Source organism: Galleria mellonella, unplaced genomic scaffold (genome assembly GCF_026898425.1).
Source record: "Galleria mellonella isolate WM207_F2 unplaced genomic scaffold, CSIRO_AGI_GalMel_v1 utg2550, whole genome shotgun sequence".
Lineage (NCBI taxonomy): Eukaryota > Metazoa > Arthropoda > Insecta > Lepidoptera > Pyralidae > Galleria > Galleria mellonella.
Genome location: NW_026442053.1, coordinates 75130 through 147218, shown reverse-complemented (window position 1 = coordinate 147218; position 72089 = coordinate 75130). Strand labels below are relative to the sequence as shown.

At 46.4% G+C, this 72089-nt stretch overlaps 1 protein-coding gene across 1 annotated transcript; it reads right to left on the bottom strand.

The window, feature by feature from the left end:
* Positions 1–19916: 19916 nt before the first annotated feature.
* On the bottom strand, positions 19917–67691 carry LOC113510197 (fat-like cadherin-related tumor suppressor homolog). Its single transcript, XM_052894930.1, is given in 36 exon segments — positions 19917–22762; positions 22859–22969; positions 23056–23427; positions 23852–24349; positions 24515–25139; positions 25485–27974; positions 28194–28415; positions 28831–29000; positions 29086–29344; positions 29998–30266; positions 30342–30500; positions 31683–32006; positions 32860–33316; positions 33403–33812; positions 33907–34110; positions 34191–34427; positions 35405–35428; positions 35728–35958; positions 36041–36173; positions 36275–36547; positions 36707–37249; positions 37322–37654; positions 38191–38413; positions 38494–38625; positions 38627–39159; positions 39362–39501; positions 39763–39970; positions 40049–40210; positions 40429–40569; positions 40808–41037; positions 41397–41607; positions 41718–41824; positions 42274–42553; positions 42971–46030; positions 47780–47884; positions 67287–67691. Coding segments are annotated over 34 exon segments (13920 nt in total). The 5' UTR covers positions 46010–46030; positions 47780–47884; positions 67287–67691; the 3' UTR covers positions 19917–22592.
* Between the last annotated feature and the right edge of the window lie 4398 nt (positions 67692–72089).

The window sequence follows — 72089 nt, the reverse complement described above, 5'->3', positions numbered from 1 at the left end:
CTCCGACTCGCACTTGGTCCACCTGACAGCCACCCTCCCGGGCAACCGCAGCGGCCACTTCCTCCGACGTAACACTGTCGTCCAGGCCCGATATCCGCATCTCCGCGGACTTTACGGGCCTGGAGATTTTGGCCATATTCTCCGGGATGAACTCCCGGAGCTTCGACGCCAGAACGTCGGCCTTCTCCGCGCCATCAGCACCTGGGACCTCTAGGACCTTACCGCCGGTGATCGCGGTGCGAAACCGCATATCTTCGATCCCCAATGCGCGGAGATCGATCCTTCTCTTGGCCTCCGCAAAGACATTCGCATACGCGACACCCTCCCTTTCCGCCTCCGGGTCCAACGTAATAATCACCGCCGCGGAGCGAGGCGGTTTCAGTTTAGAAGGCGAGGGTGCGCTCGTCTTCTTTGCCTTCTTCGAGGGGGCCGAACCGGCTTTCGTCACCGGAGGGTTCGCAGCCACAGGCTGCCCTTCGGGAACACTGACGGTCTTGCCCCGTTTTCCTTTTACGACCGTCGCCCAGGAGGACGCGGTCGACTGCACAGACGTTTGAGCGGAGGTCGAAGCCACCGGCTCGGGCTGTCCAGAGGGCGCCGGTGTGACGGGCGTCTTCTTCGCCTTCTTCTTCTTGGCCCGACCCGTTTCTGACTGGGGAAGAGAACCCCGGTCGCCGACTCTAGGGGTGTCGGGCACATCTGACGCCATTGTCCCGGCCTCGGGCAAAGTTTGCGTGGAGACCGCAGACGAGGACGACACCTTCTCTGGAGGGGGGCGAATTGAGATCATTTCTCTCACCTCTTTCATAAATGTCCCTACCATTTGGCGGACGATGCCGCCGACATCTCTCATTATTTGAGCACGGAATGCGCTCGCATCACTTCCTACAACAGGAACACCGTCTGCCGAGATACCGGCCTGGGCCGCTGGCTTGGCAGCTGGCTTGGCAGCACGAGCCTCGGCCAACTGCCGACGCAGGTACTCGACTTCCTGCTCAAGTCTCAGGTTCTTTGAGACCAGTGGAGAGACCGACGTCGGAAATAGGTCCCCTCCAAGGTGTCCACAACCTGTGTGATCCCGGCCAAACCCTCTTTCAGGGTCCTTATGGTGGTCCCTTTGAGATTTCCCGCCTTCTTAACGACGTCGCTAAGAGCATCCGCTTGCCGATGGACGAGAAGTTTCGCCCTATGGAGTACCTCCTCGGCCACTTTGTTCTTGTCACCGGCGGCAGCGGTGGCAGTGGCGCCAGATGCCGTCGGCCTGTCCAGCTCCGTCGGTTTGTCTGACTCCTCATCTCCGGAAGAAAAGAAATCACTCTCGTGATAATCTAAGACCGTCACTGGGGGCAGACCAGATTTGCCAGCGGCTGTCCCTTCATCTTCGAAAAATCGGTATGTGAATTGCCGACACTTCCTTCTTTCTAGCGATCGAACTGGCTCTCGATCCCACCACTAGGGCTGCCGGACCTTTTGCGGACGGATTGGACAACGCCCTCATCCTCGACCGTGGAGTCCGTATCGGACTCGTTGAGACGCCTTTTGCGCCAGGAGCGTTGAGCCCTCGATTACGCCGCTTTTTTTCTTTACGGCCGGTCCCTGATGCCATCACCCGATCATCAAAAATAGTCCAGATGTGGACGGCAACTGCTCCGTCTCCATGCCTTCATCAATTGGGGATGCGCACAAGCTCGACCGCGAAGACCCGCAGTCGGTCTCGCCCGCAACCGCCCTCAACAAGCTGTGACGAGTGCGACGGCGACCTAACTCCACAACATCCTCGCCCAGTACAACGGAGCACTCTTTCAGAACCTCCACTTCCGACTTCTTTTTACTAACACCGCCCTTCACGGGCACCGACTTCTCTCCGCCCTTCGCGGGCACCGACTTCTCACCGTCCTTCTCGGACACGACATCAATTTTGGGTTTTGTTTTTGACATATCCATACTTGTTCCCACGAGTATGGGGGAAAGGTTTCACACGCAGGGGAGCCCCCTGCTTCTGCGTGCGGCCTACATACAACGGGGTGCGGCAGATACCCCGAGGTTGGTGCCCTTTCGGCCGAATACTTTCTTCTTAAATCCCGTTGCGGCCATGCTCATACTCCACCGACCCGCCCCTAAGCACAGAACACGCTAACCGAACTTTTAATGTCCGGTAGCGTGCACCGCACAACGAACTATGCATCGCCAGGCACCGAAGCTTACACAAGAGGATTTTTATAGAGGTTTACTCCTCGCGGCCCAGGCGGTTAAGCCAAGGCCCCCGTCCCCTCACTCGGGTGCGAAACATGACCACACCTCCGCGAGGGATTACGGTTTTTCGGCGGTGGCACTGAAACCAGCCCGGCTGCGCAACGAAGCACTCACCGGGCCCGCCGACCACTCCCACTACGAGAAGTCGCGGAACAAAACCCGCCCCCAACAAAAACACGACAAACCCCATAACTTGGGCTCGCCGCTCACCACCTCGTGTCGGAATATTAGCCGTCGGTAAGTGAGATCTCTAAATAGCGAGAAGTCACTTACCGCCGTTGCCCAGGATGCACCAGGCCCCAGCCATTGTCAGCCACCGTTCCCGCCGGACGTATCCGCACCAGGACAAGTGACCGTACAATGAGCCAGGGCACTCTTGGAGGTTTTCCGACCCAGCACCCCAACCTAACCTAACCTAACCTAACCTAACCTAACCTAACCTTTTTTTTTTTTTTTTTTTTTTTACATGTGGAAAATGCGTCATGCAGAGACACACCCCCGGGGGAGGGTGTGAATACTGCCGGACTCCTACCGGCTAAAAACCACATGGCATTCCCTCGCCGCGCCTTTGTGTTGGGGACCCGGGTTCCCTTGCGTAGTCCACCGGGATCCCAACGGCGTTGGCCCGCACCGGCTCGCGGGCCCCGACTCAGTTTGGGGCGGGTACGAGATGTTGAATACCCACCCCCGTCTAGGGGAAGCGCGCGGGGATGCGCGCGCGACTTCCCAGGGCCATGTTGGTATGGGGTGGGACTGCCCCCGCAGTCGTCACCCCGGCCCTGTGGCGATGTAATTATCGCCAGAGAGGAGGGCGGGACTACCTGCCCGTTTCCATCTCCTCTCCCTCCACACTCACCCGGCCTGCTGGGTTCGGCAATTTCACCGGTTGCTTCTTACGCTTCTTAGGAGGAGTGCAGGCCTTGGACCCCACCCAATGGTCCGACGGCCGGCCCTGCGCTGAACACACAGCGCACTTTGGGTCGGCCGCGCACATCGCCGCCTTATGGCCTTCGTTTCCGCAGCGGTAACATAGACCGCTGCGGTCCTGCTCATGACTGCAGGATGCCCGCACATGTCCTTCCTCCAAGCAGCGGAAGCACCGAAGCGGCCTCTGCCGCAGGAGCTCTGCTTTCGCCGAAACCCAGCCTATACGAACTCGGCCGGCGACCGTCATCTTCTTAACTGCTTGCAATGGAGCTTTAACCCAGCAAGTGCCCACCCCAGATCTAGTACGTCGAACCTCTCCGACTCGCACTTGGTCCACCTGACAGCCGCCCTCCCGGGCAACCGCAGCGACCACTTCCTCCGACGTAACACTGTCGTCCAGGCCCGATATCCGCATCTCCGCGGACTTTACGGGCCTGGAGATTTTGGCCATATTCTCCGGGATGAACTCCCGGAGCTTCGACGCCAGAACGTCGGCCTTCTCCGCGCCATCAGCACCTGGAACCTCTAGAACCTTACCGCCGGTGATCGCGGTGCGAAACCGCATATCTTCGATCCCCAATGCGCGGAGATCGATCCTTCTCTTGGCCTCCGCAAGGACATTCGCATACGCGACACCCTCCCTTTCCGCCTCCGGGTCCAACGTAATAATAACCGCCGCGGAGCGAGGCGGTTTCAGTTTAGAAGGCGAGGGTGCGCTCGTCTTCTTTGCCTTCTTCGAGGGGGCCGAACCGGCTTTCGTCACCGGAGGGTTGACAGCCACAGGCTGCCCTTCGGGAACACTGACGGTCTTGCCCCGTTTTCCTTTTACGACCGTCGCCCAGGAGGACGCGGTCGCCTGCACAGGTTGAGCGGATGTTGTTGCTACCGACTCGGGCTGTCCAGAGGGCGCCGGTGTGACGGGCGTCTTCTTCGCCTTCTTTTTCTTGGCCCGACCCGTTTCTGACTGGGGAAGAGAACCCCGGTCGCCGACTCTAGGGGGGTCGGGCACATCTGACGCCATTGTTCCAGCCTCTGGCACGGTTTGCGTGGAGACCGCAGACGCAGACGACACCTTCTCAGTGGAGGGGAGAGCAGAGATCATCTCTTTCACCTCCTTCATAAGCGTCCCTACCATTTGGCGGACGATTCCGCCGACGTCCCTCATTATTTGAGCGCGGAACGCGCTCGCCTCACTCCTACGACAGGGACAACATCCGCCGAGATACCGGCATTGGCCGCTGGCTTGGCAGCTGGCTTGGCAGCACGAGCCTCGGCCAACTGCCGACGCAGGTACTCGACTTCCTGCTCAAGTCTCAGGTTCTTTGAGACCAGTGGAGAGACCGACGTCGGAAATAGATCCCCCTCCAAGGTGTCCTCAACCTGTGTGATCCCGGCCAAACCCTCTTTCAGGGTCCTTATGGTGGTCCCTTTGAGGTTCCCTGCCTTCTTCACAACATCGGTGAGAGCATCCGCTTGCCGGTGGACGAGACACTTCGCCCTGCGGATTACCTCCTCGGCCACTTTATTCTTATTCTCGGCGGCGGCAGTGGCAGTGGCGCCAGACGCCGTCGGCCTATCCGACTCCGACAGTATATCCGACGCTTCATCCCCAGAGGAGAAGAAGTCACTCTCATGATAATCCAGGGCCGTCGCTGGAGGCAATCCAGACTTGGTAGCACCCGCCCCAGGGACCGCTCCGGTTATATCGTCCTCAAAGAATCGGTAGCCGAACTGCCGCCGACATTCCTCCTTCTTCCTTGTGCGAGAACTTGCTCTCGACCCCACTCTAGGGCTGCCGGACCTTTTGCGGGCGGACTGGACATCGCCCTCATCCTCAACTATAGAGTCTGTGTCAGACTCAGCAATGTGTCTTTTACCTGCCAGGAGCGGAGACCAGACGTAGACGGCAACGGTTCCATTTCCATCTCCTCAGTTGGGGTTGCACACGAGCTCGACCGCGTAGACCCGCAGTCGATCTCGCCCGCAACCGCTCTCAACAGACTATGGCGAGTACGACGACGACCTAAGAGACCAACATCTTCGCCCAGTACTACCGAACACTCTTTCAGGAGTTCTAGCCCCGACTTCTTACTTTCTACGCCCTTCTCAGGCACCAACTTCTCTCCGCCCTTCGCGGGCACTACTTTCTCACCGTCCTTCTCGGACACGACATCAATTTTGGGTTTTGTTTTTGATATATCCATACTTGTTCCCACGAGTATGGGGGAAAGGTTTCACACGCAGGGGAGCCCCCTGCTTCTGCGTGCGGCCTACATACAACGGGGTGCGGCAGATACCCCGAGGTTGGTGCCCTTGCGGCCGATGATACTCCACCGACCCGCCCGCAGCACAGAACACGCTAACCGAACTTATGATGTCCGGTAGCGTGCACCGCACAACGAACTATGCATCGCCAGGCACCGAAGCTTACACAAGAGGATTTTTATAGAGGTTTACTCCTCGCGGCCCAGGCGATTAAGCCAAGGCCCCCGTCCCCTCACTCGGGTGCGAAACATGACCACACCTCCGCGAGGGATTACGGTTTTTCGGCGGTGGCACTGAAACCAGCCCGGCTGCGCAACGAAGCACTCACCGGGCCCGCCGACCACTCCCACTACGAGAAGTCGCGGAACAAAACCCGCCCCCAACGAAAACACGACAAACCCCATAACTTGGGCTCGCCGCTCACCACCTCTGTCGGAATATTAGCCGTCGGTAAGTGAGATCTCTAAATAGCGAGAAGTCACTTACCGCCGTTGCCCAGGATGCACCAGGCCCCAGCCATTGTCAGCCACCGTTCCCGCCGGACGTATCCGCACCAGGACAAGTGACCGTACAATGAGCCAGGGCACTCTTGGAGGTTTTCCGACCCAGCACCCCACCCCTAACCTAACCTAACCTAACCTAACCTAACCTAACCTAACCTAACCTAACCTAACCTAACCTTTTTTTTTTTTTTTTTTTTTTTTTTTTTTTTTTTTTTTTACATGTGGAAAATGCGTCATGCAGAGACACACCCCCGGGGGAGGGTGTGAATACTGCCGGACTCCTACCGGCTAAAAACCACATGGCATTCCCTCGCCGCGCCTTTGTGTTGGGGACCCGGGTTCCCTTGCGTAGTCCACCGGGATCCCAACGGCGTTGGCCCGCACCGGCTCGCGGGCCCCGACTCAGTTTGGGGCGGGTACGAGATGTTGAATACCCACCCCCGTCTAGGGGAAGCGCGCGGGGATGCGCGCGCAACTTCCCAGGGCCATGTTGGTATGGGGTGGGACTGCCCCCGCAGTCGTCACCCCGGCCCTGTGGCGATGTAATTATCGCCGGAGAGGAGGGCGGGACTACCTGCCCGTTTCCATCTCCTCTCCCTCCACACTCACCCGGCCTGCTGGGTTCGGCAATTTCACCGGTTGCTTCTTACGCTTCTTAGGAGGAGTGCAGGCCTTGGACCCCACCCAATGGTCCGACGGCCGGCCCTGCGCTGAACACACAGCGCACTTTGGGTCGGCCGCGCACATCGCCGCCTTATGGCCTTCGTTTCCGCAACGGTAACATAGACCGCTGCGGTCCTGCTCATGACTGCAGGATGCCCGCACATGTCCTTCCTCCAAGCAGCGGAAGCACCGAAGCGGCCTCTGCCGCAGGAGCTCTGCTTTCGCCGAAACCCAGCCTATACGAACTCGGCCGGCGACCGTCATCTTCTTAACTGCTTGCAATGGAGCTTTAACCCAGCAAGTGCCCACCCCAGATCTAGTACGTCGAACCTCTCCGACTCGCACTTGGTCCACCTGACAGCCGCCCTCCCGGGCAACCGCAGCGACCACTTCCTCCGACGTAACACTGTCGTCCAGGCCCGATATCCGCATCTCCGCGGACTTTACGGGCCTGGAGATTTTGGCCATATTCTCCGGGATGAACTCCCGGAGCTTCGACGCCAGAACGTCGGCCTTCTCCGCGCCATCAGCACCTGGAACCTCAAGAACCTTACCGCCGGTGATCGCGGTGCGAAACCGCATATCTTCGATCCCCAATGCGCGGAGATCGATCCTTCTCTTGGCCTCCGCAAAGACATTCGCATACGCGACACCCTTTTTCCGCCTCCGGGTCCAACGTAATAATCACCGCCGCGGAGCGAGGCGGTTTCAGTTTAGAAGGCGAGGGTGCGCTCGTCTTCTTTGCCTTCTTCGAGGGGGCCGAACCGGCTTTCGTCCCCGGAGGGGTGACAGCCACAGGCTGCCCTTCGGGAACACTGACGGTCTTGCCCCGTTTTCCTTTTACGACCGTCGCCCAGGAGGACGCGGTCGAACAGACTTTGAGCGGAGGTCGAAGCCACCGGCTCTACCCTGTCCAGAGGGCGCCGGTGTGACGGGCGTCTTCGCCTTCTTCTTCTTGGCCCGACCCGTTTCTGACTGGGGAAGAGAACCCCGGTCGCCGACTCTAGGGGTGTCGGGCACATCTGACGCCATTGTTCCACACTTGCAAAGGTTTGCGTGGAGACCGCAGACGAGACGACACCTTCTCAAGGGCGAATGCAGAGATCATTTCTCTCACCTCTTTCATAAATTCCCTACCATTTGGCGGACGATACATCTCTTTTTTCTAGCGCGGAACGTTTTCACTTTCTACGTTCAGGGTCGCCGAGATACCGGCATACTGGCCGCTGGTTTTTAATCGGCTTTCGGCAGCACGAGCCTCGGCCAACTGCCGACGCAATAGTTTAACTTCCTGCTCAAGTCTCAGGTTCTTTGAACCAGTGGAGAGACCGACGTCGGAAATAGATCCCCCTCCAAGGTGTCCACAACCTGTGTGATCCCGGCCAAACCCCTTTCAGGGTCCTTAATGGTCCCTTTGACTATTTCTCCCCAATTTTCTACCCCCTTCTTAACGACGTCGCTAACAGTTCCGCTTGCCGAATTTTTCGAGTATTTTTCCCGTGCTGTGCGCTCCGTCCTCGGCCACTAGACTTGTCACACGTCCCTATCGGAGCACTTTTGCGAAAAATTGTCAAACCGAGACTACCTAAGCTCCCTTCAAATTCAATAATAGCAGGTCATAGTTAAAAAATTTTTTCTAGAATTTTGCAGTTTTCACGCTTTCTTTCGTTCTTAGGGTCGTTGTTTTTCTACTCCCGATAGTTTTTAATCGTTTTTTCACCCCCCACACCCACCTACCCCAATTGCAAAAAGTTTAAATTTTTATTAAGAAATCTCAAAAATTTTTCGCAAATTGTGGACATCGTCGAATTTTCTTCCTCGATTAGTTTTTCGTTCCCCATACTTCATCTTCTATCATCCCCCTAGGAGCCCGTAAACCCCAATTTTGACGTTTTACCTAACCCAACTCTGACGGCAACTGCTTCTCCATGCCTTCATCAGTTGGGGAATTTTGCTACAAGCTCGACCGCGTAACTGCAGTCGATCCGCCCGCAACCGCCCTCAACAACCCTGTGACGAGTGCACGACGACCTAACGAAAAATTGTCCCAGTACTACCTAACTCTTTCAGATTCCTAATAGCAGGTCATAGTTAAAAAATTTTTTCTAGAATTTTGCAGTTTTCACGCCCTTCGTTCTTAGGGTCACCCCTATAGTTTTTAATCGTTCTCTCCGCCCTTCGCGGGCACCTCCTTCTCACCGTCCTTCTCGCACGACATCAATTTTGGGTTTTGTTTTTGACATATCCAACTTGTTCCCACGAGTAAAATTTTCACAAAGGGGAGCCCCCTGCTTCTGCGTGTCGACATACAACGGGGTGCGGCAATACCCCGAGGTTTGCCCTTGCGGCCGATGATACTCCATCCGACCCGCCCGCATTTTGCACAGAACACGCTAACCGAACTTTTCTATGTCCGGTAGCGTGCACCGCACAACGAACTTGCATCGCCAGGCACCGAAGCTTACACAAAATTTTTATAGAGGTTTACTCCTCGCGGCCCAGGCGGTTAAAAAATTTTTTCTAGAATTTTGCAGTTTTCCCCTCACTTCTTAGGGTGCGTTGACCACACCTCCGCGAGTTTTTAATCGTTTTTCGGCGGTGGCACTGAAACCAGCCCGGCTGCGCAACGAAGCTCCTACCCCTATTGCAAATAGTTTAAATTTTTCTTAAGAAATCTCAAAAATTTTTAGCAAATTGTGCTTTTTCGTCGAATTTTTCTTCTTAAATCGATTAGTTTTTCGTTCCCCATACTCCTCATCTATCTATCATCCCCCTACCCCCGTAAACCCCCTGAATTTTGACGTTTTACCTAACCTAACTCTGACTAGTTCTCCCCAATTTTCTACCCCCCCTATCAGTTTTGGAATTTTTCTAGTATTTTTCCCGTGCTGTGCGCTCCGTCCCGAGTGCATAGACACCACACTTGTCCCTATCGGAGCACTTTTGCGAAAAATTGTCAAACCGAGACTACCTAAGCTCCCTTCAAATTCAATAATAGCAGGTCATAGTTAAAAAATTTTTTCTAGAATTTTGCAGTTTTCACGCTTTCTTTCGTTCTTAGGGTCGTTGTTTTGCTACTCCCTATAGTTTTTAATCGTTTTCGCACCCCCCACACCCTCCTACCCCTATTGCAAATAGTTTAAATTTTTCTTAAGAAATCTCAAAAATTTTTCGCAAATTGTGCTTTTTCGTCGAATTTTCTTCTTAAATCGATTAGTTTTTCGTTCCCCATACTCGCTCATCTATCTATCATCCCCCTACCCCCGTAAACCCCCTGAATTTTGACGTTTTACCTAACCTAACTCTGACTATTTCTCCCCAATTTTCTACCCCCCTATCAGTTTTGGAATTTTTCTAGTATTTTTCCCGTGCTGTGCGCTCCGTCCCGAGTGCATAGACACCACACTTGTCCCTATCGGAGCACTTTTGCGAAAAATTGTCAAACCGAGACTACCTAAGCTCCCTTCAAATTCAATAATAGCAGGTCATAGTTAAAAAATTTTTTCTAGAATTTTGCAGTTTTCACGCTTTCTTTCGTTCTTAGGGTCGTTGTTTTGCTACTCCCTATAGTTTTTAATCGTTTTCGCACCCCCTACACCCTCCTACCCCTATTGCAAATAGTTTAAATTTTTCTTAAGAAATCTCAAAAATTTTTCGCAAATTGTGCTTTTTCGTCGAATTTTCTTCTTAAATCGATTAGTTTTTCGTTCCCCATACTCGCTCATCTATCTATCATCCCCCTACCCCCGTAAACCCCCTGAATTTTGACGTTTTACCTAACCTAACTCTGACTAGTTCTCCCCAATTTTCTACCCCCCCTATCAGTTTTGGAATTTTTCTAGTATTTTTCCCGTGCTGTGCGCTCCGTCCCGAGTGCATAGACACCACACTTGTCCCTATCGGAGCACTTTTGCGAAAAATTTGCCCGCCCACCCGCCCTTTTTTCTGACTCGATAAGGTGGAAATTTCGAGACGAAAATTTTTCATTTTCTTTTTCCGCCCGAAATCGATAGTGTTGCTTCCCAGCAACCCTCCCGTCAACTTTTACACACCCGTCTCTCTTTGTTGCATTCCTGCAGCCTCCTACCCCCCAAAAAACTCGACCTCTCCTTATAACCTAACCTATTGAGCAAAACATGCCTATAGTTCATTCACCGGTCAGGAGTCGCATTAAATCTTCTACACCGACACCAGAAGCTACAATGCCTTCTACAGAATCATCCAAACCCACTTCGGCCAAATCTGCTCCTGAGGTCAAACACGCCCCTCGTGACGCAATAGTCGTTCTCGAACGCTGTCCAAATCTTCCAGCAAAAGCCTCAGTAACCCAATCACCGGATGGGCAACTAACTCAGCCCACCAATTTGACGCCTGCCATAGCAGCATCCGATCCCTCTCCTGTCCTCGATAAACCGATATCACCTATCCCAACCCCTCCTCTTCTGCTAGATATGTCCCCAGATAGAACTTCATTAATTGCAGACACAGCGGCCCCTACAACCGCACCGATCGTCCCGAGTACCCCATGTGGTGTCCCAGATTCGGTCTCCAAAAGGAAGAAAGGCGGTAAAAACGTACGGGAAAAACCTCTACCTATCACCGCAGAACAGGTCTCTGACTTGGCCTCTCTAACACATGTTGTCACCTCGTTGTCAGAGGCTATTACCTCGGCGACCTTTGAAACCAAAAGTGTCACTACACAAAACAAGAACTTTATATCTCGCGCCTCCGAAGAGATTCGGAAAGCCATGGGCATCTTCCAACGATTGTCACCCGGCGCCTTGCCTGCTGCTGCTGGCCGAGAAGCCTGCGGAAACAATGCCATCACTTCTGTTCCGGAGACATCGACTATCCCGGACTCGGCGAGTTTGCGCAGCGAACTTCTCACCTGCATGCGAGAGGAGATGGGTAAAATAAAGAGAGAGCTGACCCGATCCGTACGTGGCGCTTCTACTCCTAATACCGATCTCGCCTCCGACACTGCCGTCGCAGCACAGGCGCCCCGCCCTCGAGGTCCTCAGCCCACTTATGCGCAAGTAGCGGAACTCGGGAGAAAACCCCCAAGTGCACCGAAGAAGACTTCGACCTCACCACCAGTCACGCGACCCGCCCTTATAGTTACGCCCAAAGTTCAGGCGGAAACTAGGCAAGACGCTATAAATGCGTTCAGACGCAGCATCTCCTTTAAAGAGTGCAACTATGCGCCAGTTAAGGTAATCCCGATATCGCGAGGCAAACTCAGAGTCGAGTTCGACACGGATCGCGAATGCGATGATGTTTTACATCGACTGTCGATCTCCAATGCATCCTGGGTCACTGCTGAAAAATCTCACAAAATCAAGCCAATGCTCATCCTTAAGGGCGTAGCACTCACGACCCCAAGCGACGAGCTGGCTAAGATAATGCTTCAGCAGAACCCCGAACTCAGCAACTTCTCTGAGGATGCCGTTCAATTCAAATTCAAGCGCAACAATCGCAATCCCAATTTGTATAACGCTGTTCTAGTCGTCAGCCCCGGACTATGGAGAGCGGCCACCGCCATGGAGAGAGTTCGAGTGGACCATCAAAGGGTGCATTGCGAAGATTTCTCTCCGTTTATACAATGCCACTCTTGTCTGCAATTCGGACACATGAAATCGCGCTGCCCTAACGAGATCAGACGTTGCGCACATTGTGCGGAGAGTTCTCACACCGACAGTGACTGCCCCGCAAAGAATAGCACGCCCAAATGTTATAACTGCTCACAGAATAACTCCAGATATCAGACTGAAAATAACGTCAAACACAAGGCCACATCACCTTCATGCCCCGTAGTCATCACTGTAAAAAGGCGAATAACTTCCCGAATCAATTATGGACCAGAGTAAATTAATCAAGGTTATCCAATGCAATTTAGATCGTTCCAAAGGCGCTTTACTGGAGTTTACTCGCTTTTTCGTGGCCGGCGAGTACTCCATTGCTCTGGTTTCTGAGCCGTATGTCGACTCGACCAATCTTGTTAAATCCATCCCAGGTGTGCAAATATTTCAATTCCCCAATGCCTCATCTGATAGAATTAAGGCCTGCATCTTTGTTAAAGAGGGCATCCCCTGTTTTAGTGCTTTAGGCTTCACCCAGTACTCCTCGCCCAACCTATCTGTTGTGCAATTAAAAATTAGAGCGACGCCACTGTTTATAGTATCGGCCTATGTAGAGCCAGACGCTGACAACCTGAGCACAATCGAGCGTCTAGACGTTTTTCTCACCGGCATTGGCGATTCTCGCTGCGTCGTGGGTGGTGACTTCAATGGTTGGCATCCCATTTGGGGCAGCGAGAGAGCTAACGCCAGAGGTAGTGCACTCACCGATCTGGCACATGGACACGACTTCTTTTTCTGCAACACCGGAGTGACACCCACATTTGAGACCATTACCCATGGCAGACACAGGACATCCATCATCGATATAACAATGGCCTCGGCATCCACCGTTGATTGGATCGAAAATTGGGCGGTCAATCTCGAAGCATGTCCAATCTCTCAGCATAACGCAGTCGTTTTCGATATCCATGCTCGTTGTGACCGACACTACGGAGGCAACAACGCGCATTCCACCTTCAGGTATAAGAGTCATAAAGCAAATTGGGTCAAATTCAAAACTGAACTTCACACTCTTATGACTAACACAGATCTTCTCGATATCCCCATATCCAGTCTGGATGCATACGGATTGGAAAGCTTTGTGGACAGGATCACTGATATTATACATGCGGCTTGCAAGGAATCCATGCCTCCCAAGGGTTCCGGCGGTCGTTACAGACCTCCTGGTGGACCGACGCACTGGAAAGTCGAAAGGCTGAAGTCATCGGTCTCCATCGTCGGCTTCATGCTGCCAGACACCGCTCTCCCCAGTCGCAGGATGAAATTGACCGTCTATCTCAGGAAACCCAAGCCAAACGCACCCTGTATGCGCAAGAGCTCAGAGATGCATCGACGGCTAACTTCCGCGAATTCTGCAATCGCCAGAGCAAAGAGAATGTCTGGTCTCTGACAAATCGTCTCCTCAAGGAAACTGCACCTCGGCGTCCCCCTATCACTCTCAAACTCGGTATAGAGCACACTACTGATGCGCAACAAACCGCCAAGGTCCTACTTGACCATTTCTATCCTGATGACTCACTTGACTCCTCTCCCAGACACCGTGACCTCAGACAACGTACCAACGACCTGCCTGACACACCTGACGAACCCCCTTTCGTTGTCGGGGAAGTACTGGAAACTCTTAAAACGATGAATCCCAAAAAAGCGCCTGGTTTGGACGGCTTGACCTCCGATATATGCATGCAATTTGCCCTGGCATACCCAAATCTCATCACGGACATTCTTAATCGTTGTCTCGAGTTGCAGTACTTTCCTAGACAATGGAAGAAAGCTTTTGTTAAAATCATCCCTAAACCAAATAAGTCCGACTATATGCGATCTTTCTTCTCACCGTCCCATTGGTCTGTTGTCTGTGCTTGGCAAGTTATTGGAGAAGCTACTCATAAAGCGGGTTACATTTGCTGCTGGAATTGCGGGGAAATTAAGTGACAGGCAGTTCGGCTTCAAAGAGCAAACCAACACCACAGCAGCACTGTCCACAGCTCTTGATGTTATTCACTCCGCTAAACAAAATAAGGAATTGGTGATCGCCGTTTCCTTGGATATCAAGGCGGCTTTCGACAATGCTTGGTGGCCAGCGCTTTTTGACGGCCTTCGTCGCATCGGCTGTCCCAAGAACATCTTCGGTCTCATCGGCAGCTACTTCCAGGATAGGGAGGTAGTCCTGAACTACGGGGATGAGCGCGCCACCAAGTCTTTGACGAAGGGCTGCATCCAGGGATCGGCGTGTGGCCCTATAATGTGGAATATAATCCTAGACGAGCTACTCGATATCCAACTACCACGAGGTTGTCACATCCAGGCTTTCGCCGACGATGTACTCCTCGTGGTACACAGCGCTAGAATCGAGGATTTACAGAGGCTCACCAACACCGCGTTACTCCAAATTACTGAGTGGGGACATAGCGTAAAGCTGACTTTTAGCCCCTCAAAAACGCACGCTATTGCTTTCACACCTAAAGCCAAAGGAGCCACCATCAGAATGGCAGACACCGCTCTCCCTTTTGTGAGAGAACTTAAGCTTCTCGGGGTCACACTGGATGAAAAACTGTCATTTAATAGGCATGTACGGCTCATCATCGACAAAGCCACGCGCATATTCAACAGACTCTGTCTCTTCTGTCGTCCCACCTGGGGAGCCCACCCCGAAAACGTCAGAACTATATACCAGCATGTCGTCGAGCCGATCATCACCTATGCTGCTGGTGTATGGGGGCAAGCGGCTCTTAAGAAAGGTATCAAGAGGAGACTGTTGAGTATGCAGCGAGGATTTGCGATTCGAATTATTAGGGCGTTTAGGACTGTGTCCACTACTGCAGCGATCGCGTTAGCAGAACTCACTCCCTTGGACCTTAAAGTTCTCGAAGTTTATCACCTTGAGCAAACGCGACTCACAGGATCTACGCATCTTCTGCGCAGTGATTTGTCTCTTGAGCGTCCCACCCCGCCTCATAAGTTACTCCACCCTGCTGTCAGAGTCTCCATCACTTCGCTTCCTTATTCATCTCTCACCACTTCACAGTCATCCCTCACCATTTATACAGATGGAAGTAAGCTGGAGAATTCTGACACCGGGGCCGCTTTCGTCGCATATTCTGAAAATAAGCAAATCGCTGTTAAGAAGTTCAAACTCCATCGGTCCTGCTCGGTCTTTCAGGCCGAGCTTCTCGCCATCCTCAAAGCCTGCACGTGGGCTAACTCGTTTCATCCACATTCACACATCACCATAATAACCGACTCCCAAGCGGCCCTTGCCGCATTGCGAGATCGGAGCAACACGCACCCTCTGGTCTCACAAACTCACGCACAAATCCATTCGCGTACATCCGGTTCGTTGAGCTTCGTATGGGTCAAGGGACATATAGGCGTAGACGGGAACGAGGCGGCCGACTCCGCGGCGAAATACGCTGCCGCCTCGCACTCCTCTTTATCCTACGCTTCATATCCCATGTCTTTTGTCAAGCATAACATCCGCGCTGAACATAACCGCATATGGCAAGCAAGATATGAGAGCTCATCTCAAGGTCGTCATACGATTTCTCTTCTCCCTAAATTAACTGATATCACCAGATTTAGACAGCTAGTCAAAACTTCCTTTCATATTACCCAAATATTAACAGGACATGGCTATACAAAGCAATACTTGCATCGCTTCAATATAGCCGCTGACGACGCTTGTCCCTGTGATGATTCTACTACGCAGACTTTTGAACATCTTCTAGAACACTGCCCCAGATTTAGCCCGAAGAGACTAAATCATGTCTTGCTTTGCAACAATCTAAGATTGCCCCCATTTAACATATTAGAATTGTTAAAACACGAATCGGCCATCAGTTCATTCGACACTTTTGCAAAACACATTATCACCAACCTTAAAGCTTTCAACGGCCAACTAAGATCATGACAGACTACTTGCGTCCACTAATTAATTAATATTACCTCACCTTCACAAGTCTTCAACTCCCACTAGTACATTTATCACACTCGCCTCACCTCCATTCCATTGTCCGTGTATATAGTTGTCAATTCATCATTACCACATTCATCATCATCAATTCACCTTGTTCCCCCATTGACATTCGAGTAATCCTGCGGATGTGGTGTATGGATAGCCGTATCAAATCGCGTCTGCCATTCCCGCTGCCGCAGGGGCCTATGTGGGAACCTTGTCATATTCATTAGCAAACGTCCACGGTGGGAGAAGCTCACGTATCTAATAGCGGAAGCTCTCCCTTCCGTCGACATCAGCGCAAACACATAGATAAGAAATTAGCGATCATTACCGCATATGTTAGTATATCATACCACTGCGAACCAACGAAAATAAAAAAAAAAAAAAAAAAAAAAAAAAAACCTAACCTAACCTAACCTAACCTAACCTAACCTAACCTAACCTAACCTTTTGACAACATCTTTGAGAGCACAGCCTGGAGCCGACGCCAGACTTCTTTGAGACCAGTGGAGACTGACGTCGGAAATAGATCCCCCCTCCAAGGTGTCCACAACCTGTGTTCCCGGCCAAACCCTTTTTCCTTATGGTGGTCCCTTTCCCTTTCTTCACCCACAACACCAGCGGCAAAGCAGGTGTGCTGCACAAAGATGCAACATCTCTGCGCAGTTTCAGTGGGTCAAGTCGGACAGTAAGGCGTTGACTATCGATAATTCGAGCCGCCCGACTTTGAATGCGGTCTAACGGAAGGAGTTGGTACTGTGGCGCTCCTGCCCACAGGTGAGAACAGTATTCCATATGCGGCCTGACTTGGGCTTTATATAATTTCAGGCGGTGTTCTGGCATGAAATATCGTCTCACCCTATTGAGCACTCCTAACTTTTTGGAAGCTATCTTAGCCTTCTCCTCCAGATGACCGCAAAACTGGACGTCGCAAGATATATCAACGCCCAGAATTCCTAAACTCGACTTTTTATCAAGGAAAGTGCCCTGAAATTGAGGAGATACGACAAACGGCGTCTTTTTTGTGGTAAACGCGCAGACTTGTGTCTTTTTGGGGTTAAATTGGACAAGATTTTGTTCACCCCAGATCGAAACTTGATGGAGTGAAGTTTCGATTTCAGACACAAGTGTATTCCGGCACTCATCGGTATGTGCCCGCGAGATCTTTGCATGACCGGTATATAATGTATCTCCTGTACTGTCATCTGCATAGCAGTGAATATTACTTATCTGTAACATATCATTGATATGCAGAAGAAACAGAGTCGGAGATAGTACACAGCCTTGCGGGACACCAGCATTCAAAGGTTTTAAATCAGAGCATGCTCCGTCGACTACGACCTTAATGCTAAGTTCCTTGAGAAAATAGATAATTTGAGCTGCTCCATAGCGGGTGGTGCTTTCTGCAATTAAGTTCTGTTGACCGCTATCATATGCTGTCTCATTTCCTCTCTTATTTATCTTTCTATAAGTGTATATATATATATATATATATATATATATATATATATATATATATATATATATATATATATATATATATATATATATATATATATATATATATATATATATATATGTATGAGATGTACATTCAGGTGTACAGCTAGGTATGCACACGTGAATATATATCTCTCTCGCAATGGACTGCTCCCTCACACGCACACGCACGCACATACGCATGCATGCACGCACCCACCCACGCACGCACGCACGCACACACACACACTGTAAAGAATGTTGGGTTAGGTTAGGTTCAGGGTTCGGGAGGTTGACGGCGGTAGAAGTGTGAGAAGTAGGTGAACAACTAGGGGGGTAACAAAACTATAAGACGAGAAAACTAATGAAAATCTACAAAATTACGGAAACTATTTAACTTTGTTCTGTTAGGTATGAATCAAGCAAAACATGCTCAAATTCAAGGCTCAGCTTTTCGGCTATAGAATTTGATTACTTAGGCGAAATGTTACCTAATTGCACTTTGCTTAAAAGCCAAGTTACGACTTTGTATTTGGGCAGGGACAGCGTGGCACGGATCGTATGTATCTACACCGAGGCAGGTGTGCTTTGTAGACTTCTTAAAAGGGTCGTCCCCATCTGTTTAAGAGGGGAGCATGTGCAAAACGCACATTTTTACAGTTATATTTTTAATTGGACTCTCATACTCAGGTTTAGCTCGCCCACTGTTTTCCCCATTCCTTCGCCAAGTCAAACGTTCTATGTACTTCGGTTTTGGCAATCTAATAGGGCCGATGATGATTTTAGCCGCTGTGGTGGTGAATTTGTAAATTTCTTGTGAGTGGGTGAGTCACTATTTGCAAGTTTTTTTTTTACCTTTTGAGCCTCGAGAGTTAGTGCCAACTTCCATCGGAGTTGAAGTGGATGTATATAATTTAACGTCGTATTGTTTAGTTGTGTATCTACTCGTTGCCCGTACAACGTAGCCGAAGTGAACCAGTGTAGCTTAACAGTATACACAGTATTTTGAAGTAGAGTAGATCAAACTGAGATCAATGCCACAAAGTACATCGGCATTCGCTACTCGTGTACTGTACGTGTCAGCTAATTTGTGTAATGTATCGTTACACGTTTGAAACTTGCTTCCAAATTTTTGCAACTGCAGTACATAGGCGAGGCTTTGGTCCGAGGTAATATCTAGGCATTTTAGTTTTGGATTACACAATACTTTACCATTTCTTATAAAAGTGAACTTCAAACCGCTCTCCTTGAATGTGATTTTTTTTTTTTTTTTTTTTTTTTCACTTTTAAGATTGTATGTAGTCAGTGGATTTGTCTAAGATAACAGGCTGCCGCAAGGTGCGGCGGTCCAGCAGGGCTTGTTAACGTTATCAACTAACATAATGTTATTAAACGTTATTTTCATAAAAATACTTTTGTAACGTTATAAATGTGTAACGTTATTTATAACGTTACCTTACTAACGATACTTTTACCGTTAATCCCTTCCATTTAAAATAAATCCTTTTTTCCACTTTCCATCTTTGTGAATCAAAGTATTTTTTTCTGATTTTTGATTAATATTAGAAATTTTATAGTTTTGATCTGTACTTGTAGTCGATTCGGTTGACTAACATTCCGCGCCCCCGCGGGTTAACACCGTCGCTCGCTGCGGTTGCGCTATTGCCATTTCACTATACATATGACTGTAGTTCAAAAAGGTCTAGATCTTTGTCGTAACTTTTACACAGAACTGGTCGAGCATTCACAAGCATAGTATCTACACAGAACTAAATAAAGTTGTCGCTTAATTTAGCTTTATCATCTTCACAAGGAAAACTTGTACAATAGAAAACATGTACTCACTTTTAATAATTTTTTTTTACGTTAGTAATTATCTGGCAGTCTAGTACGAACGAACACTTTCATGCAAATGTCCAATGTCTTTACTCCACTCCCTTCACCCATACGCAATGCAAGCTCAGCGGCCCAGGGAGGGTTGTACGTATTGTACAATACTGTTAACGTTAACAAAATAACATTAATATTAACAATACGTTGCTTTTAACGTTACCTTGATTTAACGGTAAATATTACGTTAACATCAGTTGACGTTAAATTAATGGCATTTTTTGCTAACGTTATTCTGTCGAGCAGGAGGTAACGTTACCAAATATTTAACGTTAATCAAGCCCTGCGGTCCAGTGGTCCAGTGGTGCAGTAGTTCAGTGGTGGTGTATAATAAAACAATGAAAATGATTTTATTAAAAATTTATTAGGTTCGTGTCAAAACTTAGACAACCTTTATGTAATTACAAATAATTTATATTTTATAAATAAAAAAAAAAAAAAATGCATTGTTGTCATTGTAATAACGTTTGTTTGGTCGTCATGTAGATATCGAGAGGAGTACAGACGTACAGACAGGATACATCACGACGCGGTCGCCGAGTACGATACGATGCAACCGGGTGCGACGCCACGCCGCCGACACACTGGTGTCGTCCCTCACTTGCAGGACTCACACAGCAGGGGAGTGTGTACATTGTACACTATACACTGGACACGAGCTGTACCCAGTTACATCATATCGCCGAAATTTTTTTATACATATAAAAATAGATTACTTAATTAATTTCTATTCTAAAAAGAAGTTATTTACTATTAATATTATTTATTTATTACATAATTTATATAAATGCATAGTTTAAAGTTATGATATGAACCTACAGTCAGAGCACCATTATAATTTATAATAACAACACCCGGCGGCACATTATACACGTCACGTGCACGCGTGTGCGTGCGTGTGCGTGTGCGTGTTCGCGTGCACGTGCACGTGCACGTGCGACGCGTGGCTACACTACCAGCGTACGTGTAGTAATGCGTGGCTGCTAGCGGTTGCGTGCCGCGTGTGCCGCGTCAGACGCCAGCTGGCCGCTCGGCAGCCAGGCGGCAATCTTTGAATGTACATTCAACAATAATTATTTACATGTACATACACTTGAAATGATTGCCACTAGATCGCTAACGGCAGATTGGCACTCGGCCCACCTGAACCTACGTGCTTCACACTGAGTAACACACACTCACAAATGAGATCCGTTACTACTTTACATTCAAATATTTTGTGTAGCAATAAAAAAAAAAGTAGAAATAAGTTTTTAATTAGTTACAATAATTGTTGTTAATTACGGACAATAAAATAAAATTAAAAAAAAATTAAAGTAAACAGTATGTACGCATTATTTTAACAATTTAAATAAAAAAAAAACAAATCTTTTAATCCTTACGTATGTATCAGAACGTAATACTGATGACCGTCAACAGATTTTTTTATCTGAATCCAATAATGTGAGGTAACACCTCAATAATTTCTGCAAAGTAATTCCGTAAGCAGTGATAATGACCAGTCAGTGTGATTACACTTGAAATGTTTATACTTTAATAACACTTCCTCACAAACCATTTGATGTGCTCATGTGAATCATAGTAACATAACAAGAATGTGACGATCAGATTGGAAAGTGAACAGGCAGAGTGCAGAGCGCACGCCACTGTCGGGAGTAATACTTTACAATATTGCTATACACTTATATACAAAAGACAGTGAGCTTTAAAGTCCTTAAATTTAACGAAAACCTCCGCGTATCAGGTAATTTGATAAGATTACAAATTATATGGTGTTTAAAAAAAAAAAAAAAAAAAAAAAAAAAAAAAAAAAAAACAATTGCTACCGCCTAGCAAAAAAGCACTGTGCATTTTATAATTGACCATTAGTCCAAGTGGAATGTCATATGGAAGGGCTTCGTTTGGACATTTTGTAAATGATGTTTATAATTATGATCCAAAATAAGAAATAACGAATCATAATATCAATAATAATAACTATCAGGTATCTGTTTCGTACGGGAAACGCAATATAGGGCATTGTATGTCAGTCCTCAGGAATGGCAACGCATGGGGGGTATCATGGGCGAAACAGTATACTCTGTTATGTCCATGCTACTGCTCATGTCTATAGGCGACGGTTACCACATTCCATCAGGTGGGCCGTCAGCTTGTTTGCCATTTTAAGTATTGTATTTATGTGGTTCGGCTCACACATGACGTGTTTTTATTTTAAACACCATATAAGAAGGTAATGCCAACATTTTCTGTACAATTAAAATACATATATTTTTAATACAAAAATTGTGTGACAAGGATTTACGGTACGCACGTACATACTAATTATTTACATTTCAGTTAGACTTACAGCGGTATTTATTCCTTTATATTTAAATATCTAACACATTGTACACGGATCGAAATTGTATCTATTTGATATACAAGTGGGTGCCTACATGTCGACAAGTGCATGTCGACAGCGCCACGTCGCTTTATTGTATTAACGTTTATACATTGTAGCCATTTCATTACTTTAAGAAATATTTGTTTTTATAAAATGAAATAGTTGTAAGAAAGTGACCGAGTCGATTCGAACAGGGAAGTAACAACAGTCCACTCGCAGGATGCCGCATCCCGTGCGCGGCGCCAGCCCACGCGGTGTCATAACTGTTAACTATCTGTTTACTGAGATCGGCGCGTGTACGGCGGCTTCGGTACATAAAAATAATAATATTAATATATACTCGTAATAGGTACTTCGTGTTACATACTGTCGTGGTGTTCCTCACGCACACCTGCCACACAGTCGACGGGCACACGGGGAACATTCACACCGGCAGCGGCGCCCGCTCTAATCTAAAGAAACTAACAACAATCGCACTCGCACGCCGTATTTACATGGTCCAGGTACTCGTTCAAAGACATCGGGAGCCGTCGCGGGCGGTCGGCGGCGTACTCATATACACGCTAATGACTAATCAGTCGGTGCGGCTAGAGGCCGCGGGGCGCGGGGCGGGGCGGCTCGCGGGCCGCGCGCCGCCGTCACACGTCGGTCTGCCGCGGCGGCGCCGGCGGCGGCGGCGGCGGCAGCGGCGGCAGCGGCGGCGGCGGCGCCTCCTCCTCCGCCTCCGACTCCTCGATCTCGCACAGGTTCGTGGACAGGTCGCTGCACGAGCCCGCGTCCGCGCCGCCTAGGAGCGAGTTCCGCTCTTCTGCAAAAGTTTCATTACATTCACGTTACACGTAACGTCAAGTGTGCTGAAGTGTAGACCCGCAAGAAGGGGCGCGGCGGCCGGCCGAGCGCGTACCGAGCATGGTGATGAGGCTGGCGGCGTCCGGCTCGCGCAGGCCGCGCGCGCGCAGCGGCTCGGCGGCCGCGCGCGGCAGGTACTCGTCGGGGTGCAGCAGGTACGCCGACGCTGCAAGCAGGCGCGGCCGTCACTACCCCGCCGCCACACCCGCACCCAGTGCGGACGCGGCCGCGGAGCGAACGAGTACCACTCACCATCGGGAAAATGTATGGAGTCGCAGTTTTGGTCGAGGTCGAGGTCGAGGTCGTCGGGCGCGGAGTCGGTGTCGAGCGGCGGCGGGCGCGGGCGCGGCGCGGGCGGCGGCCGCGCGGGGCGCTGCGAGCGGCGCGGCGACGACGACGGCGGCGACGGCGGCGACGGCGGCGACGACGAGTCCGGCCGCTCGGAGCCCGGCACCTCGCTGATGCCGGGCAGCGCGCCGCCGCCGCCGCACCAGTCCGAGCAGTCCCAGTGGTAGCCGCCCACTAGGTCACCCCCGCCACCGCCACCGCCCACGCCCACGGCCACAGGCCGACGGAGGGGGCCCGGGGATCGCGCTCGAGGACGACTCTTACATCCTTTTAAATCTGTAGGAAAGCAATGTCTTACAGTAGAACAAGTGAGAAAGGAAAGGAATCGTTTCTAGTCGGCTGCAGCACGGCACTCCATTATCCACAATCTCTTAAAGGTGCATTTGCAGGCTTCAGGTTAGTCGTTGTTTGCTTCACATACTGCGAGGACATGTGTACCTGTGCGTTCAGCCCAGCCCAGATAACTAAACTTGTACCATAACATGGTAACGGTTGCGTTTCAAAGCGCTAGCAGTTGTCTTATCTAGTTCCGCATGGTTCTCGCTGAAAACTATCATGGGCAAGACTGCGCATAGTATCCTACGATTGGATTAGCAATACTCGCGATATCGTATCCAGCGACCAGTCGGACGTCCTTTCGAACATAGGAGCCGCTACATCGACACGGGAGCGCGACGGGCAACCTGCACGAAATGCTCACCATTATATATCTTATTGTCGACGAAGGTGTGCAGGTGCATCTGCTCGGACCAGGGCTTGCGGTCGTGCGCGGGGTCGATGTTGAGGTTGCGGCGGTAGTCGGGCGGGATGCCCTCGAGCTCGTCGCCGGCCGAGCCGTAGCTGCGCAGCGTGTCGACGTTGTTGAGCGGCGGCGGGTCGGCGCACGAGGCGGGCCGCTCGCGCCCCGCCACCGCCTCCAGGTTGGAGAGCTTGGAGCGCGGCGGCGGCGGCGCGCCGAGCTTGTGCGGCGGCGCGGCGGCGGCGCGCCGGCCGGCGCGGGCGCGCGCGCGGCGGCGCAGCGCCAGCGGCAGCGCCACGGCCAGCAGCAGCAGCGCCAGCAGCACGCCGCCCAGCGCCGCCAGCGGCCAGCGCGCCGCGCACGCCCACAGCCACGCGTCTCGCAGCGCCCGCGCGCCGCCGCCGCCCGCGCCGCCCGCCACCACCGCGTCCGAGTACAGCGGGTTGCCGCAGTTCATGCCTGCACACGGTAGTAGTGGTATAACGCACTCGCGTACCGACAGACTGTAGAGTCGACGTAATCTTAAAAAAACGCTCACTCGCTCGACTATCACGAATCGACTACTGCGACTAGCGCAACTTAGTAATCGCATAACGCGCGCAGCGGACAGCGCACTGCGCTTACCGGTCTTATCCGGAGGACAGAGACACCGGAAGGAGCCCGGCTCGTTGAGGCAGGTGGCGCCGTTGAGGCAGGGCTCGCCGGCGCACTCGTCGACGTCGTACTGGCAGCGCGGGCCGTAGTAGCCGCGGCAGCGGCACGACGGCGCCCACTCGCCCTCCTCGCAGGCGCCGCCGTGCAGGCAGGCGCCGGCCGCGCACCAGCGGCCGCGCTCGCAGCGCTCGCCGCTCAGGCCGGCGGCGCAGCTGCAGCGGAAGCCGCCGCCCAGCGCGACGCAGGCGCCGCCGTGCAGGCAGGGCTGCGCCGCGCACGGGTCCGAGTCCAGCTCGCAGCGCGCGCCCGCGAAGCGCGCGTGGCACTCGCACGAGTAGCCCTCGGCCGCGTCGTCGGCCTCGCTCTCGAGCAGCGGCGGCGTGTCGCGGCACGTGCCGCCGTTGAGGCACGGGTACGAGGCGCACGGCGTGGGCGGCGGCAGCGGCGGGCACGCGGCCGCCAGGCGCGCGCGCACGCGCCGCACGAGCTGCGCGCGCCCGTCGCCCGACGTGCCGCCCTCCTCCAGCGGCAGCGCCGCGCCGCTCGCGCCGCCCAGCCGCACGTCCCACATGCAGCCGTGGAAGCCGTACGTCACCTGTCGCGAGATGCGGGTGCATCGTTACCGACCAAACATTGTAAAAATTTCGAATCGGAGTGACTAGAGAAGCGAAGATAATGAACTTTCATCACCATCATCTTTTTAGATCATCATCTTTTAAGCCATTATCAGTCCCCTGCTGGGCGATACCTTCCTTACAGACTGCCATAAGGAACGGTCCGGAGCCACCTGCTTAAAACTTTATCTAAAAGTACTCACCGATCTAGCTATCCGCCTTAACTTTAAGCGTTTGCCGTTATCGCAGGCCAATTTCTTACATTCAGATAAAACAAAAAAATGATATTATCTAAAAGCTAGATAGAAATAATGAGGTCGTTTCACCTGTTCGGGAGCCAGGGCGTGCGAGTGGCGCTGCAGCGCGGCGCCGAGCAGCAGGCGCGGCTGCGCGTCCAGCACGGCGGCGGGCGGCGGCGTCTGCGCGTGCGCGCTGCGCCGGTCGACGGTGAGCCGCATGGCGGCGCCGCGCCGCTCCAGCCGCGCCTCGTGCCACGCGCCGTCCGCCACCGGCACGCTCGCGCGCACCAGCGCCGGGCCCGAGCCGAGCTCCATGCGGAACTGCAGGTAGCCCTCGGCCACCTCGAGCACCGCGTAGTCGACGCGCCCGGCCGCGTACAGCAGCGTCCCGCGCTCGCGCCGCGTGCGGAACCGGAGCGATATCGCGAGAACGTCGTCAGGCGTCCGCTCGCCGTCGACGACGCCGCGCTCGAGGCGGTACTGTAGGTAGCCGTCGCCGGCGAAGTACGCGACCAGCGGCTGTGCGCGGCAGTCCCCGGAGTCGCAGCAGCCGTCGCCGCAGTCGGCGGCGACGAGCGCGCGGTCGCAGCGCTCGCCGCCGAAGCCCTCGCTGCAGGCGCACTCGCCGACGAGGCGGTGCGGCGGCGCGACGAGCGCGAACACGTCGGTGGCGACGGCGCGCACGGCGGCGGCGCGCAGCCGCACGCGCTCGCCGCACGCGCCGTGCACGCAGCCGCCGCACGTCACCCTCACCAGCTCCTCCACCACTAAGCGAGCGCGCTCCTCTAATCGTTCGATGTGGGCGTGGAGCCGTCGCCGCAGCGCATCCGCTGGAAGGAATCCACCGCTGCCAGACGACGCGCGAACTGCGAACGCTACGTCAAGATCTTGCGCGATTTGTCGCTTTTCACGACTCGACTCCTGGTCGCCGACTTCGTCTCCGGAAGGTTGTACGCTCACGATAACGACGTCGGTGCTTTCGCAGTCGGTAGCCTCGGCCACGGCGCGCACGAAACCTTTTCGATGACTGAGTACAAAATCACGATCGGTGACCTCACGAAACCGCACGACTATTGCTTGTGCGAGCATTTCATCCGACACGAGGATAACATTAACTCGAACGATTGCAAAACCATAGAATCTGCCATCGTTTACGCTGATGTTTAGACGATATTCTCCTACGTCCAGTCGTGGCGCAGCTCGCAGAGTGCCGTCAGAAGCGTCGATTGTGAAAAGATCTGTAGGAGGGTATGGAGCTCCGTCGACAGGTTTTATCTCATAGACAAGAGTATCATAGGCATCTCGGTCCGAGGCGATCACGCGGCCAATATTGCCACCGGGGAACTCGTCCAGGTACGAATTAACGACAATTTCCAGGGGTGTCACTACCGGTGGATACTGAGATTCTTCTATCACTCGTATATAAACCCAAGCATCAGAAAACAGAGGTGGCGTGCCGTTGTCGAACACTCGCACCTGCAACGTATAACGATCTCTGATGCGATGATTGAAGCGTGTCGCTGAGCGCAATATACCATCTTGTTCGAGTCGGAAAGCACCAATTTCGTTTCCAGATTGAAAGTCAAAGGTAAAAGGAGCGGCATTCGGAGGTGCATCAGCATCTGTGACGGCGAATTTGAGGATCGTATGCCCGAGAGGTCGATCTTCTTGAACTACTGCCGTATAGTTACTCTGTGAAAACAAAGGTGGGTTGTCGTTCGCATCTACCACCTCTACGTTGACGAGGGCCGTCGCTTCTAGGGAAGGTAAACCACGGTCTCGAGCACGCACTTCTAGCACGTAAGCGGGAGTCGATTCGCGGTCCAGAGGAGCCGCAACGGACAGGTATCCCGTGTCGCCGTCGATCGAGAAGCGACCGTCCCGATCGCCGCGTAAAATCGAATAGGCGACGCGGCCGTTGACACCGGAGTCGGCGTCGTCGGCGATCACTTGCAGCACGTGTGCTCCCACCGTGGCGTCCTCGCGCACCCGAGCTCCGTACGACGGTTGAGAGAAAACTGGCGCGTTGTCGTTGCTGTCGGAGACGGTGATGTTGATAGCGGCGAGGTCGCTCAGCGGCGGCGAACCACCGTCTATCGCCTGCACGGTGAGCATGTACTCGCGCCGCCGCTCGTAGTCCAGCGGGCGAGCTACGGTGACGGCGCCGGTGGAGCGGTCCACGGCGAAGTCGTCGCGGTCGTCGCCGCCGACGAGCGAGTAGTAGACGTCGGCGTTGACGCCCGCGTCCTGAGAGGTGGCGCGCACGCGCACGACCTCGGTGCCGGGCGCGTCCACCTCGGGCACGACGGCGCGGTACTGGTGGAACTCGAACTCGGGCGGGTTGTCGTTGACGTCGGCGACGGTGAGGCGCACGCTGGCGGTGGCGGAGCGCGGCGGCCGGCCGGCGTCCCGCGCCGCCACCAGCAGCCGGTGCTCGGCCTGCGTCTCGCGGTCCAGCGGCGCGCGCAGCGTGATGATGCCGCTCTCGGCCGCGATCTCGAACGCGCCGCTCGTCTCTCCCTCGAACGAGTATCGAATCAGTCGATTCTCACCGATATCAGCGTCGGTCGCGTGAACCTGTAATTTGGCATTATCGTGTCAATGTTGCGTACCATCGCTGCGGGAAAGTCCTCGGTGAACGATATGTCTTTAGACATTTGCAGCATATATTATAGTAGATTTTTTATACTACAAAGGTGGCAAATGAGCATGTGGCCCGTCTGATAGTAAACGATCACTGTAGCCTGTACATCGTTTTTGAAGATGTAGTAGAAAGATTTACGTTACGTCACGTACCTTAGCGACCAGCGTGCCGATATCTGCATCCTCGGGTAGTGTAACACTGTAAGTGTCGGCGGAGAATCGCGGAGCGTTGTCGTTGACATCGTCCAGCGTGAGCTGCAGCTCGGAGCTGCACTCCCACTCGGGTCGCTCGCGGTCCTGCGCGTGCGCCAACAACTTGTACGCGCTCACCGACTCGCGGTCCAGCTCGCTGGCCACCGTCACCACTCCGTTTTCCTTCGTTAAATGTAAAAGCAGATTTATTTACTTTATTTGTTTATTAAGGTTCATCTACAATTTTTTATATTTTACGCACTACTTGATTTGTAACATAAAAATTAAATAACGTAAAAGTTTAGGAACAAAAACTTTTTAGTTAGTTTAAAAGATTATGTCTAAGATTTTCTTTAATACTTTGTATTTGAAATTAATGCCAAACAAATACTTGTGGGTGTTTATAATCTGGGTACAGGCAAGTTCGAGTTATAATACTATTTTTCCCATCATATAAGTTATCAGCTTTTGTGGAATTTTAAAGTTAAATAACTGAAGCGTTTAAATTGTACATTATATATCGTTAGAAATGTACTCGGAACATACTCTGAATGACTGGAAACATATTTCAGTTCCGGAGAGTATGTAGGTGGCTCACCTTGTTTATGGCGAAGTGATGCGCATTGTCGCCGGTGAGGTAGTATCGCAGGCCGCCGTCCTGCGGCTCGTCCGCGTCGGCGGTGGCGAGCTGCATGACGCGCGTGCCGTTGGCCGCGTCCTCGGGCAGGCGCGCGTAGTAGCGGTGCCGCGGGCAGTACGGCGGGTTGTCTGCGAACGAGACGCGCTGTAGCGTGTGTGTGCAGGGGAGAGGCGGGGTGGACGCGGGAGGCGGGAGGCGGGAGGCGTCACTCACCGTTGACGTCGCGCACGGCGACGGCGACGTGCGTGGTGGCGGTGAACTTGCCGTCGGTGGCGGCGACGGTGAGCGCGTAGTGCGGCTCGCGCTCGCGGTCGAGTGCTCGCGCCACGAACAGCTCGCCGGACGGCCGCAGCTGGAAGCGCGCGCGCGGGTCGCCGTCCGCCACGAAGAAGGTCAGCGCCGCGCCCGCCGCGTCCGCGTCCGTCACGCGCAGCCGCGCCACCACCGTGCCCGCCGCCGCCGCCTCCGACACCTGCACACGCGCATACACACTCACACACGCAGCTCAGCGTACTGCTCACGTTGCGACCCTTTTATTAGTTCAGATTCCCTCTATTACCACACTCCGGCGAAGTATTCATATAGGGAAATGTCGGAAACTAGAGTATATGTAGAACTAGATTAAAAAGAGCGAGTCCTGCCATACAGGTCATATTATTTAGATGTTGCTTGCAGCATTTCGCACTGACGCGAGAATTGGGAATAACTTCTACTAAAGTCATGCCTCAGTACGGAGCACAAACATTAATTAGAGTATATAATCTGAGTAGAAGTGACATTTACGGACTCATGTTCGTTTCTCTCACTCAGATAGGGTAGTTAAGAATTCTCATCTTATAAATAAATTTAAAAATAATCTTTTATGTATATTGAAAAAGTGGAAAAAGAATCATAAGTGGCGTCCTTGTACAGACAAACGCAGAGTAGAGCGATCCACTACGATGATACCCTCCTCTTCTTGATGCGACTATCGAAGCGGGAAGTTTGATGTTTTAGTGATCGAGAAGACATCCTACAATTGGCTATTTGTGGTATGATGGAGGTGGCAGGAGGGCGCGCTGCTCGCAACAGCGTCTGTTTGAATATTTAGCAAGTGTAGTGTAGTGTGGTGTGGTGGGCGGAGACCTCGGCGTCGTAGCGGCGGCGCTGGAAGGCGGGCGGGCAGTCGTTGTAGTCGACGAGGCGCACGAGCAGCGTGCCGCGCGCGTCGCGGCGCGGCGAGCCCGCGTCGGCGGCGCGCAGCGGCACGCGGTGCTCGGCGCGCGCCTCGCGGTCCAGCGCCGCCAGCGTGCTCACCCAGCCCGAGAACGGGTCCACGGCGAACGGCGCGCCCTCCGCCGCCAGCGAGAACCGCACCTCGCCGTTCGACCCCGCGTCCGGGTCCTCCGCCATCACTGCAACACGCGACCTCACGTCAGCTGCCGTCGCGCGCGCCACCGCCCCCACCCACGACGCCGTGCTATACGTACGCTGCACCAGGCTGGTGTGCGGCGGCGTGTTCTCCGCCACGTGCACCACGTACGGCTGCGAGTGGAACGCGGGCGCGTGCTCGTTCACGTCCAGCACGTGCAGCCGCGTCTGCACCATGCTCGCCGGCGCCGGGCTGCCCGCGCCCTCCGCTATTATGCCTGCAACGCACGCATGTATCTATCTAAATTCATTTATTTTTTTTAAGTTCACTTCGAACACTAAAGAAAGAGACTTCGGTTAGGACGTCGACCGTTCTCGTAAACATGATAATATATAAACGAATAAATAAATTCATTTCAATGAATTATGAAATCAAGAAAAAATTCAAATTGGAATATTTCTCGAGTGAAAGCCTAAGTTACTTTATTCTGGGTATGTCGATTCTGATATTTCTTAATGAAAAGTCGAACCATGACAAATATCAAAATTACTGTTTGTTTTTTGATGCAAACTCAGGTTCGTGGCCATTGATTGGCATTTATAAATACTTATACTCATTTACAATAATGTATGAACTTTAAAGTGGGCGACGAATTCTTTAACGAATTTATCTAAATAGTTAAAATATTATTATTAAAAACAAAGTTTTACTTTTGCTTGTAATGGATAAACCCAAGGAATATTTTATCGACTGTAAAATAAATTCTTTCACATATGTACATATATAAACTACATACTTATTATTAACATGGGCTGTATTTTTTAAAAGATAATAAAAGAATTACTTATTACCTTTGTATCCGTGGGAGGCTGGGATGGATTGTTAATTTAAAATATGATGGAAAAACTAGTTATACTTGCAGTTGTCTTTGTTAGGACGGTAGCAGCGGATTGTAATTAAAAATTAATGTTATCTCTGTGAATGTTGAGTACAACTGTAATTCGATTGCAAGTTTATAATGCTATTGTTGTATTCTATTGGTAAAAGTTTTGTAATCTGTTGCGATGCAATATGAGTAATTAATTTGAAAAATTATGTGTTTATAAAAGGGGAGCGCATATATATGTGATAACGCTGCAGGGAAGGCCAGCGTTGCTGGGAGGTGTTTAACACTCTTTTTTTTTCGTACTGCGCGTAGAATACATGTTGTATTGTAAATACGTAGTATGCACGCTTTTTTTTATATGTATTTACATAATTTTGTATGGTCAGATTTATAACTGTTTACAGATTGATGGTATTTCCGAGGAGAGAAAAAATCAATGTGATAAATTTTAAATTAGCGATCCATTCCACTTTTCCACGGAAACAAGAGCGTACCTAATATTTTTTTAATGACAACGTAGATTTCTGTATGTGTAGGAACGTTTAGAGTAGAGTAAAGCGCGAGCAGCGGTACCTATGACGTGTTCGTGAGCGGTCTCGCGGTCGAGCTGGCCGGCGAGCACGAGGCGGCCGGCCGCGTCGATGGAGAACAGGTCGCGCGGCCACAGCCCCGGCGCGAGGCGGTAGCCCGCGACGTGGTCGCCGTCGGCGGCGGGCGCGTGCAGGTCGGCCAGCAGCGTGCCGGGCGGCGCGTCCTCGGGCAGGAAGACGTCGGGCGGCGGCGCGCGCAGCCGCGGCGCGCGCTCGCCGGCGCCGAGCACGAACACCGACACCGGCGCCTCGGCCGCCAGCCCGCCGCCGTCGCGCGCGCGCACCCACGCCTGCACCGCGCGCGACGCTGCGCACGCCACCGCACGCTCACTCACACGCCCACACGCTCACACGCCTACCCACTCCCGGCTGACCTACTCTTGTTTCAAAAACAGGCCAGTCCACTCTCCGTTTCTAGCCCGTTTGTCCTAGTTCAAATCCTTTCAGTCACGCAGAAACGTTTAAAAATTTATACTGCACCCGTGTCAGGACCTTACTACGATATACCTCCCAAATTTGAAAGTGGAGATGTGTCATTTAAATAAAAAAAAAATCACGTGATATCTGTGCTGTCGATCGGGAATTAGATATAGTTGATCAACGTAATTTACAGTTACGTAAACAACTCGATTTGTTGTCGTCGAGTACTGGGCGAGAAATTTCAAATATTGCTTGTTTGATAAAAATCCCGACGAATACTGTCGACCGTACAGATCTCCCAAGAAAAGTAATATTAAATATTCATAACAAATCGTCTAGACATTACGACACGTTTCACATTCATGTCGTTTCTACAAGTTATTAACAAAACACGTCTCTGTAGCGAGCATGTAATACTTATATAAATTCCTAGTGCTACCACGTGTATTTTAACCATGATATAATTTTCTTTTTTTATTATTTTATATATGTACGGGCATTCGCCTCTGCTGTTGCCCATCTCACGCGTTTGTTATATATATTTTAACTATGCGCGGAGAGACATATTATTGGTTACCCGTTTTCCATTATAATTTATATCTACTGGTACTGTTGGAACAGTAGTAGATTTTCTAAATAAAGAGATATAAATCGAGTTCCGTGTGAGCGGTTCAAGCGTAAAAAAATATCAACAATAAAAACGAATGTTGTTCACGGCTGTGACAGATTCGGAGACTCACCGAAGGCGGAGGCGTCGCGCTTGAACGAGAGCGCGCCGGTGTGCGGGTCGACGGCGAAGAGGCCGGCGGCGTCGGAGTGCAGGTCGCCCTCGTACACCGAGTAGACGAGGCGCGCGTGGTCGCCGGCGTCCGCGTCGTGCGCCGTCAGCGTGAGGAACGGCGCGCCGGGCGGCCGGTCGTGCGGCACGGCGGCGCGGTACTCGCGGTGCGGGAACACGGGCGCGTTGTCGTTCACGTCGACCACGCGCACGCGCACCGTGGTGTGGCGCAGCAGGCCGCCGCCGTCGCTGGCCGTCACCGGCACCTGCCACTCGGCGCGCCGCTCGCGGTCCAGCGCCACGCGCGCCGTCAGCGCGCCGCTCGTCGCGTCCACCGCGAACGTCTCGCGCAGCCGCGCCGACGGGATCGAGTACGTCACCGCGCCGTACTCGCCGCCGTCCTCGTCGTACGCCTTCACCTGCCGGACCGATCGCACGGTTACATCGCCGCGCGCCCCCGAACATCAACGCCCGGCGAGCTCGCGCCGCCACACCGCCGACCTACCGTGGTCAGAAGAAGCGGCGGCGGCTGGTTCTCGAGCGCTCGCGCCTCGTGCACGAGGTGGGGGAACCGGGGCGGCGAGCGGTTGGCCGGGGCGAGGGTGAGCTTGACCCGCGCGAACGCGGCGTGGGCGCCGTCCGACACGGACACGTTGAGCGAGCGCGGCGCGGCGCCGGCGGCGGCCCAGGCGCGCGTGTTGGCGAGCGACAGCACGCCGGTGCGCGGGTGCACGGCGAGCGCGGGCGGCGCGGCGCCGCCGCCGGCCAGCGCGTAGCGCAGCCGCGGCGCGTCGCGCGCGTCCGGGTCCCACGCCGCCACGCGCGCCAGCGCCGTGCCGCGCGCCGCCTCCGCCGACACCAGCACCGACACCACGCCGCGCTCCATACGCGGCGGGCTGTCGTTCACGTCCTCCACTGTCGCGGGAAGTATTTGTTTATTGAACATCGATGCGGCTAGATGGTGTAAACGTACCGAGGTATCTAGGTCGAACGTAGTCGGCATACGAACCCGTGATGAAGAGGTGCGCCGTGGTGAGCAGCGCCGGGCGGCCGCCGTCGGTCGCGGTGACCAGAAGGTGGTACTCGGAGCGCGTCTCGCTGTCGAGCGGCGCGGCGACGCGCACGTCACCCGTCTTCGGGTCTACGACGAACGACGCGTCGACGTCTCCTGCGCCGGTGCCGCTCAGCGAGTAAGTCACTTCGCCGTTCGCTTCTGAATCGAAAATCGAGAGGTGAGTCTCGTTCGGGTCGTTGGAGGCGATCCGCGGGCTCGGGCGGCACGGCTGCGGATACCTGTGTCGTTGTCGGTAGCGGTGACGGCGGCGACGAGGTCGCCGACGGCGGCGGCCTCCGAGACGGCGGCCCGGTACACGTCCTGCTGGAACTCGGGCGCGCAGTCGTTGACGTCGAGCACGCGCAGCGTGACGGCGGCGTCGGCGTACGCGCCGGTGACGCCGTCGGTGGCGCGCACCGTCAGCGCGTGCTCGCGCGCCGTCTCGTAGTCCAGGGGCGAACGAGCTATGAGTACGCCTGCGGCAGACGGGAGTTATCGCGGTTTGTGTTTCAGTCCGACTTGGTAGATAATTACGTGATCGTGTCAAAAGCAGTGAAACGTCAAGCTAATTCAGGACGTTTTTATATTCGACGACGACGACGACGACGACGAAAATTGATTAGCACAGAGCTGATTATTCTTCTTCCGTTATATATGTTTCATAAATAAGTGTAAACCTCATACCATACCATGCAAAAGCGTGAATATACGAGAATAACTTTCAACTTTATCTATTATGTTTTTCGGTTTTGTTTTTAATACTCAAAATAAAAATGTATCTACTCGTATATAATGGTATAATAATTTGTGATGCTCATAAAATTATTGTTTTGTAGAGTATAATAATGTGGAGCCGAAAACAATATTAGTTTCATAACAGCGCCAACAGTGAAATTGAAACTGCTAGTCGTAGTGTTATCATCACCGATAATTTTACTTTGATTTGATAACAATCATATTTTTCCTTACATGAACATGCTAGGAAAATACATCTCACTAAAATTATTACGCTGCTGTTAATATTGAATTAATTTATATTAGTTAATTAGTCAAGCAGGCGAAAATTTGTTCTTATCATTGATTTCTGCACAACAAAGCTTTTATAATATGATTGTATGTATATACGATGATATATTTATATGCATGAACTTTGACAAGACATTTAGTAATAAAGCATAGTACTATGCTTTATTACTAAATGTCTTGTTCCGCCGATATTAATGTGAAAGCAGATAGATGATTACAAATGCAGAACTTTACGTCTCAAAAATTCATGGTGATATTAATAGTACTTCATTAGCATTACTAATCAAGCGCATTTAGTGAATGATTTATCAATGATCGTGGCCACAACACTAGAGGACGCGAGAGCGAGGCGGCGAGTGAGAGGGCGGCGCACCCATGCGGTCGCGCGTGGACGACGAACTAGAATACCTCATTGTCATATACTCACATGGACTATTGCCTCTTTCGGGTGCTGCGGGACAAAACCAACGTGTTTAGTGGCGCTCTACGTTAAACGTATGTATACAATATTAATATCACTAGCGCGACGTATTTTAGTAACTCTACTACTGCACATTCACAACGCGGCGGCGGTGGCGCCTCGTCCCGACCCGACCGGCGAGTTAGGATGCAACAGAGAAAGAAATCTCGATACGCCGAGAAAGGTGTCGGGGTCGAAAACGACGCGCCCGCGCCTCCCGCTCTCGACCCGCGTTATCACCCCATCGCTGCATGCAAAACGCCCGCATCGTTCCCCCGGATGAGACTCACCGGCTTCGAAGTGAATTTCGAAGAGCGAGGCGGCCGCGTCGTCGTCCACGAGCGTGTAGATGAGCTGGCGGCCGAGCGGCGACAGCGCGCGCAGCGGCGGCGCCAGCGGCGCGCCCGGCGCGGCGTCCTCGCGCGCGCTCAGCTCGAAGTGCGCGCGCTGCCAGGCCGGCGCCGCGCCGCCGCCCCACACGCGCACCGCCACGCGCGCCTCCGCGCCGCACGCCGGCACGCCTGCGCACACGCACCGGTCAGCTCTCCGTCCCAGCGAGCCTCACCTGCCCGCCGCGCTCGCCCGCCGCGCAGGCGCCCTTACCTCCGTCGAACGCGGCGATCACGAGCGTGTACAGCTGGTTGTGCGCGTCCACCGTCTGCTTCAGCGAGATCTGCCCGCTGCGGCGGTCCACTCGGAACAGCTCTCCGTGCCCGCGCTTCATCTCGTATCGGACCTGTCCACCGGATCGGAGTCGAGTCAAATTTTTTTGGTCACGTAAACTATAGGACTCCTTAACGAAATACTAAATATAGAAGAGTTAGAGACGAGACTCACTTCTCCGTTGTCGTTCGCATCGGCGTCGATGGCGTGGACTCGCAGCACGTGCGTGCCGGGCTCGGCGCCGGCCAGCACGGCCGCCACGTAGGGCCGCTCGACGAACACGGGGCAGTTGTCGTTGACGTCCGTGACGGCCACGTGCAGCCGCGCGCGCGCCACCCGCGCCGCGCCGTCGCCGCCGCGCGCCTCCACCACCAGGTCGTACGAGTCGCGCTGCTCGCGGTCCAGCGCCAGCCCCGTGCTGCGGACCGCGCCGGAGGTCGCGCCCACCTGCGATGCGACCGCATACTCCACTTCACGAAACGTTACGTCGACAGTTCCAAACTCGAGCTTTCACTCACGACAATCTTTAATCTTTCCACCGATCTATGAAATAAGAAATCGGGCCGTTCGGAATTCGTATCGATCTCGTCGTCGGTGTAAACTCACCTCGAAACCGTCGACCGGATTGAGTATGCTGAACTCGACGTGCTCGTTGAGGGCCGTGCCGAGCACGTTGAGCACCGCGATGGTGGTCGGCTTGGTCGAGTTCTCGACCACGGAGCCATAGTAGTCGGACTTCTGGAAGGCGAGGCCGGCGCCGTCGAGGTCGCGCACGCGCACGTCGACGCGCGCCGTGGCCGAGTACTGGCCGTCGGACGCGCGCACGCGCAGGCGCAGGCGGCCCGCCAGCGCCGCCAGCGCCGCCAGCGCGGCCGGCCGCGCCACGCGCAGCGCGCCGTCCGCCGCCAGCGCCAGCGCGCCCGCCTCGTCGCCCTCCATGATGTCGAACTTGACGGCGCCGCCCGGCGGCAGGTCGGGGTCGCTCGCGGCCAGCCGGGCCACCACCACCCCGCTCGACGTCGGCAGGAGCACGGTCGCCTCGTACGTCGCCCGGTCGAAGGCGGGCGGGCAGTCGTTGACGTCTATCACCTCGACGATGACTCTCGCGACGCTGTCGGAGGGCAGCCTCGGCGTCCCCATGTCGATGACCTGCGAAATCGTCCCGCGTAAGTGTGGGGATCGGAAACCGGATCGGGGCTCGCGCGGGAGAAGTGTACCGACCCTGACGGTGAATTCGTGCCTGGGAGCTCGTTCGAAATCGAGAGGCGTAGCGATGTGTAACGCGCCCGTCGTCGGATCGACGCGGAAGTGGGCGGCGGCGGCCGGGTCCAAGATCTCGTAGGCGCGCTGCTGGTTGGCGGGCGAGTCGGCGTCGTCGGCCGCGAGCACGAGCGGCGCGCCGGGCTCGGCGTCGGCGGCGGCGTCCGTCACCAGCGCGCCCGCCGCCGCCGCCTCCGAGATGCGGCCTCGATACTCTTGGCGCTTCAGCGTAGGCGCATACTCGTTTCGGTCCAGCACGTGTACTGATACTTGGGCTCGAGCCGTTCCACCTCCCTGTGTATAAATCAATAGAGGAGACACTTGAAAATATATTAATTTGGTTTATTTAATTATATTCATCATAATATTATAATAACAAATTGTTCAAATTAAATAAATAAATAACATTGATTGTAAATCGGGTACTGACATATTCAATCAGAAATTTTCATCGCACTGAAGCATTTTACCTACATACACTGATAACCCAATAATCTATAAGCATAATTTGGTAGTATTAAAAATTAACGTTTGTTGTTTTATTTCTGAATGTTGAGTAGAAGTACGATTGGATTGCAAACTTATAATGTTATTGTTGTATTCTATTGGTAAAAGTTTTGTTTATAATTTGTTGAGATACCACGGAAATAAATAAATAAATATACAACCATAAATTTAGTTTCATTTTAGCTGTACTATGTGAAGATTTTATCAATTAATACGATTTAATAGTGTCTTTAACGTGGCCGAATAAATAATATCCAAATGGCACTGATTTTTACGTCTATAATTGTCACGGTTTAAACTAACGACAACTCCCGATCACTCACCATATTATAAGCGACAATGGTCAAATTGTAAAAATCCCTCGTCTCGTAGTCCAGGGGCGCGGCAGTAGTTAGTAGACCCGCGGCGGGATTGAGGCGAAACAGTCCTTCGCCACCCTCGAGCGAGTACCACAGAGTCGTGGCGCTGCGCGCCTCGATCGTAGTCAGCACGCTGCCCTCGGACTCGTTTTCGTACACCTCACAGACTACTTCGCTCGAAGTGAACCTGTGTGCAAAAACGGGCGGTAATTTCGGAGACCACTCCTCGAAGGAAATCGGTGAGCACGACGCGGCACGGAGCCCGACCTGGGAGGCGCGTCGTCCGGGTCGACGACGAGCACGTGCAGCGGCAGCGTGGAGGAGCGCGCGGCCGGCGGCGGGTTGGCGGCGCGCACGTGCAGCGTGTACTCGCGCGGGCCGGCCGGCGGCAGCGCGCGCCAGGCGCACGTCGCCCAGCGCCGCGTCCACGACGAAGGCGCCGTCCGCGTCGCCGCCCGCCAGCGAGTACACGAGGCGCGCCGCGTCGCCCGCGTCGCGGTCGGCGGCGCGCAGCGCGGCCACGAGCGCGCCGGCCGGCGCCGCGCGCGGCAGCCGCGCCTCGGCCAGGCGGCGGCCCCACGCCGGCGCGTGCTCGTCGTCGTCGTGCACGCGCACGGTGACGCGCGCGAAGGCCCGCGCCGCGCGCGGCGCCTGGTCGCGCACCCACACGGTCAGCTCGTGCACGGCCGCGCTCTCCCGGTCGAGCGCGTGCGCGAGCTCGAGCACGCCGCTGAGCTCGTGCAGGCGGAACAGCCGCGCGGACGCGGGCGCGCGCGCCGCGTGCAGCCCGTACAGCAGGCGGCCGGCGCCCGCCGCCTGCAGCGTCGCCAGCGCCTCGCCCGCCGCCCGCGCCTCCGACGTCTCCACGACGTACTCGTCGCGCGAGAACGACACGCCGCCCTCGTTTGCGTCGTTGATCACGGTTATGTTCACCTGCAGAACGACCGTTCGCTGCAGTATTCGAATCCCGACACGAGTCGTGCCGTCGACATGATTTACGTATATGTGTAGGCGCATGTTCTCTTGAAAAGTACGTTGCAAAAATTATTGTGCATTTCATAGATCGACCATGTCTGACACACTGGATTGTGTTCGATTTGAAGATGTTCCTTATGTGATATCATAGTGAACTAACCGGCACGTAGACAGTATGCAATCCGTCAGTGATGGAAATATTGAGTACATAGTGCGGCCGTCGCTCCCAAAGCAGACGACGCGCTAGAATCAGACTGCCGTCCTCGCGTCCTACGTAGAATTCGTGCTCGTCATCGCCATCTAAAAAGTTCACGTTTAACTGTGTATAATTTATTATGACAATTTCCTTATTTATTTGTTTGTAGTAGGAAAATCAGTCATAAAAGTAAGGATAAGAGAACAACAATGATTAAAATAATTAACAAGTGGCTCCTAGATGTTCAGTCTAAAACGTCTTCTAATTTTCCTGATACACTAGGATATTCATTTTTGCTCACTCGAGTGAGGCCAAAACACATACATGACCGCTCCCTCAGTAAGTTATATTACTTTAGCTCTCACCGATGATGTCGTAGTAGAGGCGGTCGCCGTCCGGATCGGTAGCTTGCAGGACGGTGAGCAGGAAGCCCGGCGCGTCCAGCTCGGCCACCTGCAGCGGCGGCACGGCGGCGGCGGCGGGAGGCGCGCCGCCGGTCGGCGCCTCCACGGCGCGGACGGTGGCGCGCGCCTTCTGGCAGCGCGGCCGCGGGCCGCCGTCGCACGCGCGCACCTGCACAGGCGGCGGGTGAGCAGCGGGCGCGGGTGTCGGGCGCGGGGGCCGGGCGGGGCGGGGCGGGGCGTCACTCACCGCCAGCTCGTAGAGGTCGCCGGGCGCGAGGCGCAGGCGCGGCGCGGCCAGCAGGCGGCCCGAGGCGGCGTGCAGGCGCAGCAGGCCGCGCGCCGGGCCGCGCGCGCGCGCACTGTAGCGCACCGTGCCGTTGGCGCCCGCGTCCGCGTCCAGCGCCACCACCTGCGTGCGACCGATACTATTCAGTGCGCCCGCGATCACCCGCTTCGACGTAGTCGTAGCGCGAGAGAAGCGGTCAGAGAGCAAGTTGCCTTCTGGCGTGTTTTATTTATATTTATCGCGACGTCCCATTTTTTCTTTTTCCTCGTTGCCGTTGGAGCGAGAGGAACGGAGAGGGTTCCGGGTGGTGCTTTTGTTTAATCGTATAGAATGCTACTAACCGTCGCTATGTAGGTACCGCCTGGATCGGAATCGTCGAGGACGTCCCACGCGATCCGCGCGCCGTCGTCCTCGCCGTCGCCGTCGGCGTCGCCCTCGGCCTCCCACTCGGTGCTGGAGTCGTCGCGGGCCGCGGCGTCGCCCTGCACGCACACGCGGCTACACTACCACTCCACACGCACACGATAAAATTCAACGGAAGCGCAGCGTCGCAGTCGTTCGACGCTTTGTGGGCCACTCGGTCGAGTTCACCGAGCCCTGGCTCGTTTGTTAAAAGCGAAATCACTCCCGGTCCTGTCGCGACCGAGCAAGTAATTAACTGTAATATCAGTCGCGTTAGGTGCATGCTCGATACTCGCGACGTCATCGCGGATTACAAACCTGCGGTAGGGAGTCGACTCGGGGCGGCACTGCGGGCGCGGTTGCGGGCGGTACCGGCACGCGGATATCGTAGGAGCGCTGCGTGAACACCGGCTCGTGGTCGTTGATGTCCAGCAGCTGTACGACGACGCGCGCCGTCGTCGCCAGCTCACCGTCCGAGCACTGCACCTCGAGGGCGTGCGACGCGGCCGCCTCCCGGTCCAAGCTGCGCCCGGTCGTTACTATTTCACCTAAAGATATCGGGAAAGATGCTCAATATTTCGATCTTTACTCAGTTACGAATTAACAGACGCGAGTGAACACATAGTTTTCAACTGACGATTTCATGTCCCAATGGGCAATTGAATGGGTAAGAAGTTAACAAGTGCAAATTACACGACATCGTTTCTCGTAGCGATTGACCGGGGAGGAATACGTCCAACAGAGGACAATTGAAGGCCGAATTAATGATAGTTTTACGACTACATGGACGTAAGTAACGGGATCAAAAATTTGACTTTCCCACGGGAATACTACGAATCAGCGAACTCCACCGCTGTCGCAATTACATGGACGCGAGTATAGTCGGCGGAGTGACGGGCGTGGTTACCGGTGCGCTCGTCGATGGAGAAGAGGCCGTCCGGGTTGCCGGCGACGATGGTGTAGGCGAGCGCGGCGGGGCGCGGCGCGGCGTCGCCGTCGACGGCGGCCACGCGCGCCACGCGCGTGCCGGCCGCGCAGTGCTCGGCCACGGCCGCCGCGTACGACGCGCGCTCCGGCCACGGCGCCATGTCGTTCACATCCTCCACCTCGATGTACACCTGCCACCCGACCACATCACCACACTTAGCTGCTATATTAAAGTCGAGTTTATTTCGTATTCGGATCGTATCTCAGAGATTAATAAGTGAAGTGCCGTAGGCGTGATCACCTGTACGCAGGAGTGACGTGGAACTAGCCCGTGATCCTGCGCGCACACCGTCAACCAGTAGTGGGGAACTGTCTCTCGGTCTAGGGGTGTCAGCGTTCGAATTATGCCTACAAAATAAATTAATATTAGAGTTACATCAGTGTGGGCTAATGACCCCCAAACAAGTTTCTGGACCATTTAAAATAATTTTATATCTTTGGCATTATTAAAAGCATTGTAACGATGTGGCCGGTGACATGATCAGCCCTGACTCCCGAGGGTACGCACTTGTTTAATGTTTTACGTATTTTTTGACTATTAAAGACAGAGAGCATTGAAATTTTAATGCGACATAGCTTTCAGTGCTGAGCGGACAGTGGCCTTTCAGGATGCTGGACATGCATGAGCTTCCCGTTTTTTTAAGGTTCTTATCTTGTATTAAAAGGCTTCTAGGATCGTCGATCCGCGTCATAATCAGTTGCGGAAATACAACGACTCGGTGAGTCGTTATGCCGTGCAAAAGTCCGTCGTATTGTCAGCGCCATTCGGAAAACTGTCTAGTTGCTGAGGGTCGTGCCTGCGTCGTCGATGGAGAAGTGCGCCAGGCCGGAGCCGCCGACGAGGTAGTAGGCGAGGCGGCTGTCGCGGCCGGGCGGGTCGGCGTCGGTGGCGGCGGCGGCGAGCGCCACGGCGCCGGGCAGCGCGTCCTCGCGCACGGCGCCGGCGAGCGCGGCGTGGTCTGCGAAGGCGGGCGCGTGCGCGTTCTCGTCCACGTCCACCAGCTCCACGATGAGCGCCGCCTCCGCCCACAGCGCCGGCCGCCCGCCGTCCGTCGCGCGTACCGTCACTCCGTACACCTGCGCACACACACTACTATACAACTGCATTGTTAAAATATCAAAACAAAAACATACTAATGTTTATCTTTACTTGAAACGTTTTCACGGAGATTAGTCAATTTCTGTTGTAAAATATTGTAACCATTCTTACGTCCACACATACATGTATTGAGAGGCAATTGTAAGAAGATTTGAATCTTTAAAAAGGTCACGAATAGACTCTTTTTGTAGTATAAGTATGGTTTAAATATATTGCTTGATTTTTTAACTGCACAAGTAGTAAGCAAAGCTTATTAGTTAATTTTGATTTATAGGGTACTCACTGTAATTTAGTATCCATGGTGATACCAAAAAATACGGTATCGTTAACAAAATATTACAGCTGATCGTTCAGTCTAGTAAAAATTAAAAATAAGTTAAAAAAAAATAAGTTACCTGGCGTTCTTCGAAGTCCAGTTGTTTGGCAGTACGCAAAGTGCCGGATGTGGCATCAACAGTGAACACTACTTCATCAGTATCCGGTAGTGAGTAGGTCACGACGCCGCCTGCGCCGAGATCCGGATCGAAAGCCTCGAGTACTGCTACCAAAGTGCCCACCGGCACATCCTCACGCACTCGGGCTCCGTACGCGCTCAGGCCGAAGCGTGGTGCATTGTCATTGACATCGTCTACGGTCACCCGTACCAGTGCTTCAGCGAAGAGTCCGCCCCCGTCTGTAGCGCGAATAGTAAGCTCATAGAGTGCGCGACGCTCTCGGTCTAATGGTGCGCACACAGCCAACACTCCTGTGTCTTGTTCCACACAAAATTCATTCTCTCCTTCACCGGTACCACTTAAACTATATCTAATGTGAGCAAACTCTCCTGTATCTCGATCTGTTGCGTTTGCGCGGAATATTGAAGTACCATTAAGAGCATTTTCAGTTACTCGAAAACTGGCAAGAGTTTTTTCGAAGCGCGGTCGGTTGTCATTAACATCTAAAACGGTGATGGGTAAAAGTCGTGATGCCGACCGTTGTGGAGTACCTAAATCGTATACGGTTACATTCAAATAGTATTCACTTTCACGTTCACGATCTAGGTAACCGATCACTTGAAGATCGCCAGTATCTGGATCGATACGAAATGCAGAGTCAGAATCGCCGCCGGATATGCCGTATGTCAATAATCCATTGTAACCTAAATCCCGATCACGGGCTCGTAATTTCACAAGAGAAGTACCAAGACTTACTGATTCATTTACTTTTACTTCGACTGGGAAATCGACAAATTCTGGTGCGTGTAAGTTTTCTCCATACCTCGATGGTGCCAGTGGAAATTCATCAGCAAAATCAATGGGTGCATTGCTGCGTTCTGCAGCTGCAAGCAGTTCAGTCAAGCTTCTAGCTACACCAGTATCTCGACATTCCAAAGGTGTGGCTTCTCCACCACTTCCTCCAACTAAATGTAATGTTAAAGACATTGAATCAGAAAAGTGTGTACCATCGGTCGCTGATACATTTAGGACTCTTGTTTCAGCACGCACATCACCTAAGTCACACGATAAGCTCACTACTCCTGTGGTAGAATCCAAGGCGAAACAATTATCTTCATTACCACTATCAACACGATATGATACAACATCGCCAGCGTCAAAGTCGATAGCAGACAGTGTGACAATTTCAAATCCAATCGATGTACGCCGTGATAGGTAACCAACACAATCAACGCGTTCAAATTGAGGTCGATTATCATTAACATCCTTGAGCTGTACAATTAGGCGCATTTCAGCTTGACGACGGTAGGGAAGTCCCCAGTCACTGGCACGAATACGAAGAGTATATTCTCGACGCATGTTTTCATAATCTAGTAATCGTGTCGTACGTACTGCACCTGAAAAATGATCCACTTCAAAGGGTACTAATTGCAAATTTGCAATACTATAAGATATGTAGGCATTTTCACCGGAATCTGCATCTTTTGCTACAACACGTGCCACTACCGTACCACTAGCGCCGTTTTCTGAAATAGTTACTTTAATTTCTTCTTGTTCGAAAATAGGATCATTATCGTTTGAATCCAAAACAGTAATTTTCACTTTAGCCGATGATTGTTTACGTGTACCGGCATTACCCTGATCGATAGCAGATACGGTGAGGGTGTAAAGAGCCTTCTCCTCAGCATCAAGCGGGACAGCCGTATAAAGTACACCAGTGTCAGGATTAACAACGAACTCGCCGCCTTCGTTTCCACCCACTATTTCTATATAGACTCGAGCATTATTACCTTCATCACGGTCACTAACCTTAAGTCTTATTACTGGAGTATTTGGTGGTACAGTTTCAGGAATACTGGCTTCATATACTTCTCGACTAAAAACAGGCGCATTATCATTGGCATCAGTTAGCAATACAGGCAATGTAAGATATGATGAACGCGAAGGGTGTCCGGCATCTGTGGCACGAAGAGTTAAATTGTAACCACGCGGTGCACTTTCACGATCGAGCAGTGCATGAACGACAACATCAAATTCACCAGGTTGTAGAGAAGGCCGCACTCTAAAATGTCCATCAGGATCACCGTCAACTATTTCGAGACTAGCTATACGACCATGCTCTCCCGAATCACGATCACTAACTTCTACGATGGCATAGATCTCGGCAGTAGAATTTTCAACAAGTTCAGGTAAGCGACGAACATGTAGTTCTGGAGCATGTAAATTGACTTCAGCGACTCGTACTACAAGCGAGGCGCGAGCGGCGGGAGCGTCTTCGCCCCGTGTGAGCAATGACGCACGGTCACGAGCTAATACGGTTAATTCGTGACGTTTACTTTCGGCAGCTGATAGAGAGCGCGTAATAGTCACTATACCACTAGTCGGGTGAACTGAAAATCTGTCAGTAGGATCGGCTAAACTGTAGTAAATTTCTCCATTAAGACCGAGATCCGCATCTTCTGCAGTGACACGGGCTATACTGGAATGTACGGGTGTGTCTTCTGGTACTAAAGTGTCGTACTCCGTCGGATAAAAAAGTGGACTTAGATCATTCTCATCAGCTATAGATACATCTACGATAGTATCGGCTTCGAGTTGGCGATTCGAGGGCAAAGTGACTGTCGCGTGTACTTCGAGGCGATACAAATCACGGCGCTCGCGGTTGAGGACGTCAGCGTGACCGGCACGCGTACGTATAGAAAGAAAGCAAAAGTCGCCAACGATGCGTTCTTCTGCTTTAAAAAATTTATCTTTGTCGCCGTGCCGTATCCTGAAGCGACAGCGCGCACCGGCGGCGGGCAGGTGCACGCCGAGCGGCTCGTCGGCGGGCGGTTGCTGCGCGTACGTGCGCGGCGGACTGTTCTCTGGAATGCTCAGGTTGTACAGCGGCGCCTGGAAGTGCAGGCGGGCGGCGGCGGCGGCGGCGGCGGGCGGGCCGGGCCCCGCGCGGGCGCACCACGCCACCGCCGCCAGCACGAGCCACGCCTTTGCGCCCAGCATCTTCCACTAAGTATTATTATTCTGCAATAAAATAAAAATAATAAATTTATATTGTAATTACTTATACTGGCCTTACGTACGTATTAGCATGATTTATTATTTTGGGGTCATTTGACCAGCTTCGGACTCTACGAAAGCTTTATAAAATGTATTATTATTGAATAATTATCGTAAATTTTGCTTAACTAGTTTTATCAAAACACCAAACGTCAGGAAAGTAACGTAAGTATTATATTGTTCTAACAGTACGAGTATGAGTACAGTACATACAGGACGCACTCGGACACTACCTTGCGTATGACTCAATAAAGATAAATCGATTACATAAATATAATAAAGCCTGTACATAGAAAACTAACCAAGCCAAATTTTGAGCTTGAATTACATCCCAAGTGAAATAAACGCATTGTGTAAACTATTGTCTATTAAAATTTAAGAATTTATAATACCAATTAAGTAGTAAACATTGTAATAGTACCATGAAATAAAAAATATGATATAAATTTATTTTATAATGGTGCATGTTCTTGTGGAAACGACGCATACTCGTAATATTGGACTTGGCTCTCATTTCATATTTATGTTTTTGATAAGATATCATTACGTTTTGTATAGAAATTATTAGCATTTATCACTAATACATTGTGGTTTGTAAAATTACCTCTATCATAAACGTTTACACTGTTTACTTTTCGTGTTATTTTCCTTTTTTTTTTAACATTTTAGCCACATCTTCGTTACTCCTCCCACGTTCTGTGATAACATCGCCTAATCTCAACAGTCTTAACTATATGATAGGATATAAGAAACAATGTTTTATGTTTATATACTACTTGCCTCATATAATTACCCTCATAGTAAATTTCGTTTTTTTTGTTGATACTTGTTACGAGTATTAATAATTTTCAATTCCAGATATTTTCCATTATATATCATAAAATAAAGCCAGTATTTACTGGGTACCTCTTCATTTGAAGAAGGCGACATAAAATTGTTAGTTGCATGTAAAATTAAAAATAACAATATATTATGTAAAATATACTTACAGACAGTACAGAGTACAGACATTTTGAAAGTAAAAAATTCAAGGACGGCAAGAAGTTTTGCGGTTCCTATATTCATTTAACAGACGGACACGGAAGGCATAAATTAAGAAATAAATAAGGCTCAAATAGTTGTCAGAACAAAAGCAGGCTCACGATTTCAATTTCTTCCCGTATATTAGAATTTGTTTATTACTAACAGCTTTCAAATTATAATATCGTTACAGTTGATATTTGTTGCTAATTAAGGCTTACACAATATGTTTGGTATAAAAACTTATTGGGCAAATTTCATCTAGCAGACAACTGCTTAGTGAAAGAAAAAAGAGGCTAAAATAATGAAGTTTAATAAATATTGCGCAAAATTTGCAATAATTATGCTGATTATTACCATATACAGATAGATGACCAGACGGGAACTAGACTCGATGTCATTGTCATGGACAGTCATTGTTTAGTTTTGATTTCGGAATTATAAAAACTACTGATATTAACACCAAAATGCGGTCCCATTGCTAGCAGTATACCCTATCAGGTTGACATCAACCATGTCCCTCTTGGGAACCATCGTGCTGAATTCCAGGTGTATTCATTGCGATGGGCTCACTGACCTGTTTTCATCTTCACCTATCATCCCTCACTGGTGCCCCGCCAACGTATACCGTTAGCGCAGGCGGGGTTACCATTACATTATCATCCATGAAAAAAAAAACACCAAGATGCGAACCTCATAGAGCAGCGTCGGCCGTCGGCCACGGCGTGGTGGCGCGCTGCCGGCCGCGGTGGAGGCGCCGAGGCGGCGGCCACACCACCTGTCAGCTGCCTCTCATACCTGCCACACAAACACATTAACTGTAGTACATCATTATTTATTAATATAAATACATTTGGTAGTAGTCTGGCAAGTACGAGGCAAACATAGAGGGATATTTTGTCTAGTTTGTACAGATTCCAGTGCATCATACGGCATTATGATCTATTTGTATATCAAATTTAATTCAAATAGGCTCAGCGAAAGAAAATAAAATAAAAATATATCTAAGCTAATGGCGGGCTTGGCGCGCCAGTGGAGGATGAAGTTAGGTCGGTTCGAATAGTTTGTTTTTTCATGGATGATAATGGAATGGTAACCCCGCCTGCGCTATCGATATACACTGGCGGGGTACCAGTGAGGGATGATAAGTGAGAATGAAAAGGCAGGTCGGTTAGCCCATCGTGACGAATTCAACGATAAATTAATCACGATGGTTTCCCGGAGGAACCGCGTGGAGATCGACCTTATGGGGTATACTCCCTTTTACTAACAATCCCTCCCCCCGGTTCGAATAGTTTGACATAATCCTCTTTATAGCTCGTTTGAGTAATTTAAGCCTTTGTTGTAATTTTGAGATGCCAACAAAAGGTATGACAGCGCGCTTGAATTACGTAAGAGCAAACTTGTATAATCAGGGATCGTGGTCAGCGTCACTTTAAACTAATCAAATATGAGGGAGGACATGAGGCGCGCCGGAGCCCTTTCTATTTCCATGCTCTATTACATTAAGAGCCCGCTAACTTTATGTATGTACGTGTACAAAGAATCTAATCTAACTTCAGTCGTCGTAGCTATGATTAATATAGTAAATGCGCACGGAGAGCAACCTACTAAAGTGCATTAGTAAGAAGCAGGTTTACAGGCAATCTGCAACTTATTACCTTAGTATTAAGTACGTTTCAGGTAAGTATCGTAACGCTGTCCACTGCTGAACATAAACCTCCTCCTTGGTGGTGTAGCTAGTAGTTGTCACGCTTGACAGGCAGGCTGGCTAACGCAGTTAGGCTTTAGAGATGTTTTAAGAGAGATGCCGCTGCCCGCCTCTAACCTTCCCTTAGTCGCCTTTTACGACACCCAAGGGGAAATTCCTATTCTATGCCGGGATCATAAGGACACGGACACCACCGGAGTACCGTAACGTACAATTACAAAATAAATTAACTGTGACACTACTTATGTTGTTGTTGTTTTAAAATTCGTCCAATATTGGACAGGCAAAGAGCATGGCCCATACAGCCTAGTCATAAGTTACAATTAGTTCTATATAAATGAGGAGAAAATATTTTTTCAGATCCATACAAGTGATACCAGCTGCTGAGTGATCGGCGTTGAAGGCTCTATTGGACAGAAAAGTCATATATTCCATTTGACACCTGAAGTGACAATATGGAAGACATTTCAGTTCATTTAAGAGTTCTAAGTCGGTATTTATAATAAATCTAGTTTTAGAACCTTACATCTTTTTGAATATTAAATAAAAACGCTATGCAGTCAACATGATGCGTAATATATCTACCTATTAAGAAATAAGATATTTTTTGTAAAAATGTTTACTGTAGCGATTGATTGTTTTTACGATATGTAGTAAAATGGAAGATACGTACCAATACGAAACCCAATGAAAGCATCTACTTTCGGAATTAAATAACTTTCCCCAAGTAAGGGATCTACTCGTACAATATACCTGAGACGTCATTCCCTATTATTAGATGTTGTATGCAATATTTTCCATGAATATTGACGTAGAAGACTATGTTTGTATAAAACAGAGTTTGCTACGTCAATAATAAATAAAGTCATAATTAAAGTGTTTGCTACTATTACTCGTTTATATATTAGTATTTTTATTTCCTAAAATTGTCTAATTTAGTAAGAATTGTTCATTTTTCTATTTAATTTCATGTATGTGTAGAACAAATGTTAAATATTGATTTTAAGTATACTGCAGGATGTAATTTACATGGATTATTTTATGCGCGCTCGTCATAAACGTTTCTATTGCGTCCTTTTTAAATTTTAAAATATATAACATAATAAATATTGTTTAATGTGTAATACACGTACATTAAGTACTAATAAATATATAAAACTATGTTATCAAATTCTTAGATTAGATAAGTTCACCAAAATAAAAATATGGACAATGTAGGATTTAAGTTAAATATAACAATTGTTAACAGATTTAGTCAAGGCGAAGAGTAAACGTCACAGGATACTCTAGTTATGTGAATGCAACCCACACACGAATCATATATCCTCTGAAATTATAAACTCTGTCCCTCCACCGCGGGAAGATGAAGACATTGCCACTAAGAACATATAAAAACTCATGTGCTAGACAAGAGCTCAAACGATGGCCATTTTGCAAATCCAAAATACCCTGAAATATCTATTAACTTTGTGTATATACGTAATGATATTTTTTTTTTAAATTTAATCCTATATAAACGACATGTGAAATATGTTTGATGTACATTCCTAGGTATGACGAAAATGTACGCGCGCGTAATGCCCCTGGTATTGCAGGCGTTCATAGGCTTATCATTAGGTGGGCTGTGTACTTGTTCGGCAGTGGTACAAAAAAGAAAAAAATAAATTTGCATACTACTCTTTTCAGTGGTGAACAACTGACAGCGTTTGGTAACACTCATGGAGTGGAAAACATTGACTGTGTTTGAGAGCATTGTTATAAGTGACGCGGGGAGGGTACAGTGAGGGTAGCACGTTGCCGTGCAATCTTCAGCCGCTCCCTGTGCCAGCCGCTGGGTGCAGTGAGCGCAGTCAAAGGCTTATCTCGCAGACTCACGGTTATCTACGAGTATAGAGGGCGGCTCGGCGCGTCTCGCGTCGCGCCGCGCGCTCTACCCCGTGTCTCGTAAACATGCTCTAAATGATTCTATAATTACGCTATCTGTTCTATTTTATCCTTCATTGTATTGCATTTGTACATTTAACAGTTAAGTTTGGGTAGAGTAGTTTTTTTTTTAATAGATGATAATGTAATGGTAACTCCGCCTGCGCCAATGGTATGCTGGCGGGGCACCAGTGAGGGATGATAGGCAGATCAGTTAGCCCATCGTAATGAATACACAGGATTTCAGCACGATGGTTTCCACGTGGAGGTCGACCTGAGGGTATATTGCTAGCAATGGGACTGCTGATCCGTTTTATTAACAGTTCCTTCCCTCCCGGGTAGAATAGTTCAGCAGAGGCCAGTACAATAGGAATCATTTTTATAGTAGATTTATCTAAATTTTACAATAAATACAATGATTGCAATGTAAGAAACTAATATAATATTATTTATTACATAATTTTATGTAAATCTAAAGATTTACATAGAGTAAAAAAAACCTTTTATTTGAAAATAGCTATCGTATTGGATTGTTTAAATATTTATCAATGTAGGATAACGTAATATCTTCATCAATGCTGTCCTGCAAAAAATCAACTGCAGTCGTGTGCACACTGACAAACTACGAGATGTGACGTAGATATTCTTATCGTTTCATGTCAACGACTTGTTTCTTAGATACCACATTCTAAATGTTGCCTGTTTACATATAGATTTTGTTTCGCAATGAGTAGTTTTTAGCTCTATAAAGAAGAAAATAAACGTCACAAATCTAGAATGGAAATAGATGAAAATTAATTCAGGATTGACTAAATAATCGTGTAACATAGTCACAATACAGGCGAATTGAGAAGTTATTTAAAAATAAATATTTTTTTATGGTTTATACTTTAGGATTTATCAGGAATGTTTACGATCGCGCGACACGGAACGATGTTTTACTGACAAGTGACACCAAGAATCCAGGGTAGGTATTCGCTATAACTTTCCAAATAGAAAAAAGGTACGGGTAAGTCCGTCCTTGTATCAGGATACAATAAACAACAACAGGTGCACTTTACCCTTAGATTGTGTTCCTTATTTCCGGGGCTCGGGATCTTGTGAACTCGCCATAATATAATATACATCGCTATTTGCTTATTTCTGAATCTAAAACTTTAACTGTGGAATGGGTACGATGGTGTATTGCAATATTATACTGCGAATTGGAAAGTAAATCAGCCATGATGAGTAATTACGAAAACTTGACAGTTGAACGAGTCCGAATGGAATTCCGTACAAAAATAGATCATATCTTAGATTAATATAAATGTTTTTGCAAATAATTATCTTTATCTTGTTTTAGGCTAGATTTTACACAAACAAGGCGAGACTCAGCTGGATAATATATGCCAGTATCATTTAAAACCTAAAGGATTAAGGTTGCCATTCTAAGTTGCATAAAAATAAATATTAAGTCATGCCCACATAAAATTACAATCAAATGGCGGTATTGTTAAATTACAGTGGGGCGAGTTATTGGGCTCTCCAAAATGTTTCGTTCATTGTCCATTTTTCTTGACTGGAGCTGCTTTCTTCTTTGGGTAGTAGAATTATGAAAAAAGATTATGTATAGAATATCTTAAAATGAGGTTTAATTTAAATAAAGATTATTCCAATTCTGCTTTGCTACAATATCAATTTTAATAGCTGTTTTCAAAACTTATGTTTACTGTTATATTGTCCGCAATGCGAAGCGGGACGCCGTGATATAGATACCACATTCACCTAGAAGAAGAAAAGATGAAGTCGAAACAATTATTGGAAATGACAAACACAGAAAGTTCATTAAAGTCCTGTTTTCCAGTTACATATTCGTATAAATGATTTTAATCGTCAACAAATAGATGAAGGAGGAAATGTTTTGTAACTTACATATACGTAGGATTTTGTTTCCCAATAAGTAAATTTTTGTTACGTAAAGAAAAATCGCAATTTAAATCAACACACAATTAATCTTGTAATAACGTACAAGTAAACATAATCGATTATAAAAAGAAATTGTAAAAATCGGTTCAGAAGCAGTTGCATAGTTGCATAACATGTAATAGAATCAAACGAATTGAGGATGATCTAAAGGATTCTTCGTTAAACCGAAAAAAGGATTATAAATGAGTTGAAGGCGACATAGTGACGGACATTGTGTGTTGAATAGCTGAGCTGAGAGACGAGGACCGGCGACAGGATATCGATCACGAGGTCATTAATACAGGCGAGCGATGGACGGCTCGCAGCTCGCACCCGCTCGCCAGCGTAGCGGCCGCCGACCACTACGATTTCTTTATAACTTGGCCATTGTTCTCTTCAGATTTTTACTACTACAGCTCGCTTTAAAGTCATCGGGCTGATTGCATTATGGGATTTTAAATCAGAGGTCAAATATGTTATAAATAAAGTATATGTATAATTGTTTGAGTATAACACTGTAGGTACTTACACTTACACATGTTTTGGGGCATTAAATTGGGTTACGTTTTAGGAACTCCTTTTCGTAAATATGGTTGAATGCAATGATGGCTATCTAATTCTTGTAAGAATGAGTAGGTAAAGATTATCGTTTTATTTAACTCTTTGACACGGTAGAAAGTTAATATCATAATCTGTAAGTTTTTGTAATATTTTCAAAAGTAACTGCCTTATTCATTAGAACGTCAAACCTCTCATAAACATATTTTATCTACTGACCTGTTTTCTTTCTTTTTGTGTTAAATTTTCAGTTTGAATAAAAGCGATAAAACAATGTAATAGTTAAAACAAGTTTGTAAGGGGTATGAGTTTTAATGAATAAGCAAGTAAGTATTTAGATTCTTGCTTCTTATCTATCAATTTCAATAGCAATAATTTGATAAAATATATTTTTTTATAAACATAGTAATGGTTGATTGATATTAGTAAAGGCATGAATATATTTACTTTTAAATTTACTTTTATTATTTATATATTGCAACATTACAATAACTCGAATTTCTTGCAAATAAACATTTTGATTTGACCAATAGTAATGTGGATTTGAACAACAAATTTTTAGCCTTTCGCGTTGCATGTTTTATAGTTTTTAAGGTACGTTGACCATGGCCGGTGTAACCTGGTCGAACCGTCGAGATAACTCGGGTAAATCGTAGTTTAACTAAATGATTGCGTTAATTCCCTTCTTTTGTAAACTATAAACAACTAGTTGTTTCTTAACAGCTTCCCTCACGTACAGCAGTACATAAAGTATCCTATGCGTTAAGTTAGAATATATCCTAGGTTACCAGTCTATTACATTTGATTGACATCCGTTCAGCTGTTTAAATATGATTAAAGAACAAATATCCAAATGTCTTTACAAACTTTCACATTCATAATATTAATTAACAGGACGGCGGGATTATTTTCTTCCTTCATTAGGTCTGCCTCTGTTCTTATAACCATTCATTTTAATACTTTGTTTAAAACATTCTCTTTATTCCTGGGTATCAAATGTCATGTAAAGACAAACGGTTCTTTTTTCATATCACAGGCGCTACTTTCAAACTTCTTTTGATATATACATTCTGAATCTTGTTAATCCTTGTCATACTAGTAGCAGTCGCCTTTTGGAAAAACGATGGAAGACAGCAAGCAGGCCAGATAATGTTTTTGTACATTTTGTTATGTTTATATTATTTAAAAATATGTATGAACAGAGTAACGGACACAGTAGTAAGCCTTATATTAGAATTTTTAGATTAGTCTGACGAGTATTGTGAGACGGTCCAATGCGCCGACACATAAGCGCCGGCGACGGCGGAGACAGCAGTGCTCGGAGGCCGGTGACGTCACCGTTCCGCTCCGCTGACTCATCACGTCAGCGCCACAAAGTAAATAATCCTATGTGAGCGTTGAGTCAACGGCGCGGTGTCGGCGCATACCCCGCAGCTTTGGCTTTGTTCTCGTCTAGTGCATCCACGTGCCGCAGCTACGGGCGAGCGAGCGACGTGACCTATCGCTCCGTAACTTGTGCATAGAACACTTACGGCCGATATTATAATAAACTTCTTACTGCCTACGTTGGCATTATCGTTTATTATTTCCAGAACATTTACAATTTCTCACGTTTTTACATTATTTTTCAATGACTAATGACTTAGCACTATGAACCTTTATTGTCATTGTGATTTATCTTTTTTTTTATACAACTTAGAATAGCAAACAAGCTGACGGCCTACCTGATGGAAAATGTTAACCGTCGCCTATAGACATGAGCAGTACCATGGATATAACGGTACACACACATACTGTTTCGCCTATGATACCCCCCATGCGTCGCCATTCCTAAGGACTCAGATGTTATTCCTCTGTACCCAGTAAATTCACGCCATATCCCACCCTTCAAACCGAAACACAGCCATGCAAACACATTATCTAAAAGGTATATAAGTTATTGTTGCCGGCTGCATGATTAGCTCACTCCAATATTAAAATACTGTCCAGTTTTGTGTTGAATAGTCCATTTATCGAGGAAGGCTTCAGGCTATATAGCATCACGCTGCGACCACTAGGGGCGAAGCATCAGTGAAAAATGTTGCAAAAATGGGGAAAATTTTTCATATTTCAGGGCTTTCGTTGCGTGCGCTGCGGAAACGGCTCAAGTTACCCAAAAAATATGTATGAAAGAATTATTTCTCTTTAACTGATCTAAAAAAATGTCCGCGACAGTATATGTGATTTTTTTAAGATTGACTCACTATAACCTTTTTTATGGTAATCAAACTGGGTCGAAATTAATGCATTATTGCCAATTGTTTGTCGAAGAGTTTTATCAACATAATAATATTAATCCTTATCATAATAGCAGAAATTGACGCGGACGAAGTCGCGGGCAACAGCTAGTGTACTATTTATGGTTGTATGATCGGTAACGTTTAGTATTTGTCTAATGTATGCACTATGTGTATATGGCGTATTAAGTGAAGGTTAAAACACGATCTTCAATAATACTGAGTGAAGCATTGCATGAGATGATGTCAGCGGCGCCACGCCGGTCATCGGCCCAACCATCCGTGGCAGCGACGATAGTCAACTGTCGGCGCGCCAATCAACACGCTCGAAACTATTAACGAGTTTTATTGGCTGACACATGCACGAGCTTTGTTCACCTGCTTTTGCTAATAAAGATAAGTAGTGTCATAAAAATAAAATTACATCTTTATAATGAATGATGCTGGGTAGCGCTCCCAGATGATTATTGTCTGGTTCGCAACACGTATCCTAGCTTGACGTCCAGGCGACTTTTATAGTAGTTTGGATTAAGGTTAACGGAGTTGAATTACTTATTAACAAAACTGCGTAGCTCAACGACGAATTGATGTTTCATTAGCTTTGCAATAGCATCGCTAACGTATCGTGGTCGTGGTGTTTAGTCCGAGTGCAACCTCAGGACCTGTTCATAATCTGCTCGTATCAATCAACGCTGTGGCTGGTTTATAATGCCCGCACTTAGTAAGTAATCGTTATTGTAATTATTTCTTTTTATAACACTTGTATTGCTGCATACGCGCAATATGTTAAAATCCTACATGTAAGTAATCTTATCACTGATAGACATTCTATCTATTAGGTCAAAAATATAAGTATCTACGTATTTTTTTCCTCATACATGACTCTAATAGAGTGATATGGTTTTCCTGAATTAGTTCAGAATATAAATCTTGTGGCTATTTCTACTTTTTGCTAAAAATAAAGAGTTATTGTTATAAGAGACAAAAAATTATATTATAAATATATTTATATTATAAATGAATTTATTTTATATTGTTGTATATTTGTATTTATCATCGATGAAGTTGACGCTGGATTTAAATCAGAGTTTGATTTAGGTTTTTCAAGATTAAGTACATTTTTAAGGGAAATTCCTAATGAGTATCAGGAGTCAGAACTATTTTAGTAAAAGTAAAAAATAATAAATGTTTACATACAAAATTATTATACACTCTCTGTATTACCTGTTGTACTCGTAGTATTATTGTGAAAAATAAAAATACAAGCGATTTATTACCGAGGAGCAAGCACCATTGTATCATCTGTGAATCAGGTAGCAGGTACACGATAGTCACAGTTGTGTTATAGTATAGAAACTCGCCGGCAGTCAGTTGGCGATGTCAGGGGAAAATAAACAAAACAGGCGGCGGAGCAATGCGGGCGCGGCGAGGGCGGTGCGGGGCGCGGTAAAGCAGCTGCGTTCGCGCATACACAAACCGTTTAGAACGGGGCGGGGAAGGGATTGACGAGCGCTGGAGCACCGCACCGCGCCGCGCCGCGCCGGGCCACAACCGGCAACCGGCAACCGGCAACCAGTGGCATATACCTCCTACATCACAAATCACACACATAATACATTATTGCCGTGAGAGCGAATTTTACAAATAGTAGTTTAGGATTCATAAATTATGTATGTATCGCATGTCATAGATTCTAGAATCAAGCATGTAGCTGCAAACCACCGACATGTCCTCATTTATATTATTTTTATTTAAGAAACAGAAGCTGTATCGTTAGCCCTTTACGTAGCAAGAACGTAACTTGCATTAGTTAGTAATTGATAACAAGAAAAACTATAAACGTTGTAAGTAAAGTAATTAAAAAAGAAATATCAACCTATACTAATCTTATATAGATTAGTATAGGGGAAAAAGTTCATTGTTTGTTTGTCTGTTTGTAATGGATGAACGCAAAAACTATTCAATCGATTTTAAAACATCTTTTACGTATAGCAAGCTACATTAGCAGCGGGCAACGTTGGTTATATATTAATTTCGTAAATTCTATTAGCCCGGGCCGGGTCGCTTATAAAAATAATTATTATCTAGTTAGTCATTATCATTTCAAGTAAGTTTTAGAAGTAGTCTTCACTGGAACCTGAAATTGCATAATTTTTCTCTGCTCGTTAGCTTGTCACATCCGATCTTTAAAACTCTGTAGAAAGAAATTCAATTCAGGGACTTGGTTGGAATCTATAGTTATAAAACTATTAGCGAATAGTAAAAAGATATTATGCATCATGGTACGTAATATATATATATATATATACCCGAAAAATATTGAAAAATGGAGCATTTTTGGAGAAAACAGTAACAAATTTCTTGCTTTCAAGCTTTGATCAATCATTAGAACTTACTGAGAGAGACTACAATTGGAAAGGTAAATGTTGTTAGTTTGATAGTGCCAGCGTTGTGTGTGTATTTGCTAATGATTTCATGTTATCTACTCGTATGTGCATTTGTGATTTTGGTTCGTTCCAAACGACGGTGAGTCCGCCTGAAGCCAGCGGAGCTGTGTGGATCCTCTGTGCGCTCCGAGGTAGTTGACCGGCGCGCGGCGTCTGATCCGTTTGTTTATTATTACCGGCCGGTGCGTGCGGGCACCGTGTCCCGCTCTCACACCCGCTCCACGCACCCGTCAGCCGTCAGCCGTCAGCCGTCACCGCCTGCAACGCACTGTCCGCACTTGCAGCGGACGCCGCGCACGCACACGTTTTACAATTTACCTGTTTTCCAGTATTATGCCATTGTATAGAACAGGTGTCATTATTAGGGACGATGACAAATTTCTTTTCATGAGAGCACGACAGGAATTCAAATCCAATAATTATCAGTTATTAAGAGACAGATGACGTGCTAAGTATGTTATTTTTATTTATTATACGTGTACACTTCACACTGTGTCAAATGTTCTATTCATTTGTAGTGATTTTGTTTGAAATTCTAGCTAGTTTAATAGAATGAACCTTTTGATAGAATGTGAATGGCTATGTTTCAATTTATTCCCAATGTTTGTTAAATTGATGGTCAGATATACACAGAGGTTACACAGACGGTACCTACTCAACTATACGCTCGTATACGTGACAATGAGATATGCTCTTGGTGTTCCTATAAATACGAGATGATAAAATACGAGTAAATAAATAAATAAACTTCACTTTGCCCGCTGTGTATTGATTTGTTTTGATATTCTATGTAGCATGAAAATCATTTAAAATTAATTATAAATAAACAGTAACTGTACTAATAATATTTAAGTATATAGAGGACGCCTGTACATAGGGCATATAAAGAAGGATTGATACAATAATTATTAGAAATTATGTCTATCTACTCGTATGCGTTTGTTGCGGTATTCCGCTAAAACTACTGCAACAAATTTAATGCGGTTTTCACAGGTGTGTCATTAAGCTCTAACTTAAAATCTGATATATCTGGATACGCCATGTGTAAGTGGTTACTTACCTATTTCCATAATCCACGAGTACGAAGTTATGAGTAAAAACTTAGTCCAATAAAAATTGAGTAATACAAAATGAAATCATTTTGTCTTCACACTCCTCTCTCTGTAATTCCTCTAAGTACTTTTTTTCTTGTAGTAAGTATTTGCTCTACATGAGAATATAAGATATCGAGAAGACCGAGTCGAACTGCATTTAAAAAACCAGTCCAAGATTATTTCCTGACGTTTTGATCAGTCAATATTTTATAATTGTTTTAAATTATTTTTTACAAGTGTGTTTTTGTTGTAGAAGTTGCATTATATACAGAGCAAAATGCACTTTTTACAAACTTCAAACATTTATTTATTTTACCAATTGGTTTTACTTCCATATTGATTTCATGTCAATAATGTTTAAAAAAGTTACTTTAAAAATAGTGACTCTGAAACAATTGTTTTTTATTGAATATCAAAATTGCGATTATTGCATTATTAGTTCGTTATTTTTGTGCAGTAACGAATAACGGAACAAAAGATGCCATAAAAGAGAATGCCTCAATAACAGAACATCAAATTAAAGCTCTGTTCACTGTGACCCATCAATATCTTTATGATACAGAATTGGGATTCTTCGCTTATTTTTTTTTATGTATATACTTTGTCAACATTTTTATCTATTTTATTTTTGTTTAAACAAATAAATACCCTGTGTACGTTTTTGTTATAATCTAATATCTATACTATAAAAGCATATAATTAAATAAATATTTATGTTATTTAAATAGCTGATTCCAATGTGTTGTACATTTAACTGTTATTGTATTGTAGCAAGTACTTAGATAAAAATATGATAATATATTTAGATATTGTCTATCAATAGCATTATATAATAATTGGTATTAACGTGTACACCTTGTACTGTGTACTGCCATTCATATACATGCAGGTTGTACTTTGTTTACGAGAATTTTTTATTAGTTTTTGGTAACATAAAGATTGTTTTTTCTGGGAAAAAAATCAGACTATTAATAAATAGTAACACTAGTTTTAAAGAATGCATTTCGACAATGAACATACTGTATAACCAAGTGTGTATCTAACATGGATTCGTATCTTATATATCGTTTTATAGATACATTTTATGCAAGAGAAGATAGATATGTTTACAATGTGGATTAATTAATTAGCATCGAGCTTTAATAATTAATGAGCTAGTTCCCTAATTATCATACGAGTGACCACAGCAACCCCGCACTATGAATACATAATTTTAACCTATAATAGGTTTAAATTATACTATACCTAACTTTTACCCGCGACTGCGTCCGCGTGAGCGGGATAAAAAGTATTCTTTAACCATCTCTATCCCTTATAGTATGTGTATATATTATACATGAAATTTCATACACATTTGTTAAGGGGTTAAAGTGCTATAAGGTAACAAACAAATAAAAAGATTAACTCACTTTCACGTTAATAATATTAATAAGGATAATAATTTCAATGGAAGCTATATTTTACCAGTATATTGCCAATTGGCAAAATACTAGTAAAATATACATAGCTTCCATTGAATGAAAATACTTAGAATTTTGTTCAATGATAGAAGACGCGATAAATATGGAACTGTTTTAACTATTTTTTTTTTCAACCGTTTTTATTTGTTTTGTTTTAGGTGGTTGGTCCAGCTTATGCACGCGTCTCATTTCTATCTGTTTCATAAATCCAGTTATGTTTACAATCGCATTACGAGACGTGAGTATAAGCTTGCTGTTTAAAAGAACAGTTTAGAAAAAGTACATAAATATGTCTTTTGTAGCAATACACATTAAAATTTATAATAAGATTTCGAAATATGCGTTGGTACTACCATTCACCAAATTTAAAAGTTTTATTTAGAAAAAATTAATAAATAAGGCATATGACATACTAAATGAGTACAAGACCCACGTGCCTAGCTCCAAATGGTAATGTATGGGTCATACGAGTTATTATCTATATAACGAATGAAGTCCGCCATATGTCTGAATATATTTTGTTCACATACAATTCAATGTAATAATGTCAATAATACACTTGTCTAATAGTTTCAATAACTCTTGTGCTGTTTGCTAGTCTCTAGGTACTGACACAAAATTATAATTATGAAATCTACATTCGTTTAAAAAAGCAACAGTTGAGTTTCTTGCTCGTTCTCAGCTGAAATTGCATAACAAATAGACGGTCGAATCATTAAAAATGACTATTTATAAATGCTCGTAATTAAGTTTACTTGAATAAAAAAATATTTTTATTATCCTATCTATTCTCCTTTAACCAAAGGTTGTCTGTAAGAGATTGCCCTAGCGATAAGACCGCCTTTTGTACCTTTATGTGTATATTTCAATCTGTATTTATGTTACTGTATTTCACTTGAATTATTCACTTGTCATTGTATATTTTGTTTATGGTGCAATAAAAAGTTAAATAAATTATAAATAAATAAATAAAGAAGCAGTATGAGCGTTGTTGTATTGTTAAAGGCCTTCAAAAGGCGGGGACTTCCAATGTGCTCATACTTCCTTCTGCAGATATGTTACACGATATCTTTGGTAATTGTTTTGCATGTATTTGCAATTGATAGCGTTTCCTTCCGTGATGGTCCCGTATTTCTTTTCTCACGATCCAAATTGATATTCCTTTTGTGCAGCACAATCTGAATGAATTTCTGATAGAGGGCATGATGATATAATATTATCATGGCAGTTGAATATAGAGATTGTACCACTTATGTACTCGCTGTGCAAGTGAGTGCACTCATTACTTAATGCACATTGTTATAAACAAGACGAAACACTGACAGTATTATAGAAAGTGATGCCCTTCGAGTACTTCCACAATAAGTTTTGAACATTGAATGGTTAAAAAAATAAGTATGATTAACTATAACTTTATTCACCCGTAAATGATTCAAAAGACGGACTTAATACTAAGTAGGTAGCAATTTTCGGTCACTCATCATTTTGTGTAATGTTTATTTTTATATAATATGTTTATATTTTTTCATTTTCTTCATATCGTCATACAAAATTAAACTTTTTTTGAAGCTCGATGCGGCAAGGTTTTAAATTACAAATTTCTTAGATAGAGCTGATCCAGGCTGAGCGAATTCCCACTTATTATACAACATGTTGTGTTAATATTACTCGTATTTGTTTGCTAAGTGATTTGTTGAGAAATAAATAAGTATTTTTCTAAAAAAAAAGGGTGTATCTACAAGTTCTGTACCGAGAACAAACAAAGGGATGGCGCATGGAAGATCTATGAAGACGACTCAGTAAACAGTCATACTGAAGTTATTACAGCAATCAAAACTATAAGGGGTCATAAAATTTTATCGCCGTGACATACGTAACTGGAGTTTCAACCGATCACACGCACGTCTCGCCGAGTAATAACAGTAAGTTAACAGCTCTCTCACAACGATGTGTTTATATATAATTAATCAATCGATATAGTTATTTTATTTACTCAATACAAGTGTTACATTGATTACAGATATAGCTCTACAATATCTACCTATATCATGAATTTACATCTAAGTAAATATTTAGTTTACCTTCGTGAAAAGATGGAGATATTTTAAAAACATATAGATTTGTAGATTGGTTTCGAAACTTATAAATTGTTAAATAAATGACTGATAGCAAATGCGAGCAGTCATATTTCAAATTGATTAGATTTATCAGTACGTAGGATTTTGTGATAAAATGGGGGAGTACGTCACAGTAATAGAAGCAGATGGCGTAATTGCAGTAGGTATATCCGGTAATCCAAGAAATAGTATGAGGGGATCAAATCCCTCAATGACTCATAATATCATCCCCACAGTAACTCCCGCTGCAGTGACGTACCTACCTACGAGTAGTTAATTTGATTAATAAAGAAAGAGACGGAGGAAGGATGTCTCAGTTTTTATTTAAAATAAATTAACCTTTAAATAATAAATAACTGGCCCACTTTAGTTGATGTTACTATGCCAATGGTTATTAATTTGTATTATGTATTTACAATTAAACTGACTTTTAACCACATTTTTATGTCTCAATTAAATTGGTTTGCAGATAACAGTTCGGTATTGTATATTAATATCACATAAGTTAATATGTTTAATAAGTATTATAGGATGGTTGGATTAAAAGCATGGTTTTAGACAAATATTGAAGTAAGAGGAGACGGTAGATTCGGTTTTTGAGTATGTTATAAATTATTTGAACAAAAACATCAATTTTCCAGTCTTAATGAGCCTGCACCTTGTTTGGAGACGCTATAGCATGTCCACATTTGAAAATATTTTGAAATGCATAACCCAGAATTCAGACAACAATTTTAAATTTACCTTCCTATATATAGATTGATCTGATGAGATTCGATCTCATGTCTCTCTACTATCTAGATTATGTTTTAATTACATCTCGGAAGGAATATCAGTTGGAAAATACTATTATTTGGAAATCTTTTTACCAATTTTTAAGGTTTCGTGCCAAAAAAAAATGAAAAAACCCTTATGGTGCGACTTTTTCATCTACGAGGTCTGTCCGGAAAGTTCGTATAAAAGTGTTCTGGAATGCGAGAAAGAGGAGTGGGGAGGCCAGGTAAGCGCAGGACCCCTTCCTTATGTCCCTAACAATGCTTCAGTTCTGGTCTGACCGCCGTGCGGTGCGAACTGGCTTGTCACGCCATCTGTGAAGTTACCTCTTAACGAAACCCCGTCGGCATGGAGCCCGCTTCCGTTGAAGAGCAGCGCGTCGTAATCAAGTTTCTCTCGAAACTCGGCAAGAATGGCCGTGAAATTTTTGCCGATCTCAGAACAGTTTATGGGGATGATGCTGTGAAGGAACCAACCGTCCACAAGTGGCTAAAAAGATTCAGAGAGGGCCGAGAAAGCGTTCAAGATGACCCACGTTCAGGACGTCCTTCCACTTCACATTCCGACGAAAACGTGGAAAGAATTCGAACTTGTGTTAATGGGGACCGTCGTTTAACGGTCAGACAGGTGGCTGAAGAGCTTAATTTGGGCAAAACCGTGGTCCACGAAATTCTAAGAAACGAACTTCAAATGAAAAAAATTTGCGCCAAGATCGTTCCGTGAGTTTTTGAGTAAAAATTCCATTACGGTGACCGAACACCCCCCCTATTCGCCGGATTTGGCCCCGTGTGACTTCTTCTTGTTCCCAAAAACCAAATTGGTACTTCGGGGGCGGCATTTGGGGGACATAAATGAGATAAAAAAAGCTACGACGGGGCAGCTGAGAAACCTACAACCAGAGGACTTTCAAGGAGCCTTCTCACAGTGGAAACGGCGTTGGCACAAGTGCATTATGTCACAGGGGGAGTACTTTGAAGGGGATAAAATTGATTTACCTGAATAATTGTAAAATAAAATTTTTAAAAAACTTTTATACGTACTTTCCGGACAAACCTCGTATAGCGTTAAATCTCGTCAACTATTAACTGTCAATTCGAAATTTGCAATAGTTTTACATATCATTGGGCCGCATATGTTGCAGTGGAAATAATGGAAAACATATTATTATTTTCTATGCCAGGGGAGTCCAAAATTAATACTAAAAATTTTATAATTGTGGGATATCATATATACGGGCTTTATTTGTACATTTTAAAAGTGATTTTTATTTATTTTTATGCTGTGTGATTTTTTAGTTATGCCCGAAAAAGGTTGAACAAAGGTATTACCACCTTATCTCCAAAGTTTCTGAAGCGAAAAATTTTAAATACTGTCAGTTTATAAAGGTAAATGTGCATTTTGGATTATACACATATAGTGTTACTATACAAATGCTTCGCCAAAAATAGGTCAGCTTTTTTTATCTTCTTGAATAGGGTTGCCATAATATATGTTTATTATTTAATATATGGGAGAAATTGCATTATAAGATTAAAATGAAAAATAAAAACGATACGGAATTATTAAGAATATATTTGAAAGAACAAGGTAACCAGTGCATAAAAATTGATGATGCTTATCTTTACTGATTACTTTGATTTGCCCGTGTGGTCCCGGCATAGAATAAGCCACCCCTTCCTTTACGTGGGTGTCGTAAGAGGCGATTACGGGAGAGCGACGTATGGACAGCAGCGTCCCTTTTATAACATCTCTCAAGCCTAACTGCGGCTTTCAATCCATCTGCCAAGCGTGGCAACTACTGGCAAAACCTTCCAAGGGGGAGGATTATGTTAAGGGCTGATATGATGATGATGACTTTCATTTATATTCAAGTATGCACGTAAAATAAATTTTCGTTTTAAAATTGTTAATAATAGCCGCCTTTTTATTTATTACTTTGTAAGTAATACGTACATATGCATATTTATATTATATAAGAAAAAGTTTCCAAATGAAATTTAAGAAATCGATCTTTTCTGGGAAATTTTTAAGCCCATTACTTGCAACACTGAAGAAATAGGCGCATTTAAATAAATGTGTCGAATTGAATCAGCCAAATGTTAATTTTCTGCCATATTTTCCGACACTCGATGCTCTATCTATATAATCTAAGATGTGAATATTACAAGAAAAAAAAAACTAAGTTTCTAACTAAAGAAAAAAAATAAAAACTAGTATTGCTTTTGAGAAATTATTAAAAAAAATCTCCAAAAACAAATCACTATGTTGTATGGAAATAGCTTAAATAAACGACCCGTTACATATCCGTTAATTGCTAATCGTTTTAACTGCATCAGCAGCAGACTAAGCTTATCAACCAATATCGAAATGTGGGCTTTAGAGTGCAAATATTGAATATATATATAACGATAAGTACCTACTCATACCCACCCATGGTATATTGTCTATAATAGTAATAGAAAAATATGTAATGTTGGTTTGGAAACGAATTACAAACATTGTATTATTGTAATTATTTTCATAAAAACTTTTCTGTTGTAAGAAAAACCAATTTAATAAATGTACAAAAAACGGACGAATAGAGAAATCCATGTTATTTGCTTCGAACAAAATAGAGCATTACAAGAAATAAGGGAAAGTTGAATAGTGATAGTAGCAGGGCACCACAGGGTGGAGAGGATTATAGGAACGTAACAAGTTCCGAAACAAATGGAGTTTATTATTTGTAAAGTCTATGATATTAGATATAACACGACATGGCACGGTATTGCGCGCTTGTTGCCCATAGCCTCTGCGTGATTACTTCACCTAACCCAGTTTGTCAACGTTTGGTACACACACTGCACGTCTGTTCCTATCTGCCGACAGATAGTCATCGCACTTTGTTGTCTAACATGGTATAAAAGAGTCTATATAAGGTCAAAACATGTTGGCGACTTGGTTTTTTTTTTTTGTATTATGAAAAATATTTTACCTTTTTATATGTTCTAAAAAAGAATTGACTAGAGCCAGAGATCAAATTTACTTTATAGAGTTTTATTTGAAATATTTAATCTTACAACTTATTTATTTTTTCTATAAAATATTTATGTCAATAGATCACTATTACACAATTACAATTAATATAAGGCCAACATGATGGTAAACCCATCTATTGACCCATAGAGAAAAATATTTTTCTTTTGACTAAAACAGTAGGATTTTCTGCGTAAAGTAGCCCATTAAATTTTACCATAAATTTTATCACACACATTATCATTATTCTATTATATATCGTAATATTTATAAACTTTTTTTTCGTCAGAATTTGTGTCAATCATTCAGAATACTTGAATATGACGACGTCTTGATAACTATCTCGATTCTCAGTTATTTCCGTTGCAGGCTGGTTTATGATTTCATTGTAAAGATGAGGTTCGAGATAGTTAAAATATAGGTAGAGGTAGGTATATACCAGTGAAGTAGTTTTTTATTGTTCTATTGGTTCTGTTTACATCTAGGTTCTGAATTTCCATGTTTACTATCTATATTACAAATGTGTTTAATAATAATAATGAATATGACCGTGATACATTTACGGTGTATATAATTCACGAACCGTTTATGATTTCCTTGATAGTTTCTCAATCAATTCAAGTCCGAATGGTCTATCATTTCGTAAATGTTATTCAATATATTTATATCTCCAAAAACACTTAATATTGTATTACTGTATTTAGAACTAGGAGTTTGTTATTGGTACCTAACCTAGTTCTAGATACTTACATTAATATTAATATTAAGTTTTTTACAGCTAAGGGTTAGTAATTAGCCCAAACTGCTCTATTACAACATCACTGAATATGCCTCGGTTTTTATACACTTAGCAGCTGCACCGTACACCTCGTGCTCACCTGTTATGCACTATCCAAAAAATGTAGGTATGGGTATCGTTGGACCATGTAGGCGAGCTACAGTTATCGGTCGGGCAAGATTCGTTTAGAAAGCACAGATCGAAGGCGCACAGGCACTGGCGACCGGCACTCGACCGGCCTCGCACACGAGGTGAACCGGCTTCTACAACAATACACTATTTATTTGTACACAAAACTGATGACACAATCACTGTCGGTAATCACCATACGCATCCATGTAACAATTCTTGAAAATTTTCACAAACAAAAACTTCAACAGTCACTCGCGATGTGAGTTAATTTCGAACGAATGTAAGTTACGGTGTGCGGGGAACGAAGCGTGTATCGCGCAACACACGAAGCGCCGCTGACTGCCAACGGCTGACTGGCTGGACTGCAATGGTGAGCTGTAGGAAGACCGGTTGGCGCGCCGGGAGCCGCAGGGCGTGCGGGGCGCGGGGCGCGGGGCGCGGGGCGCGGCGCCGCTTGCGGCGAGGGGTGCTCTCTCCGCAGCTTGCCCTATAAACTTGCTTTCTGCCTGCTCTCATGTCGTGAGTAGGCTGGCTGGCTGGTTTCGTGCACTTTTGTGAAAGGCAAATTATTTGCATCGCGGCGTTGCGTCTCCACCGTGCGCCAGGCATGCATGTATGCCAGACTTGTACCTGGTCATTTAAATGCACCATTCATAGATCCAAGATGTTTACTGCTAATGTGTGTATATCTATACTGTAGTATCTATTTAAAAGATACAGCGGCTATCATAAAAACATATAAATATGGAGAAAAAGCTTTGTATGTTATAATTTTTTTTACAATTTTTTACAAATGTAATGAACTTCAATAAGTCGTACCTATTCAGATGTAGATATTTATGGAAATATTTCTGTTATCAGAGATGTAGAATCAACCTAATTCAAGGATGCTGAACTATCAGTATGTTTATACTTATATAAATCGAATATCATTCATATTCGATTTTTAAAGTTTTTTAAACAGAAGTTGAATGGCCGAATGAGAGGTGGTGCCCACGCAGCATTGATGCCCTTTCGCTGTTAAACTGTTTATATGCACCTACCTATGGTCAGCACCTACCTACAGCTGTGTGTGTGTATGTGTGGGTGAAATTGTACATTTAATAGTGTCGAAATATCGGCTTTTCTTTCGCAAGAGAAAAGAGAACAAGCGTATGTAAGTACTTCTTTACTTTTTTATTATAAATTTTATGTACTCTTATTTTTATTGCAAAAACAAAAATAAAACAATACGAGTATAGCAAAGAAACAACAAAGGTAATAATAATAATAATAAAAACATACGTGCGACTAAAGTTATTGCGTAACATAGGGCGTGTAGTTAATAGCTAACAAGCGATTTCTTGCAGACGACTCAGTTAAAGGATACAATTTTCTTAGTCCGGAACTATGATAAATAAAAGAGATTAAATGGATTCGAAAATATTATATTTTCTGAAAACTGGTGACTTAGCCATGTGTGGTGGTGGTATCTTCAAGCGAGGCAGATTAAAAGCACTTGTTCTTATGGTAGATACTTTGCAATTATAGACAAACTCTATACAGGGTTCTGAATTTTTTAGTAAGTACCAGTTACCTACGTTGTAATTTTTTTCAACACGAAAAAGTAATGTTGATATCAGCCGATAACTGTCCACTGCTGAACATAGGCCTTCCCCACAAGGGTTTTGGCATTAGTAACCACGCTTGTTGCACACAAAACAGCAATGAACTTTACTAATTGCATCTCTTATTTGGTTTTTGTGATTTTGATGGCCTGTAACAAATAAAAAGTAGAGACACAAATAATATCTTTTATTTACATTTTATTTTTCTGATTTGTATAATATATTTGTACTCACCGCTATTATTTTTTTTATGTAATTTTTAATATCTAGTTGCTTTTAAGAAATCGACTCGTGGAACGCAAGAAACTAATCGAACCATTTATTAAAATCATTGGTTTCGACATGTACTTATGTTACAAGCTGACATGAATATCGGAAAAGGTTTTACAGGCTACTATCTATTACAAGTCAGTGTGCGCTTCGTATTTTACCTCAAGATAGATAACTATTTACCAGTTGGGGGCTAGATTTAATCAAAGGAATTAAATATCTCGGGTTAGAAAATAAAATGTATCATTTTAGAATACGAAGATAGGAACGTCGGCTGATAAAAAAGAGTGGAAGAGGAAAAGCAATCTGCACCGATTTTGAATAATGGGATAAAGGCAAATGACTAACAATAATCACTTCAATATGCTCAAGTTGTTTGCATATAGGGAATAGTTTCTGGAGTTCCTGAACCTATTATAAGAGCTCATTCACTAACAGAAAACTACTCTAAGTAATCTACTCGAACACCAAATTTTATGTTGATTTTTATGTTTGTTTAAATCTGAGAACGCATAATATTTATTTACTTTATTGCATTTTCTGATAAATCGAATTGTCGTCGCTATACGAAGTCACTATGACGATGATACGGATCAATGCCTTTTTGAACCGCGCTAAATTTGATACCGAGCAGTGACGGTGCTTATAAGGGACCGTCAAAAAGTCAGATGACTAAATCGACTTTATTTGATTACGTTCGCTTTTAGTGATCGAATTCACTTATTGACAATATTGAAATTTGCTGAAGAGGTACTGCATTTTAATCAAAAATGAATTTAAGTCGTTGATGAAATGGAATCGTTAATTTATCGTATAAACGATAGAGACATGATAATAATGGGTTTGCTGACCATTCATTCAAATTAAAATTACTGGTACATTGTTCTATGAAAGTAGTACGATGATTCATACTGTATACGTACGTGTGGGATGTTCTGCTTCTCGTGAAATATCCGCACGTGTAGGGTTCTTGCGGAGTAGGGCGTCCCGCGGAGCATGCACGGCACGACTCTGCACAGGCGACAGTTTTATTCCGAAGGAAAATTTATTGCTTTTATGATCCCCTCGAGATACACAGAATTGGATAATCTGCTCCCCCTCAAGAATTTTCGTGTTTCATTACTCGGTCCAATCGTTTCTGTCTGTGCGTTTCGTTTAGTTTGTAATTTTATTGTGTAGAGGTACTTCTTACCTTACCTTGTGGAATAGAATCCGCGTCGGGATGCACAGTTTAATTTACGTTTGTATAGAATTAATGAAATACAACAAAAATTCGACGTCTCACAAATAAGAAACTGAATAGATAGATTTTTATTCCTCCGTCATCAATTCAGTAATCCATAGTAGTTGGAGACTAAGGCAAGTTGGAAGGTTGTGTCGAATGGTATTAGTGGAGTGGCGGGTGACGTGGTTGCTAGGCTGTGGATAGCTACAGGCGCAGAATACCTAATAATACTACGCGGCTGCTACTAGCCAGCAAACGAGAGCGCCAATTAGACAGATGGTGAGCGCCGGTTTGTGGTCGAACAAATTATGGCGCAAACTCTAGACCGGTCCGCCTTGTATCCCAGGAACGTATTCATTGCTCATAAATGAAGCAATTGGGTGTCGCTGTAATTAACGGATTACTTGTACGAAATGTCAGCTTGTTTATCACTGTAAGTTGCATAAATAATAAAAACATGATGCGAAATTCTAGGTTGTGCCCTGAGATGTTCGTTACCTGCTTTCTCATATCACGGGGCATCCTAGTTAGAGGACTGACGTGATGGGAGTGATTGTGTTGTTATTATTAATTCTAACCTAAATAATTTATAAACTTTTTTTATTGTTAGGGAGGCAAAAAATAAAATGTTGTTTACAAAACTTGGAAAAAAGGAAATTTACTAGAGGGTCTCTAGAGTACATATGTAGCAGTATAAAACTTTATCAGATTCCATGCCGCAGACCACATGTGTGAGAATCTTAAAAAAATCACGAGTTATTTATTTTTAACATCTCTCTTTATTATATTTTTAAATTTCATTTTTTTTTCTTTTTTTTCGTTTTTTTTGTCAGCCATATTTTCTTAGTATTAATTATTTTTGCTATGCTATTTATATGTATGTAATCACGTTTCTAAACATTGTAATTCACATATATATGTACATGTGTGTCAATATTATTGTCTTATAACATATAGTGATATAGTATCCTTTAGGTTAGCGTGTTGTGGTTTGGTAGGCGACGGGTCACGGCATCTGGTTTTGGATAATTGGACGAGAGAGCAAGCTTCATTGGTTTACAGCAACTTGCAAACTATGCGACACGCTTCTTCATTATATAGTTAAGAGATTTTATCTTCATGTTTAAATAATAATTTAGAATATGTTAATTGTATTTTAATTGTAAAAAATGACATTTATTATTTTTAAAAATACTCGACTAGTTTTAGGACCGTTACAATTACAAGCGTTACAACAATTACAGGTATATTAATAATACCTGTAACGTGTTCGGTGAAATGGTAATCTATGATTTTTTTTTTAATTTCAATAATTTCAGAAGATTGAGTTCGATTTATAAAATTTCATTTAAATCGGTTTAGCGATTTAGAAGATTAGTGTAGACGAACAACTCGACATGAGAGTTTTATATAATAAAATTTACCTACTCCGTTTTACATAATTCGAGCAACCATGACATATCACGGAAAAGGTATTTTGAAACTGGTTTGAAGTGAAAGAGCGATTTCAGCATAATAATACGTCAGTTGTAATAAATCGTTCCTACACATTTTTATTGGACCACAATCAACGACAAGAGAGTATAGAGGTGACCATCTATCAAATAGTAACTGTATTTGGAAAGTCTTTAATGTTCACCGAAAACGTATTCGCCATATTTGATATATA